General features: G+C 33.5%; 3 protein-coding genes and 1 long non-coding RNA gene across 6 annotated transcripts; all 4 read right to left on the bottom strand.

Annotated features, from left to right (window-relative positions):
- Positions 1-30,636: 30,636 nt before the first annotated feature.
- LOC115719983 (uncharacterized) lies at positions 30,637-32,120 on the bottom strand. The gene is made up of 2 exons (XM_061109241.1): positions 32,107-32,120; positions 30,637-31,417 (listed from the first exon to the last, which is right to left on the bottom strand). Exons 1-2 carry the CDS (start codon positions 32,118-32,120, stop codon positions 30,637-30,639), a joined length of 795 nt encoding a protein of 264 aa, XP_060965224.1.
- Positions 32,121-43,654: 11,534 nt separating this feature from the next.
- On the bottom strand, positions 43,655-48,177 carry LOC133034841 (uncharacterized). The gene is made up of 2 exons (XR_009686195.1): positions 45,066-48,177; positions 43,655-44,196 (listed from the first exon to the last, which is right to left on the bottom strand). It is a non-coding gene; the product is annotated as an uncharacterized LOC133034841 (long non-coding RNA).
- A 1,280-nt stretch (positions 48,178-49,457) lies between these two features.
- Positions 49,458-55,233, bottom strand: LOC133034842 (diphthine--ammonia ligase-like). Of its 3 annotated transcripts, XM_061110279.1 has the most exons (13): positions 54,422-54,795; positions 54,178-54,249; positions 53,887-53,966; positions 53,287-53,512; positions 53,165-53,197; positions 52,979-53,061; positions 52,837-52,909; positions 52,194-52,539; positions 51,734-52,065; positions 51,263-51,600; positions 50,780-51,134; positions 50,121-50,336; positions 49,458-50,016 (listed from the first exon to the last, which is right to left on the bottom strand). In XM_061110279.1, exons 1-12 carry the CDS (start codon positions 54,497-54,499, stop codon positions 50,121-50,123), a joined length of 2,232 nt encoding a protein of 743 aa, XP_060966262.1. In that variant the 5' UTR covers positions 54,500-54,795; the 3' UTR covers positions 49,458-50,016. The 3 variants fall into 3 exon arrangements, with proteins under 3 accessions (XP_060966262.1, XP_060966261.1, XP_060966263.1); XM_061110278.1 differs by having other exon boundaries at positions 49,458-50,336; positions 54,422-55,233; XM_061110280.1 differs by lacking the exon at positions 54,422-54,795 and having other exon boundaries at positions 49,458-50,336; positions 53,862-53,966; positions 54,178-54,252.
- A 332-nt stretch (positions 55,234-55,565) lies between these two features.
- LOC115719174 (serine/threonine protein phosphatase 2A regulatory subunit B''beta) lies at positions 55,566-62,816 on the bottom strand. Its single transcript, XM_030648114.2, has 13 exons — positions 62,287-62,816; positions 61,463-61,705; positions 61,182-61,287; positions 61,003-61,102; positions 59,915-60,020; positions 59,626-59,716; positions 58,881-59,022; positions 58,536-58,683; positions 58,262-58,371; positions 57,649-57,805; positions 56,990-57,115; positions 56,742-56,891; positions 55,566-56,150 (listed from the first exon to the last, which is right to left on the bottom strand). Exons 1-12 carry the CDS (start codon positions 62,434-62,436, stop codon positions 56,751-56,753), a joined length of 1,620 nt encoding a protein of 539 aa, XP_030503974.1. The 5' UTR covers positions 62,437-62,816; the 3' UTR covers positions 55,566-56,150; positions 56,742-56,750.
- Between the last annotated feature and the right edge of the window lie 9,273 nt (positions 62,817-72,089).

The following is a 72,089-nucleotide window of genomic DNA, read 5'->3' as shown; positions in this document are numbered from 1 at the left end:
CACTTTAATTTAATAATCAAGTTCCATATACTGCACTGGTACTCAGCTATGGTATTGCATCTCTCTTATTTTATTTTATTTTTTGAAAAAAGTAGCATTTAGTTTTTTATATTAAGAATATTAAATTTTAAAATAAAATAAATAAATATAATGCATTTGGGCCCTCCACGTGTCCATATTTATATGTTAACGGAAGTACTGGTAGTAACAGTGTAAGAGAATTGTAACATTGGGTATTTTTGCCTCTAAAAATAAAGATAAGGTATTTAAGTGTATAAAATCTAAAACATTAGGTATTTATGCCGCAATTTACCTTTTTTTTTATCATTTTGTAACATATGGGAAAGTTGCTTGTTACTATGAGTAACCTCCACATTTATCACCAATATTAAGTGTGTAAAACACATCTTAATTTGAAAATCTTAATGTTATAGGAGTTATGGTGTGTGCATGAATTACATTTGAGTCCATAACATTCATAGGGGTTATCAGTTTGAATTTTAAATGGTAATATTACACACACTATATAAAGAGGTCTAAGGTGCTCATATTGAAATAGACAAAGTTTTCTATCAAAAAAGTACTTTGCTAAAAAATCCTATAAGGCTAGAAAACCATTCATGAGTAGGGGTGCACACGGGTCGGGTTTTCGAGTTTTCGGGGTTTCGGGTTTGGGTTTTCGGGCATCGGGTCTTGGAAATGTACAACCGAACCCAGTTTTCGGGTGCGTCGAGTTTCGGGTCGGGTTTTTCGGGTTGGTTGTGGTCGGTTTCGGGTCCTATTGGGCTGAGCCCGAATTAATTTATGGGCTGAAATAAAATTTAATTTTTAAAAATACCATTTTTTTTTAACATTAGTTGGACTTTTTTTTTATAATTAATATAGTAGAACAATATTAGACAAAAAGAGTAAAGTAATAATAATATTGACAAGTGAAATAATAAAATAGTTGCAAGATAGTTTGTAAGGTATATATTTATTAGTATATGCATATATGTGTAAGAATATATTGTTAGAAATTATTTTATCAGAATCTTAGATTTACTCACAAGTATGTTGATTAACACCCTAAATATGAACTTCTAAAACGATTATAAAATTAAACACATATAAAGTATGAGAAACCTTACATTGGGTGCAGCGGAATAAAATGTCTCCTTCCGTTCAGATCTCTAACCCTTGTATCCTTTCTGTCACATAGTATTATCAAGATCTAAACCTGGATCTCTTTCTCTCCTTTCTTTAGTGTTGAATCTCCTTCTTGTTGAATGTCTTTCTTCACGATCTTCCTCACTATGATTGAGGTATTACTTGCTGTGTGTGGGCACTACTCTATCACTAAGAGGTTCGAAATTATTCAAGGAAGAAGAAGAGGGTGAAGGTGGCGGCTAGGTTTAGAAAGAGAAGGCTCAGATTTTTCTCTGAAGGAAAACAAGATGTGAAAGTGTATATTTCCTGAAGCCTTTACTATCTATTTATAGCATACCACATAGGGTTAGGCTTGAATTATTTGGCATTAAAATAATGAAAATATCAGATGATATTTCCTATAAAAGTGGCCGTCCATGGCTTTATGGATTTGGGTCTCACTTTTGCAAATTTTGCAGTTTTACCAATTCTGCATCTTACTTTCTCAAAAATGTAAATTTTCAAATTCAACCATTTAAATGCCAATTCTAATTATTTAATAACTATAAATAATTATTAAATAATATTTTCATTTATCATATTTATTAATTGAACCATACAAAGTATCTTAATTAACAAATATGCCCTAAAAACCCTTTCTTTACAATTCGCCCTTAGTGAAAAATTCACAAATAGACATAGTCTAATTTGAGAATTATCATTGATTAATCAAAACCAATTAAATGAGTCTTACAAGCAATATTGTCTCAACTAGTGGGGGGATCATGGGTCTATATAACCGAGCTTCCAATAAGCAGATCAAGAACTTATAACCTAAATTCACTGACTTATTAATTCTTCATTGAATCCACGCATAGAACTTAGAATTGCACTCTCAGTATATAGAACGCTCTATATGTTCCACCATATAGACACGTCATTAGTTATCCATTGTTATAATCCTAATTTGATCAATGATCCTCTATATGAATGATCTACACCGTAATGGGATTAGATTACCGTAACACCCTACAATGTATTTTATCCTTAAAACACTTAACCACGTATAAATGATATTTCAAATATGTGAAATGAGTACTCCACCATTTATTTTTGTTTGGTCAAGCTCGAAGGAAATCATCCTTTACTTTCTATTCGCCAGATAGAAGCTATAGATTCCATATTTATGTTAGCGCTCCCACTCAATTGCACTACCGTGTTCCCAAAATGTCGTATCACCCTGACCCAAAAGTAGGCTTAACTAACAAATCAAAGAACACGAATAACACTCTTGAGATTGAACCTAATCATATCAGGATTAAGATCATTTGATCTAGGATCAACTAGGCGATATTGACTTGAATAGATATTACGGTAAATTTGATTAAATCTAGTTCAAAGTTCAATATCGGTCCCTTCCGATGCATACTCCATGCACCCAACCTAAGCTTTACTTTAACCAATGCTCTGGAAAGAACATAGCATTACACCAAATGCAAGTAAACTCTGTTGTAGATTATCATATCAGTAAAACACTGTGTCTGATAAATCTAGGAATCTTTATTCACATAGTCATGTTTACTTTTCACTGTGTTGACAACAAAATAAACAAGATCAAGTATGTGAAAAGGGTTTGAAATGAATTTATAAATCAAATAGACAAGCAATTGATAACATGAACCAAAACATACACAAATGAATAAAAAATACTTCTGTTTCTTTATTGATATTGAATAAAATGGATTACATTGAAATGGAGTTTTATTTAGGGCATAAAACCCAACAAACTCCCACTTGTACTAATATAAAACTAATCAGTACATATCAATTAATCCTAAATTCTGATGGTGCTTTTCAAATGCAGTTACTGCCAAGACTTTTGTGAATGGATCAGCTAAGTTGTCTTCTGTGTCCACTTTCTCAACCAGTACATCCCTCTTGCCACATATTCTCTGATGGTGTGATACTTCCTTTCTATGTGTTTGCTTCTCTTGTGGCTTCGAGGTTCCTTACTATTGGCTATTGCTCCATTATTATCACAAAGTAGGACCAGAGGCTTTTCCATTCCAGGCACGACACCGATACTGGTGAAGAACTTTCTTAGCCAGACAAGCTCTTTAGCAGCTTCTGCTGCAGCTATGTATTCTGCTTCCATCGTAGAGTCTGATATCGCGGTTTGTTTAGCACTTCTCCAAACCACTGCTCCACCCCCAAGAGTAAACACCATCCCAGATGTAGATTTCCTGTCTTCAAGACATGCCTAAAAATCTGAATCAGTATAGCCTATGGGATTTAAAGCACCACCCTTGTAGACTAATACAAGATTTCTTGTACTCTTTAAGTATTTCAGAATATACTTAACTGCATTCCAATGTTCCTGTCCTAGATTTGACTGATACCTGCTCACGATTCCAACTACACAGCAGATGTCAGGTCTAGTGCATAACATTGCATACATAAGACTTCCAACTGCAGAAGCATAAGGAATTTTCGCCATGTCCTCTATCTCTTGAGGATCAGTAGGAGACTGTTTCTTAGATAGACGAATACCATATCTAGAAGGCATGTTCGCCCCATTGGTGTTGTTCATGGAGAATCTCTCTAAAACTTTGTCAATATAGGTTGTTTGAGAGAGAGCAAGAGATCTGTTCTTCCAGTTTCTGATAATCTGAATACCAAGAACATAGACTGCCTCACCCAAATCTTTCATATCAAATTGAGTGTTAAGTCATTCCTTGATGTTAGTCATTTTCTTGATATTGTTTCGAATAATCAAAATGTCGTCAACATAAAGGACCAGGAATACTACTACTTGGTCTTCCTTGAGTTGGTAAACACAAGGTTCATCTTCATTCTGAAGAAAGCCGTAGGTCTTGATGATTTCATCAAACCTTTTGTTCCATGAGCGAGAAGCTTGCTTAAGTCCATAGATAGACTTATTTAATTTGCAAACTTTCTTTTCCTGCCCTGGAAGAACATAGCCTTCTGGTTGCTCCATATAGATGGTTTCTTCTGTTGGAAATTTATTTTACCATGATCTTAGATCTACTCACAAGTATGTTGTTTAAACACCCTAAATATGAACTTTCTAAAACGATAAATTAAACACATATAAAGTTAAGAAAACCTTACATTGATGCAGCGGAATTAATGTCTCCTTCCACTCAGATCTCTAACCCTTGTATCCTTTCTGTAGCAGAGTATAATCAAGATCTGAGCCCGAATGTCCTTCTTCTTCAAGTTTGATCCTTCACAGTCTTCCAATCTATGATTGAGTTACTGCTTGCTGTGAGTGGGCACTCACTCTTTCACTAGGGTTCGAAATTGATGAAGGAGAAAAGAAGAGAGAGGGTTTCGGCCAGGTATAGAAAGTGGGGAAGGCTCAGTTTTTCTGAAGAGAGAAATTTTTGTCAGAAAGGCTTGTGAAAACTTATGAAAGCATGTATTGTGACTGAGCCATCACTTTCTATTTGTAGGCAACTACTAGGTTTAGGTCAAGAATTATTTGGCATTAAAATAATGAAAATATTAATTTGAAAAACCTCATTAAGTGGCCGGCCATGGTGTTATAGTGGACCCCACTTGATTTTGCAGTTTTATCAAATTTTATCTCTATTTTCTCAAAAACGCCAATTTTCCAATTCTAACCTTTTAAATGCCAAAACTAATTATTTAATAACTAAAATAGATTATTAAATAATATTGTCATTTAATTTAATTATTAATTAGACATATAAAGTCCATTAATAAATAAATAAACCTAGAAACTCTTTTCTTTACAATTTCACCCCTGCTTAGTGAAAATTCATAAAATTAGACATAGTCTAACTTTAGAATTATAATTGATTAATCACGAATCAATTAATGAGTCTTACAAGCAGAATGTTCTCAACTAGAATGGGGACCATGGATCTATATGCTGAGCTTCCAATAAATGAACCAAATTTACCAAGTAAATTCCTACTTATTAATTCTTCGTTGAATCCACTCTTAGAACTTAGAATTGCACTCTCAGACTTATATAGAGCATATTGTATGTGTTGGGTTTTATGCCCTAAATAAAACTCATTTCATATAATCAGATTTACTTATTAATAAAGATCAGAAATAACATTTTATGTTGCATGGTTCACATGATTTATTTCATGATTATAGGTATATAATGTATGAATTCTTTTTAAGTCCAGAACATATGAGTTGGTTAAAGATTATAGTGTTGTCAGCACAGTGGAATATAATCTTTATTATATGTTCAAAAGTTTATTCCCTGATTTGTCAGAACACTGGATTTAGACTGACATGGTATAATCAGCGATAGGTATTCTTACACCTTGGAAAAGTGTTATGTCCTTTCCAGGACATTGGCAAAGTTTACCAGTATCGGATGTATGGAGTATACATCGGAAGGGACCGATATTGAACTTTGATTAGATATGTTAAAACTTACCGTAATATCTATTCAATTCAATATCACCTGTTGATCCTAGATCAAATGATCTCAATCCTGATATGGTTAGGCTCAATCTCAAGAGTGTTACTCGTGTTCTTTGATTTGTTAAGATAAGCCTACTTTTGGGTCAGGGTGATACTTACATTTTGGGAACACGGTAGTGCAATTGAGTGGGAGCGCTAACATAAATATGGAATCTATAGCTTCTATCTGGCAAATAGAAGTAAAGGATGATTTCCTTCGAGCTTAACCAAACGAAGATAAATGGTGGAGATCTCATTTCACTTAGGTGAAATATCATTTATACAGGGTTAAGTGTTTTAAGGATAAAATACACTGAAGGTGTAGCTGAAACACCCTAACTATCTTAGGCGTATTACGTGATTTTTAAACGTACTGTGCAGCTCGTTGCTAATCAACGAGGTTTATGGAAAAACGTGATTAATTAAAATTTTGCTTTTTAATTAAACTTATAAACCATATTATAAAAGTCTCGGGATCCCGATTTATAAAATCATTTACAAAAGTTTTAACTGTCTAACTATTACATCAAAATGAAAGTCGTCTAACGACAATTACAAAAATCCCAGCCTTGCTGTCCCGAGGATCGTACGCTCCAGGCCTAACCGCCCCGACATGTACAATCTCATAAGCTCGCTCACGGTCCATCAGCTACAGCCTTGCCTTTACCTACACATGAACATAAACTGTGAGTCGACGTACTCGCAAGAAAAGCATAATAATATCATACATAAAACCGATCGCCGTGTCTAACACGATGCGAGTCCCGCCATCGCCATGTCCAACATGGTACCGAGCTACTACCGCCATGTCCAACATGGTGCGAGTTTTGAACGTTCGGGGACGGTACTATTGACAAGTATCCTCCTGATCGGTCGAACCGGTCATACTCCGCTGCTGGTCATACTCCACCTGTACCGACGGGATAGGTCAATAACTTGAACCACCAACCAAGTGTCACTGATCGGTCGAACCGGTCATACTCCGGCTGCTGGTCATACTCCAGCCTGTACCGACGTGACAGGGTTGGATGGTTCGAAGCCTAAATACAAGACTAATGTAATCTAGCAGGCTTCCTACATGCACGCTAAACATGTAATCTACATATGCAAACTGTTATACTAATCTTACCTGGATTCCGATTTCAGGTGTGCCGGTCAACCTGACTGGAACTGAAGCTGAACGGCGGATTACTGGCTCCTAAACCATAAAAATCACAACGCTATAAGTGACACGCTAAATCACTTCCCGGGGACTAAAACTAGGAACTAAAAGTTTCCCTATCGATAAAAAGCATGGCAATACCCCTAAAAACCTAAAAACGAGGAAAACTAGGGTTCTGAAAAATCCCCCAACCGGTAGACCGGTTGCCCAACCTAATTCCGGTTACGGGAAGTCGGGACCCCCATCCGAATTCCGGATGCACAACCGGAATTCCGGTTCCTCGCAGGCAGCAACCATAAAAATTCATAACTTGACCAATTCAACCCCAATTGGTCCCAAACTTTCCAGACCTGTTCTATATGTCCCAAATAACATATCCAAGGCATCAAACCTACCCAGAAACCACAGATACAAAATTTGCCATTGGAGCTCAAGCTTGAGTTCTAAACTCAAACTTGAGCAAAAACACCTAAACATGCAATCAAACCCACTTAATTCTACATAATCAAGCATAATATCACCTCTGAACAGAAATTACAGCAACAACACAGAAACATAATCACACTATTTTCCTCCAAAAACCACATTTTTTCAAAGAAAACTCAAACTTTAAACAACCTATCCAACATGCTTTCAACACAGCTCAAACAACATCAATAATCATGCTTTGAATCACACAAATTAACCACAAAAACACAGCAGCAAAATCAACTAAAAAATCATGCAAGAATCAACATATTTCATAAAAATTCAAGAGAAAACTAAAGGAGCTAACCTAGCTTGAAGATTGCTTGGCTTTGGATGAGAATCCACTAAGAAATCAAAGCAAAAATCCCCCCTTTGCACCCACATGCACAAATGAGAGAGAGAGGAAAAGAGAGAGAGTTTGAGTGAAATTTTCTATTTTTTTCTCTAAGTGTTGAAAAATGAAAGAAATTTAAAAGAATAATGCCATTTAACTAAACTTATTTCAGCCAACTAAAAATAACCAAATAATATTTAATTTCCATTTAAAAGTCACTAAAAGACAAAAAAGTCATTGGGGCAAAAAGACCATTTTGCCCCTCCACCATAAAATCACATAAAACATACTAAAGGGGTATTTTGGGAAATTCTAAATTCCCGGCCATTCCCGACATTCCCAATGTCTAAAACCCGTCCCCAAAATACTAACATACTAAGTTGTGATTTCTACTGAGCCAAACGCCGAGTTCCAAAATACCGGACACCGGAAATGCGAAATATACAAACTACTGATAACATAATCATGCATTTCTGAATTCCATAAATAACAGTAATAAATTATTTAAATAGCTATAAATAATTTCATAATTTCAACATAAACAACTGCTAATTTCCAAATTAACTAAGCGGGCTTTACAACTATCCCCCCCTTAAAAAGGATTTCGTCCCCGAAATCTAACCTGAATAACTCTGGATATTGAGCTCTCATATCTGACTCTAGCTCCCAGGTGGCTTCTTCCACCTTACTGTTTCTCCAGAGAACCTTGACCAATGCTATGGTCTTATTCCGAAGGACTTTATCCTTTCTATCCAGGATCTGCACTGGTTGTTCCTCATATGACATGTCTGGCTGAAGCTGAAGACTCTCATAACTGAGTATATGAGAGGGGTCTGAAACGTATTTTCTCAACATTGAGACATTGAATACGTTGTGCACTGCTGATAAGGCTGGAGGCAATGCTAACCGATATGCCACTTGACCTATCTTCTCGAGAATCTCGAAAGGTCCTGTAAATCTAGGGCATAACTTGCCTCTTTTCCCGAAACGTTTAATCCCCTTCATCGGAGATACTCGCAAAAACACATGTTCCCCTACTTGGAACTCAACATCTCTGCGTTTCGGATCTGCGTAACTCTTTTGTCTGCTCTGTGAGGCAAGCATTCTAGCTTTTATCTTCTCTATCGCCTCATTGGTCCGCTGTACTGACTCAGGACCTAAATACTTCCTCTCCCCTGTCTCATCCCAGTGGATAGGGGATCTGCACTTCCTACCGTACAACAGTTCATAGGGAGCCATCCCTATCGTACTCTGATAACTGTTGTTGTAAGAGAATTCTATCAACGGTAGATATTTGCTCCATGAACCCTCAAAGTCCATAACACAGGCTCTCAACATATCCTCCAATATCTGAATTGTCCTTTCGGACTGACCATCTGTCTGAGGATGAAATGCTGTACTGAATTTCAGCTTCGTACCCATTGCCCGTTGCAAACTTTGCCAAAATTTGGAGGTGAATTTCGGATCCCTGTCCGAAACTATAGACTTCGGTACCCCGTGAAGTCTCACTATCTCCCTGACATATAACTCTGCCAACTGATCCACTGTAAACGTTGTTCTAACCGGCAGAAAATGAGCAGATTTCGTAAATCGATCCACCACTACCCAGATGGAATCATACAAACCCGTGGTCCTAGGTAACCCGACCACAAAATCCATCGTAATATCCTCCCATTTCCATTCTGGTAGGGTTAGGGGCTGCAACAACCCTGCTGGTCTCTGATGTTCAGCCTTGATCTGCTGACAAGTGAGGCATCTCGATACGAATTCTACCAAATTCTTCTTCATACCGCTCCACCAGAAGTACGGTTTCAAATCTTGGTACATCTTGGTGGTGCCGGGATGCAGAGAATATGGAGTAGAATGAGCCTCCTCAAAGATCTCATTTCTAAGTTCCGCACTGTTCGGAACACAAACCCTGGCTTTATACAAAAGCATCCCACTATCTGACACTGAAAAGTCTTTGGCTTGACCAGCCAATACCTCATCTCGGATCTTCACTAACTCCGGATCTGTCATCTGAGCAACCTTTATTCTTTCTAATAGATCAGATTGCAGCGTCAAGTTGTGAAGCTGACCTACCACAAATTCAATGCTGGATCTAACCATATCCTCAGCTAGCTGGGGTGAGATCTGAACCATGCTAGTTACCTGCCTGGGACCCTTTCTGCTCAGGGCGTCGGCCACTACATTGGCTTTTCCGGGATGATAGAGGATCTCGCAATCGTAGTCCTTCACTAATTCCAACCAACGCCTTTGTCTCATGTTCAAATCTTTCTGAGTAAAGAAGTACTTGAGACTCTTATGGTCGGTGTAGATCTCACACTTCTCTCCATACAGGTAATGCCGCCAAATCTTCAGTGCAAAAACCACAGCGGCTAATTCTAAATCGTGAGTCGGGTATCGCTGTTCATAATCCTTTAACTGACGGGAGGCATAAGCGATAACCCGATCGGCTTGCATCAATACGCACCCCAAACCCTGTTTGGATGCGTCACGATGAACTACGAACTTCTCCTTGTCCGAAGGCAAAGCTAATACGGAGCGGTAATCAACCTCTCGTTTCGGCTCCACGAAAACTAGCTTCGCATTTATCTGACCAGATGAATCGCTGATTCTTCTTTGTAAGCTCGGTTAGGGGCATTGAAATTTTGGAGAACCCCTCCACGAACCTACGGTAGTACCCAGCTAATCCCAAGAAGCTTCTGATCTCTGTCACTGTCTTCGGTCTCGGCCAATCCCTGACGGATTCGATCTTCCCGGGATCCACCTTGATCCCGTCTTTACTCACAATGTGCCCTAGGAAGGACACCTGAGACAACCAGAACTCACATTTCTTGAACTTGGCGTAGAGCTTATGTTCTCGAAGTCGTTGCAGTACCATCTGAAGATGTAACTTATGCTCCTCTTCTGACTGAGAGTACACGAGGATGTCGTCGATAAACACAATCACACAGATATCGAGGAAATCCTTGAATACTCTATTCATCGTGTCCATGAATGCCGCGGGAGCATTGGTTAGTCCGAATGACATAACCGAAACTCGTAGTGTCCATACCTAGTGCGGAAAGCGCGTCTTTGGAATGTCCTCCTCTCGGATTCTCAACTGATGATAACCCGAACGGAGATCAATCTTAGAAAAGACCGTCTTCCCCTGAAGCTGATCGAACAAGTCATCGATCCTAGGTAATGGATATTTATTCTTCACCGTCAACTTGTTCAACTCTCTGTAGTCGATGCACATCCTCATAGATCCATCCTTCTTCTTGACGAACAAATCTGGGGCTCCCCAGGGTGACACCGGGTCGAATGAACCCTATGTCAAGCAACCCTTGGAGCCGAATCTTTAATTCCTTAAGTTAGGGTGGAGCCATCCTATACGGGGCTTTGGAAACCGGATCCACCCCTGGTGCCAAGTCAATCACGAAGTCAATCTCCCGCTGAGGTGGTAACCCTGGAAGTTCTTCGGGAAAGACGTCCAGAAATTCCCGAACCACTCTGATGTCCTCTGGCCGAATGGTATCTGGCCGAGTGGTGTCCACCACCACGGCCAGAAACCCTAAGCACCCACCGTGCAATAATTCTCTCGCTGACATAGCCGAGATCACCGGGATCCGAGATCCCTGAACCGAACCCACAAATACAAACGGTTCTTCACTTTCCGGTTGGAAGACCACCATCTTCCTCTTACAGTCAATGCTCGCCGAATATTTAGATAGGAAATCCATTCCTAAAATAATATCAAATTCGACTAAGCTCATCTCTATCAGATCAGCGCTTAACTCTCTACCATCTATCCTGATCGGCATAGACCTAATCCACCTATTGGAGATAACCAATTCTCCGCCAGGTAACAGGGTTCCAAACCCTGATTCATATCTATCAAAGGGTCTACCCAACTTTCTAAAGACTTTGGCCGCCACATAAGAATGTGTAGCCCCAGAATCAAACAACACTGAATAAAGCGAGTTGTTAATGAAAAGCTGACCTGTGACTACTGATGGGCTGGCATCTGCATCAGCCTGCGTGATAGCGAATACCCTGGCTGGAGTGGGTATCGCTGGAGCTCTCGGTGCCTCGGCGGAGCGGGGACATTCCCTCTTGAAGTGTCCGGGCATGCCACAATGAAAGCATCCACCGCCCCTTGCACTCACCCCGATGATGCCTCTTGCGGCTAGGGCACTCGGATAGGAGAATCGGGTCTCGGTACCACCGGGACGACTCCTGCGTTGCGGTTCCCCCGGAACCTCTTGTTCGACTCGAGCCGCCGGAAGCCGGTGGGTGCCCTCTTCCTCGGTCAATGGCCGAACCGCTACTCCCCTGCTAAAGCCTCGATGCGGGGAGGGGTAGGAGCCCCGCCACCAACCGAGTACCGACCGAATCCGACATGCACCCCACCGCGCCCTCGGCTCGCGGTGCCTTCTCCACCATCCGAGCATAGGTGGTGTGCGTCGTCGGTGGTAATCATCGGGTCATGCCACGATCTTGGGATTCAACCCGTCCGGATACTTCTCCTTCCTGCTGAAGTCGGTCGGCACAATTCCCGAGGCTAACCTCGCCAACCGGTCAAACTGAGTAGTATACTCAGTGACGCTCATGTTCTCCCGCTGGGTCAGGTGGACGAACTCTTTCCTCTTGGCGCTTCTGACCGCCTCATTATAATATTTCGCGTTGAAGAGTTCCTAAAACCTTTCCCAGGTCATGGTGGTGACATCGTGAATCTAAGACACCATGTCCCACCATACCAGGGCGTCCTCCTGGAACTGAAATGTGGCGCACACCACTCTGTCGTTACCGGTGACACCCATGAAGTTCAGGATTCTGGTAATCACCGTTAGCCACTGCTCGGCTTTCATCACGTCCGGACCTCCCAGGAATACCGGAGGTGCTTGCTTCCGGAACCGCTCATATAAAGGTTCCAATCTGTGGGCCGCCACCACTATCTCGGCCTGGGCAGCAGGGGCAGGTGCCACTGGTACTATAGGCACTGGAACTACAGGAGCACCCTGCTGTCTCAACCTCTGGATCTCGAGGTCTTGTTCTTCGATCCGGGCTTGCATCTCCGCAAACCGCAACTCCCACCCGGGCTCCACGATCGGGCGGGGAGCACTGGGCAGCCTGTGGCGGGTTCTCATCACCCCGGCCACGAGCCCCGCCTCGGGGACCTCTACCTCGGCCCCTGGCGGTGGGGGAAGCGAGCTCCCCGTCCCCGATTCGACCCTACGGAGTTGCCACGACTCTGGTAGTCCGCCTGGCGTCCATCTAGTTAGAACCGCCTGCGAAACCAAGAGTTGGCATATCAGGTCGTATTCAAGGCGAGCTTACTAATGCCGCTTAATTTGGAAATTAGAAATGAAACATGCGCCTATTCTACTATCAGGCTACTAACATGCTTCCTAACAGGCTTTTCTTTTTCATAACTGAATAAAATAAACTACTAAAGCAATAAAGGCTTACTGAACCGTGAACCGAGCTAACTGCTGATGATGATTGTACATGTCGTGACGATCTTCGGAAGACAACCTGGCGGCTCTGATACCAAATTGAAACACCCTAACTATCTTAGGCGTATTACGTGATTTTTAAACGTACTGTGCAGCTCGTTGCTAATCAACGAGGTTTATGGAAAAACGTGATTAATTAAAATTTTGCTTTTTAATTAAACTTATAAACCATATTATAAAAGTCTCGGGATCCCGATTTATAAAATCATTTACAAAAGTTTTAACTGTCTAACTATTACATCAAAATGAAAGTCGTCTAACGACAATTACAAAAATCCCAGCCTTGCTGTCCCGAGGATCGTACGCTCCAGGCCTAACCGCCCCGACATGTACAATCTCATAAGCTCGCTCACGGTCCATCGCCCATGACCTTGCCTTTACCTACACATGAACATAAACTGTGAGTCGACAGACTCAGTAAGAAAAGCATAATAATATCATACATAAAACTGACTGCCGTGTCTAACACGATACTGAGTCCCGCTACTGCCATGTCCAACATGGTACTGAGCTACTACTGCCATGTCCAACATGGTACTGAGTTTTGAACGTTCAGGGGACGGTACTATTGACAAGTATCCTCCTGATCGGTCGAACCGGTCATACTCCGCCGCCGGTCATACTCCACTGTACCGACGGGATAGGTCAATAGATCGAACCACCAACCAAGTGTCGGCCTGATCGGTCGAACCGGTCATACTCATTCTTGGTCATACTCCAGCCTGTACCGACGTGACAGGGTTGGATGGTTCGAAGCCTAAATACAAGACTAATGTAATCTAGCAGGCTTCCTACATGCACGCTAAACATGTAATCTACATATGCAAACTGTTATACTAATCTTACCTGGATTCCGATTTCGTGTGTGGCCAACCCGACCGGAATCGAAGCCGAACGGCGGACATCGGCTCCTAAACCATAAAAATCACAACGCTATAAGTGACACGCTCAATCACTTCCCGGGGACTAAAACTAGGAACTAAAAGTTTCCCTATCGATAAAAAGCATGGCAATACCCCTAAAAACCTAAAAACGAGGAAAACTAGGGTTCGAAAAATCCCCCAACCTAGGTAGGCAGGTTGCCCAACCGAATTCCGGTTAGGAAATTCGGGACCCCCATCCGAATTCCGGATGCACAACCGAATTCGGTTCCTCGCGAGCGACAACCATAAAAATTCATAACTTGACCAATTCAACCCCAATTGGTCCCAAACTTTCCAGACCTGTTCTATATGTCCCAAATAACATATCCAAGGCATCAAACCTACCCAGAAACCACAGATACAAAATTTGCCATTGGAGCTCAAGCTTGAGTTCTAAACTCAAACTTGAGCAAAAACACCTAAACATGCAATCAAACCCACTTAATTCTACATAATCAAGCATAATATCACCTCTGAACAGAAATTACAGCAACAACACAGAAACATAATCACACTATTTTCCTCCAAAAACCACATTTTTTCAAAGAAAACTCAAACTTTAAACAACCTATCCAACATGCTTTCAACACAGCTCAAACAACATCAATAATCATGCTTTGAATCACACAAATTAACCACAAAAACACAAAGAAGAAATCAACTAAAAAATCATGCAAGAATCAACATATTTCATAAAAATTCAAGAGAAAACTAAAGGAGCTAACCTAGCTTGAAGATTGCTTGGCTTTGGATGAGAATCCACTAAGAAATCAAAGCAAAAATCCCCCCTTTGCACCCACATGCACAGCCGAGAGAGAGAGAGGAAAAGAGAGAGAGTTTGAGTGAAATTTTCTATTTTTTTCTCTAAGTGTTGAAAAATGAAAGAAATTTAAAAGAATAATGCCATTTAACTAAACTTATTTCAGCCAACTAAAAATAACCAAATAATATTTAATTTCCATTAAAAGTCACTAAAAGACAAAAAAGTCATTGGGGCAAAAAGACCATTTTGCCCCTCCACCATAAAATCACATAAAACATACTAAAGGGGTATTTTGGGAAATTCTAAATTCCCGGCCATTCCCGACATTCCCAATGTCTAAAACCCGTCCCCAAAATACTAACATACTAAGTTGTGATTTCTACTGAGCCAAACGCCGAGTTCCAAAATACCGGACACCGGAAATGCGAAATATACAAACTACTGATAACATAATCATGCATTTCTGAATTCCATAAATAACAGTAATAAATTATTTAAATAGCTATAAATAATTTCATAATTTCAACATAAACAACTGCTAATTTCCAAATTAACTAAGCGGGCTTTACAGTAGCGGTAACAGTAGTGCCTTTTCAATGTAGATCGTCTATATAGAGGATCATTGATCACATTAGGGTTATAACAATGGATAACTAATGACGTGTCTATATCGTGGAACATATAGAGCGTTCTATATGACTGAGAGTGCAATTCCAAGTTCTAAGTGTGGATTCAATGAGGAATTAATAAGTTAGGGAATTTACTTGGTAAATTCGGTTCGACTTATTGGAAGCTCGGTTATATAGACCCATGGTCCCCATACTAGTTGAGACCATACTGCTTGTAAGACTCAGTTAATTGATTTTAATTAATCAATTATAATTCTAAAAGTTAGACTATGTCTACTTTATGAATTCTCACAGTTTAAGGATGAAATCGTAAAGAAAAGGGTTTCTAGGTTTAATTATTAATTAAGAGACTTTGTATGTCTAATTAATAATTATTTTAAATGACAATATTATTTAATGATCTATTTTAGTTATTAAATAATTAGTTTTGGCATTTAAATGATTAGAATTGGAAAAATGACATTTTTGGAGAAATAGAAATAAAATTGAGGAAACTGCAAAATCCAAGTGAGGCCCATGAAACCCTATGGCCGGCCACCTCTTTGTGATTTTCCCAATTATTATTTTTATTTTTAATTGCCATGTAATTGCTAATCAAAGCCTAGCAAGAATAGGAAAGTGGTGGATCACACTAAATAAGGCAATTAATTGATTACACAGTAATTAAGGAAACTGTTTTATTTGGAAAGTTGTGCTCTCCCTTCTCCCTATATAAAGCAACCTTTGTTCTCTTCTCTTGTAAGCTTAAACCTACGAAAATAAGAGAGAAAAAGAGAGAAAATTTCAAAATCCTTGTGAGATGAGTAGTGCCCACACACATCAAGTGGTATCTCAATCATAGTATGTAAGACTATGGAATTTCTGCATCAAAGAAGGAGAAAAGAAGATCCAGGTTCAGATCTTGGTGATGCTCTGCTACAGAAAGGAATCAAGGGCTAGAGATCTGAATGGAAGGAGTCATAATATTCCGCTGCACCCCCTGCAAGGTTTTCTAACTTTATATGTGTTTATTTTCATTGTTCTAGAATTCATATTAGGTTGTTAATCCAAGATACTTGTTAGTAAATCTAGATCCTGGTAAAATAATTTCCAACAGTATGTTCCACGATATCAATACGCTATCTCATTTAACCATTGTTATAATCTTATTGTGATTTAAAGATCCTCTATATAGATGATCTACATCGAGATGGGATTTCTTTACCGTTCTCACCCCTCAATGTATTTTGCCCCTTAAAACACTTAGCTACCTGTAAATGGTGTTTAGTGATCTAATAATTAGTCAGTTAAACAAGAGCTCATCCATTTACTTCTATTTGCCAAGCTCGAAGGGAATCATCACTTGACTTCTATACACCAGTAGAAGCTATAGATTCCATATTTATGTTCAGCACTCCCACTCAATCATATTATCATGTTCCCAAAATATACGTATCACCCTGACCCAAAAGTAGGCTTAACTAATAAATCAAAGAACATGAATAACACTCCTGAGTTGAGCCCAAGCATATCAGGATTTAGATTCTTTTAATCTTAAGATCAACTACTGATATTGACTTGGAAAGATATGTATAACGGTAAGTTTGTAATATCTTAACTTAGTTGCAATATCGGTCCAGTCCAATGTATACTCCATACATTCGAAACTAGTATACTTTACTAATGTCCTGGAAAGAACATAACACTTACTCCAAGTGTAAGTACACATCATCGCTGATTATCACATTAGTGTAAATCCAATAACACTGATGAAACAGGGGCCAATACTTTTGATTCATATGATCACAATCACATTCCACTGTGTTGACGATACTATAATTGTGAATAAAGATATGATCTGGATTTAACTGATTCTGTGTGTAAATGTAATAAACATATTTAAACCATTAGCATGTAGAATTCATGCAAACATCAATCACTTCAAATTTCTTATATTGATAACTAATCAGATTGTAAAGAGTTTTATTTAGGGCATAAAACCCAACAAACTCCCACTTGCACTAATATAAAACAAACTGTGCAAATAGGTCAATCTGATTTCTTGATCTTCAGATCAAGTGTAGTATATTTGAATCCACCCAAACTTTTGGAAACTAGTTCATAAATTCACTTATGAAACATCCTTTACTATATGCTTTACTCATCAAGGGATACTGAAATCTTTACTGTTTTAAAAGTACATCTAAATTAACAGAAGACATATCTCTCATATTTTAAAATATGTAATTGAGATAATACAGTGTAGACTTTTCTTCAGCAATATAACTTTCTTGTATTTTCGAATAGACAAAGTTATAATTCTTCTCTGGTAGAGCTTGAATTATTGTTCAATAATTCCTCCACCCCCAAAGTAAGCACCATCTCATAGAAATCAAAATAGGATGGTGAGATACAAGGACAGCTGATACACAGTTCCTTAATATATATCATATAGATCACTTTCATAAATCTTTCTTGAATATCTTCTAATGTTCCATATTTGATTACATCTCAGATAGCTCCCACTCAATAGCAGATGTCTGGTTAAATAATACTTTTAACCTCTGACTGTTTAGAGAGTTACCTAGTTGTGACTTTTGTATTAGTCTAAAACTTTAAGTTAAGAATAAGTCATCAACATAGCAGACTAGTATTTGAAGTGCAAAATACATGCCAGAGATAAAGTAATCAAAATTAAGATACCATAAAATTTTATGAGGATTAAGAATTCTGGGTTCAAGTCATTCGAATGGACTAAACTAGAGTTCTTTATCTTATTCTCATAATTTTGATAAGCTATACCTATCCATGTGAATGGTTAGATTCGCTTTTCAGTAGTGTTCTTAAGTACCTATCACAAGTATCAACCTCATGAAGATGGGTATAGAATTTTAAAATTCTCCCACTCAATTAAGGTAGTGTGAAACTTTAACAAAGAACTTTTATAGGTATCAAAAACTTTTACTTACAATAGTAAAAACGAAATGGAACATACAATCAAGATCAAGAATTTATATTGATAATAGTTGACTCATTATATTACTTCCATGTTTAAAGAAGATATGTGTTATATAGGGAATAGTGGAATATACTCCACCCCTAAGTATATACATATAGGGTACTATGGATAACCTCCACCCTTAAGTATATAGAGATTATGATCTACCTTTAAAGGTTGTAAAGATCATGATTCTCTAAGTGTGATAGAGTTTATGTGGAGTTGAATACTATCCAGAGTTCATTAGATATAAAAGATCGTTGAACTGCATAGTTTTCTTAACTTTTCTCCACCCCTATCAGATCAAAAGATCCTTTTATTAAACAAATTCTTAATAATTGTATTAGAATGAACAATTATTAATAAACATAGAAATAGTTTCTAGTGTTTATTTAATATAACTCTATGAAGAGTTGTAAATATTATAGAATTTGCATCAATAATAAAAAAAAAACGCTTACACGTACAAACATATAAATATAATGTGGTAATAGTTGATGAAGATAAAATAAATGAAGCTCATTCTCATAAATTGCAATTGTGAATTTCAAAAATTAGAAACTTTATTAATTAAAAAAAATATATTGCAACAATATGAGAAAAACAGGGATAAATATCCCTAACTAAAATTTGAAATCCAAATTTTCTTTAAACTAAAACAATTAATTCAAAAAAAAAATGAAGAGCTTCATCTTCATCTGGACGATTTCACCCTTGGTCCAGCTTTCTGATCCAACTCATCTGAGTTCAAGTAGCTTGGCCTATAAGAAGAAGAAAACAAATAAACAAAGTTAGTCCAGAATCATAAATCCAGTTGGATAATAATTCACTAAAACTCTTAAAGTTTATAAAGGGAAATACCTTGTTTCTTTGCAAGAAGTTTAGGACATTGGGGTTTCCAATGACCTTTTTCATTGCAGTAGAAACACTTTCCTTTTAGTGTAGCATCTCCAGAAGGAACAACCTTTTTATTCTTCATGGCTTTTGTTCGCTTCTTGGTGTTCTTCCACTTCTTCTTCGATTTGGGCTTCGAAGCAGAGGCAACATTTGCTTCAGGTTTCATCGTCCCATTACCATTCCCAGGATTATGAGGTTTACTCCCTTTCTTCTTGGGTCCTCCAATCAAATTTTCATAAGTTTGAAGGTCATTGACTAATTCATGAAATTCAATTTCCTTCTTATTCATGACATAATTTGATGTGTATGGTACAAATGCTGGAGTCAGGCTATTCAAGATAAGGCTTACTTGAGTAGCACTGTCCATTTCAGCACCATGATCCTGGGCTTCTTGGAAATAACTTGACATTAGGAGAACATGGTCACGCACGTTTTGATGAGGTTCCATCCGTGCATTAATGTACTTCTTAGTCGCGTCAAAGCGTGACTGAAGTGATGCCTTACCGAATAGCTCATTTAACTTCGTCATAACTTCAGCACCCTTCTCGGTTTTAGAAAACCGAGTTTTGAGGGTGTCAACCATGCTAGAAAGCATAAAGTATAGAGCTTTGTCATTTGCTTTCTGCCAACGCTTATACTTTTCTTTCACAGCTTTGGAAGCATTGTCCCCAGGCACTTCAGGTGACGGCTCAGTTAAAACAAACAAGGCACTTTCTCCTATGAGAGCAATATTAATGTTCTCATTCAACTTATTAAAGTTAGATCCATTCAGCTTGTTTTCAGTCAACAGTGATAACATGGGATTCATTTTGATAATAATGGATACTACAAAATAATAGAAATCAACAAATAGAAATTAATAATGGTTTAACACAAAATCAATTCAGAAATTATAAGCACATAGCAAATAGGAATGATATGAGAAAATACTTAAAAATTCAATCCTAAATAATTTCCAAGGTTTTTCAATAAACTGATATCAGTGTCCCGTTTAGGCGAGAGTCAAAGCTACCATCTATTGAATAGAGTTGTCAGCTCATCTAAAATGTTAAACATTCTAGCAACCTTTTATTCGATCAAGATTGGAATCCAGCGTTGTCCCGTTTAGGTGAGAGTCAAGGCTATTCTATCTTATGAGCTACTACCATTGTTTCGCAATTTGCAAGTCAAATATGGTCGCCACCATTAGGGTGATCTATACCATATAAAACACTTACAAACTACTTATCATTTGAGATTAAACGGTGCAAAATTGCTAATGAACGTTCCTCCATTAGGGAGGATTACTCACTAAAACAAACGCGGTGTAAAACCCACAATGGAGATCGAATATCTTAATAATAATAAAGCTCATTCTTTAAAATGTATTTTCTTTATTATTCTAATAAATAAATTCTCATTAAATTCGAAATTAAGAATTAAAATTCAAAAATATGAATTTAATATAATATTTATAAAATTATACTTAGATGGTGATTGAAATAAAATTAATTATTTCCATCTTAACAATAATATTAAATATAAATATTAAGGAAATTAATTTAAGTTGAATTAAATTAAATTAATTAGCAACTTAAAAATTTCCTTTGAGAATATAATTATTGAGTTCGAAAAATTAAAGTATAAAAAATTATACAATTTTCGAAATAATAAAAATAGAAAAAAAATAATTCAAGCAAAAATATCACCTATCTAGATTTTCTTTTGACTAGTTAATTCAATTTCTAATAATAATATATATATTTTAAATTCATTTATTTTAAATTAATCAATATATGAAAAAATCATTGATTTAAGTTGGCCCAAGAATTAATTAAAATAAATAATTAATTTACAACTCAATCTATTTTTAAAGATAAATTCGAAAAATATTGCATAAATAAAATGTAATTTTCGAAATTGATTAAGAAAATAAAGGAAAAATATATATATTGAAAATTATTTAAATTTAAGTTGAAAAATTAAATTTCAACCTAAAAATAATTTTCTATTTAATTAAGTGTCATGAAAAATAAATAAATATTTAAGTATCATGATGAAAATCAACTTAGATATTTAAAATTTTCAAGTTAATTAAATGTATTAAATTCAAGAAATAAATAATTAAGTGTAGAGAAGGCTTAATTATTAATTTTTATTTAATACTAGGAAAAATATACTTAATAAAATTGTACCAAAATTAATTATTTAAATAATTAATTTCACAAACTATAATATTTTCCTATTTAAATATTAGAAATAATAAGTAGTCTTGAAATTACTATCTAGAAAATATCTTATTTGACTAAGTATCTTTTCAACAAAAATTTGAAAAATATCTAATTTAAGTTATATAGAAAAAATCTAAAACTTAAATAATTTCAAATTCATATTTAATTAAATATCAAAAATTAAGTTGTAACCACTTAATTTGAAGATATCTTTTTAAGTTAATATTCGAAAAGATATTAACCTAAAAAATATCTAAAATATTCCATTTTAAGTTAATATTCGAAAAGATATTAACTTAAAAAAATATCTTAAGAATCTTTAATAACTAATGCCTAGGATTCCTCAACTTAATTTAAAAAATAAATCAAATATTCAAAAATTTAAGTTAGATAAGAAAAATCAGTTGATACAACTAATTTATAATTTTTTTTTTTTGATGAATCAGGAATTGTATTAGCTCAAAAACAATTGATTACACCCAAATAGCACCCAAAGAAGGGCCTAAAATAAAGAACAAATATACAATGATAATATATTTACAAACTTTGAAACCATTGTGTATCTCTCTTTGAAACTTTTTTTGGCCAAAACATCTCAATTCTAATCTTCAAGTTGGCTTTTAACTCCTTGAGTAGAGCTGGGATTAGTTGCTCCTCTTTGGTCCATAGAACCTTATTCCTCAGCTGCCATAAGCTGTAAACTGACGAGCTACATTTCTTGTGTACACTTGCAGCTTGAACTTTGACTCCTTTGATCTTCCTAGCCATTTAATGATGTTGGTAAGACCTGTGTCTATTGTTCTCCAACCCAGCCACCTTTTGATTTCCTGCAAACATTCCTTTGTTCTCAAACAATCAAAGAAAAGGTGCTCTGGAGTTTCAGCTTCATCGCAACAAAGCAAGCAACTTGGATCGGTGATGATCTTCATTTTGCATAATCGGTCTCTGGTCTTTAGTCTTTGGTGCATTGCAAGCCAGAGAATAAAACAATGTTTTGGAGCATTAAACCGACTCCAAACTTGCCTTGTCCATTGAATTTTAGATGGGGTTTGTACCAAAATCTTGTACCCTGCCGAGATATTGTATTGTTGTAGTGCAATGGACTGATTATTTGCTTTGAACTGGTCCTTGAGCCTCACTAAACACCTCCAATACCAGCTGGTTTGGCTTGGTGTTTCATAGGCCCACCAATCACCATCATGAAGGTAAACACTATTGATCCATCTCATCCACAAGCTCCAGAAAGAATCTTAGTTAGTTAAAATTCTATATTTAATTAAATACAAGAAAAATACAAATAGTTTGTCTAGAAATAATATCTAAAACTAAAAGTGTTTTTCTTAAAATTAACTTTAAAATATTAAAATGAAAATAAATTTTCATATATTTTAAAAGTTAATTATGTTGCTAATTCAATTTTATTAGGTCAAACTAATATAATTAACCTAGTACAGTTATTCAAATCAGGCAAATGGACCTTCACAATTGGGGTAGTTCATGTGAGGGGGTGCTGGGTTCAGTATGTCGTACCCACTTCTATGGCTCCCAACTCTCACACAAGGCCCAAAAGAGAGGAATTTAACCTTAAAATGAATAACTGTTATTAATTGAATAGGTCCAATAACTAAATGGACCTAAATAAAATCTATCATGGTGTGACATTTTATTTAGCAACAACCTATATGCATTTATATAATAAAATAAACACATAGGCTCACACAGGTACACATTTGGATGGATCCTATCATGTTGCTAGGTCATACACAGATGAAAGAAGATTGTAAAATTTACATGTTACAAATTATTAACTTGACCAAGGGAGCCATCAGATCATTAGATCTGGCAAAAAGTAACCATGGCTATTTGCAATCAAGTAATAATAGGTTTTGAAAACTTACACACAAGTTAAAACCACATACTCCTGCAACAAGGTTAGTTGGATAGTTCGAAGTAGGATTTAATTAATTTTAAATAAATAAATTTCGAAATTAATAATTAAATAAATAAATAAAATAAATATTTAATTTTGAAAAATAAAATAAAATTAAAATTAATTTTCGAAAAAATTAAAAAATAATTATTTATTTTTCGAAAATAAAAAAAAATATTATTAATTTAAATTTCGAAATTTTTAAAAAAATATTTAAAATTAAACCTACAATTTTGAAAAATTAGGTTTCAACCAACCTAAATATCATTTCAAAAATTTCCTAACTACTTTTAAAAATTAAATGTTATTTTATAAATAAAAATTAAATAAAAATTAGAAAAGATAAATTAAATATCTTTTTCAGATTTTAAATTTAATTTGAATAAATAAAATAACAAAATTTAAAAGTTAGCAAAATATCTTACATCTATTTAAAATTACATGATTATAGTTATCTTATTTTAAATTTAAATAAGGTCAAAATATTTAAAAAAAAAAACAATTTAATGCAAAAAGGTTTAATATCTGACCTTAAATTAAAAAATAAGATAAGATATAATCAAATTTAAAAATAAGAAAGATAATAAGCAAAAAGATAGATATTTACTAATTTCAAATTCAAATTACACTAATATCTTGGATTAAATTTAAAAAATATTAAATTAATTCATAATGATAATTAGAATTGAATTAGGAATAGTAAATCTATAAATACAAAACTATACAAAAAATCGGAAGTTAATTCCATGAAAAAGCATGAAAAAACGAAGAAAAACGAAAAAATTGTGAGTTGTACGGACAGTTTTCGCGATCGCAGGAAAATTTCAGCACAACTCCGATTTTTTCGAATCTTCAAAAAATCATAACTAATTCAAATTAAATCGAAATTGAGTTCTGTAAAAAAGTAACTTGCTTAATTTTTTCCATACTATCCAATAAAAATAATTCCAGAAACAGAATTGCAATTATTTTTACACGAAAATTCACAAACATCAATCAATCATCAAATAACACTCAATACAACATGATACCATCCAAAAACAAACAAACAATCGTTTTAAAGTCCAAATTTCTTGTAAGTAAATCAATTACCATGGCTCTGAGGCCATTTTTTGGAAATTTATTTTACCAGGATCTTAGATCTACTCACAAGTATGTTGTTTAAACACCCTAAATATGAACTTTCTAAAACGATAAATTAAACACATATAAAGTTAAGAAAACCTTACATTGATGCAGCGGAATTAATGTCTCCTTCCACTCAGATCTCTAACCCTTGTATCCTTTCTGTAGCAGAGTATAATCAAGATCTAAGCTCGAATGTCCTTCTTCTTTAAGTTTGATCCTTCACAGTCTTCCAATCTATGATTGAGTTACTGCTTGCTGTGTGTGGGCACTCACTCTTTCACTAGGGTTCGAAATTGATGAAGGAGAAAAGAAGAGAGAGGGTTTCGGCCAGGTATAGAAAGTGGGGAAGGCTCAGTTTTTCTGAAGAGAGAAATTTCTGTCAGAATGGCTTGTGAAAACTTATGAAAGCATGTATTGTGACTGAGCCATCACTTTCTATTTATAGGCAACTACTAGGTTTAGGTTAAGAATTATTTGGCATTAAAATAATGAAAATATTAATTTGAAAAACCTCATTAAGTGGCCGGCCATGGTGTTATAGTGGACCCCACTTGATTTTGCAATTTTATCAAATTTTATCTCTATTTTCTCAAAAACGCCAATTTTCTAATTCTAACCTTTTAATTGCCAAAACTAATTATTTAATATCTAAAATAGATTATTAAATAATATTTTCATTTAATTTAATTATTAATTAGACATATAAAGTCCATTAATAAATAAATAAACCTAGAAACTCTTTTCTTTACAATTTCACCCCTGCTTAGTGAAAATTCATAAAATTAGACATAGTCTAACTTTAGAATTATAATTGATTAATCACGAATCAATTAATGAGTCTTACAAGCAGAATGTTCTCAACTAGAATGGGGACCATGGATCTATATGCTGAGCTTCCAATAAGTGAACCAAATTTACCAAGTAAATTCCTACTTATTAATTCTTCGTTGAATCCACTCTTAGAACTTAGAATTGCACTCTCAGACTTATATAGAGCATATTGTATGTTCCACGATATCCATACGCTATCTCATTTAACCATTGTTATAATCTTATTGTGATTTAAAGATCCTCTATATAGATGATCTACATCGAGATGGGATTTCTTTACCGTTCTCACCCCTCAATGTATTTTGCCCCTTAAAACACTTAGCTACCTGTAAATGGTGTTTAGTGATCTAATAATTAGTTAGTTAAACAAGAGCTCATCCATTTACTTCTATTTGCCAAGCTCGAAGGGAATCATCACTTGACTTTTATACACCAGTAGAAGCTATAGATTCCATATTTATGTTCAGCACTCCCACTCAATCATACTATCATGTTCCCAAAATATACGTATCACCCTGACCCAAAAGTAGGCTTAACTAATAAATCAAAGAACATGAATAGTACTCCTGAGTTGAGCCCAAGCATATCAAGATTTAGATTCTTATAATCTTAAGATCAACTACTGATATTGACTTGGAAAGATATGTATAACGGTAAGTTTGTAATATCTTAACTTAGTTGCAATATCGGTCCAGTCTAATGTATACTCCATACATTCGAAACTAGTATACTTTACTAATGTCCTGGAAAGAACATAATACTTACTCCAAGTGTAAGTACACATCATCGTTGATTATCACATTAGTGTAAATCCAATAACACTGATGAAACAGGGACCAATACTTTTGATTCATATGATCACAATCACATTCCACTGTGTTGACGATACTATAATTGTGAATAAACATATGATCTGGATTTAACTGATTCTGTGTGTAAATGTAATAAACATATTTAAACCATTAGCATGTAGAATTCATGCAAACATCAATCACTTCAAATTTCTTATATTGATAACTAATCAGATTGTAAAGAGTTTTATTTAGGGCATAAAACCCAACATCTTCAAGTACCCCATTAAGGAAGGCAGTCTTGACATCCATTTGCCAGATTTCATAATCGAAAGCAGCAGCTATGGAGAGAAGAATTCGGATGGATTTGAGCATGGCAACAGGACTAAAAGTTTCCTCATAGTCCACACCTTCTCTTTGGGTATAACCCTTGGCTACAAGTCTAGCTTTAAAAGTTTCGACTTCGCCTCCAGCGCCTCTTTTCTTCTTGTAAACCCACTCAAATCCGATTGGACTATAGTCATCGGGTGCGTCTACATATTCCCAGACTTTGTTCTTTTTCATGGAATCCATCTCTGAATCCATTCCGGCTGACCATCGTTTCCGTTGCGGACTTGCCATTGCCTGTTTATAGATTAATGGGTCGTCATCAATACCATCACCAACGACCATATTGATTTCACCATCCAAGACATAACGAGCTGGTTTTGTGAAAACCCTCCCACTACAACGAGGAGCAGTGATCTTCTGAACAGGAACTTTGGTAGTAGTTTTCTCAGTTGGTTCGACTGAGGTAGTGGGATTATCCTCTTCTTGAGTGGAAGAGGACGGAACAATGGAAGGAGTTATATCTGAAAGTATTTCCTCTAATACAACTTTACTTTTCGGTTTGTTGTCTTTAATATAGTTTTCTTCAAGAAAAGTAGCATTTGTAGAAACAAACACTTTATTATCCTTGTGACTATAAAACAGTCCACCCCTAGTCTCTTTAGAATTTCCGACAAACATGCATACTTCGGTACGTGATTCAAGTTTGCCTTCTTTCTTTCTTAAGACATGAGCAGGGCACCCCCAAATTCTGTAGTGGCGTAAACTAGGTGTACGACCATTCCAAAGTTCGACGGGTGTCTTAGGGACTGCTTTGGATGGAACAACATTTAAAATGTCATTTGCCATCTGTATAGCATATCCCCAGAAAGACGTAGACAGAGTTGAATAACTCAGCATAGACCTAACCATTTCCAAAAGAGTGCAATTTCTTCTTTCTGCAACTCCATTTTGTTGTGGAGTGCCTGGGGCAGTGTATTGGGATACAATTCCAAGTTTAATTAAATGATCTTTGAACTGCATATCCATATATTCTCCACCCCTATCAGTTCGCAAGATCTTTAATGATTTACCTAATTGGTTTTGAGCCAAAGCATGAAATTCTTGAAACTTTTCAAATGTTTCAGATTTCTTTTGCATTAGGTAAAGAAAACTATATCTCGAGTAATCGTCAAGGAAAGTGACAAAATACTCATAACCACCTCGGGCTTTGACATTCAGGGGTCCGCAAACATCTGAATGCACTAACCCTAGGGGTTGTTTGGCACGCTCTCCCTTTGCAGAGAAAGAATGTTTGGTCATTTTTCCTTCTAGGCAGGACTCGCATACTGGCAATTCACCTAAGAAGACATTTTTCAATGGACCGTCTTTGGTTAGCCTTTTGAGTCTATCAAAGCCTATATGACCTAAACGTAAATGCCATACATAAGTTTGATCATCATTATTAATCTCTTTTCTTTTAAGGTTTCTAGGTTTAGCTACATTGAAAAGTTCACTACTTAGTGAGATTTGTGTATTTGGTCTTAAAACATAAAGCCCTTGTTCCATGGGAGCAACACATATATGAAATCCATTACGAGAAATTGAACAATAAGAACTCGAAAAATTCAATATATAAGATTGTGTTTGCAAACATGAGACACTAATCAAGTTTCTACTAAAGTTTAGAATAAATAAAACATTTTCTAAAATTAAAAATCTTTGTTGAAACTTGATACGGGCTTTTCCTCTAGCTTTGACCGACACTAACTCGCCATTCCTAACTTTAAGCTTTAACTCTTCTGGAAGCAGATTTTCCCAAGTTTCAAGCAGCTGCAATGAAGAACATACATGGTTAGTAGACCCAGAATCAACAATCCAAGTGGATTTGTCGTTCTCTAAAACACGTGATTCAAAGACAAAAGCATTACCTTCGTTTGAATTATTTAGAAGCCGGGGACATCGTTCTTCTTGATGTCCCTTTTCATTACAATTTGAACATAGAAGATTATGTCTGATAATTGTACTTGAAAAAGCAGCTTTTCTAGAGCTTTCATACTTAATTCTTTTCCTCTGATTAAGATTTGCAAACCCATGAGGTCCTATTGCAATCAGATTCCGTTCATGAGCTCGTAATTCTGCTTCGAGCTTGTTCATGTCGGAGGAGTTAAAATTGTTGATCATGTAAGATACAACAAATCCATTATACTCTGGAGGAAGACTATTAAGAATGAATTGTACCCATTGTTCTTTTGATAAATCAATTCCTAGTAGATTTGCCTTTTGGAACTTCAGATTCATCATCAACAGGTGCGAGTTTATGCAACTACCAGAATGCATTTTCACACTATAGAAGTTCTTTTGCTAAGATATTAACTAGGAGTGGATCGAGGTGAGGGTTATTCATATTGGCTCTACAATACATCAATAAAACAGAAGTAAGGTTTTGGTTCAAATAAATTCATACACAATTTCAGAAAATAACAAATAATCACATATGTTATAAAAATACTAAATCTAACATAGTTTGTTTTCCTAGGTTTTCAACAAACTAATACAGTGTCCCGTTTAGGCGAGAGTCAAAGCATCATTTATTGAATAGAGTTGTCAATTCATCTAAAATGATAATCATTCTTGCAACCTTTTATTCGATCAAGATTGGAATTCAGCGTTGTCCCGTTTATGCGAGAGTCAAGGCAATTCTATCTTATGAGCTTCCACTATTGTTTCATATTTTGTAAGTCAAATACAGTCGCCACCATTAGGGTGATCCATACTATATAAACACTTACAAAGCTACTTATCTTTCGAGATTAAACGGTGTAACTTGCTAATGAACGTTCCTCCATTAAGGAGGATTACTCACTAAAACAAAAGCTATGTAAAACCAACAATGGAGATCGAATGTCTTTTGATTAAAGCTCATTATTTTAAAATATGTATTGTATTTAATCATTTATTCCGTATTATAATAATGAAAAATTACAAATTAAAGTTGGTTTAAATAAAAAAATCAACTTTAATTAAATTTCAATTATTATTTAAATTCAAAAAATAAATTCAAAAATAATGGAACAAATTTGAAAATATCTTGTTTAAGTTATTATACATATATATGTGAGATATATAATATATAGCATGCATACAAAAGTGGAGGGATTTAATATATAGCATGTATACAAAAGTGGAGGGAGGATTCAATCTTAAGGGGCCAATTATTAAAAATTTATATTTTAAATAAAATATTTTTACATATATTTCAAGTTACAAAAATTATTTATAATTGAGGTAAGGAATTTACTTATAGACTAAATTTAACACACGAAAAGTTCACATATTGCAGAAGATCTGAACTCATTGGTTACTTCTTAAGTCATTCAAGCTGAAGCTTCAATCTTAATGATAGTGTTGGATTGGTTTTACACATTGTTCTTTCTCTTTGTTATATTGAGTGTATTTATTTAATTTTGGTTTCTGTTATTCAATAACGCTCTTTTTTTTTAAAAAAAATGAGCTAGGTTTTTTGTGTTTTTTACTAGTTTGCTTTCCAATTTTCCTAAGGCATCCCTAGTTCATGTTCGTTTCTCATGAATTAGTTGTGCATGCACTTAGGGTAGATGGTGAATTAGCTTAGATTGAAGATTATTCTTCTTTTCTTATTGATATGTATTAAACTCTTGGTTGTTGTTAATAAGAGTTTAATTTCAAAAAAAAAATATTTATAATTAAATTTGTCCTAAATTTTTTAAATATATTTTTTCACAGCAATTAGTTAGTCAAAACTCAACCTCTAAAAATATTAGTCAAAAGGCATCATCTATTATTGTTATTCTTTTTATGAATGAGAGGTATATTATTACTCAAACACATCTATTATTATTATTATTATTATTATTATTATTATTATTATTATTATTATTATGAAAAGAAAAATATATATTTTATTACAAAGTGTATGAACCATTAATTCAAAAAGATTTTGTAGTTATTGTAGAGAAAATAGAAATTACAGAACAACTATTATAATTTTCATAAAAAAGAAGAAGAAAATATTATGTACTGATCCATTTTGATTTAGTGAATTTCAATATTTAATTACATAACTCATTAAATGATGACAACTATTCAGTATTTATAATTATATTTCAACCAATTTTTTTTTGAAAAGGGGTAAAAATTTATTCATCTTGAAAAGCTATCATCCCTTACAATAGAAAGCAAATCTGATGGAGCAGAAAACTCATCAAACATACAATTTGACATAAAACAAGACTGTCTTGCAATGCAATGAGCAACCCTATTAGCATATCGTTTAATAAAAGAAATAAAGACATTTTGTAATTCAGAAAGAAGCAAACGACAATCTTGAACAAGTAACCCAAACTGAGATGGCATTTGAACTGAGCCATTAATAGCCTGAACAGCTACTAAAGAATCGGTTTCAATTTCCACTTCAGTTAGGTGCTTCGTCTTGATCCAACTCAAAGCCTCTTTCATACCCACAACTTCAACAATCTCAGGGGAAACCACACCAGTTTTACTGCTTGAGACCGCTTCGACAAGCTTACCATCCTTGTCTCTAACTATGAAGCCAAATCCAAATCGATTCTCAGCTTTAAAGAGGGCCCCGTCGACATTGATCTTGAACTTAGTAAAAATTGGTTTCGTCCAATGCTCTCTTCCATTACTAACATTAACATTTAGTAATGGAATGGAACCATTTGATTGAGCATTTTGCCAATTGTCAAGATTAGTCTTAGCCGACTGAATCACCTCTGAAACTTTGGTCGATTTATTACTCCATAATAGATTATTGTGAGCCATCCAAATACGCCACATAATCATAGCTACAGACTTACGATTGTGCATCAGAATGTCACAAAACCAGCTGCTAAACTCCCTTTCATCGACACCACCAGCATTAGCAGATGAAAGATTCCAGCATGAGTGCGCAAAATTGCAACTGATGTCAACCAATATTTTTTTTAATTACATGTCAAAAGTTAAAGCTAATTGTGTATATAATCCTAACACTTGATGTTCATATATATAAAGCGTATTTTTCAGTAAATATAAAGTCAATATTAATTTACTTTTTCTTTAGATAACTACACATATCATACAACTATTTTGTGATAAATTGAGGAGGAGCCAGGGCCACCCGAATGCATAATGTATCTCTGCATATATATATGAGTAATATATATTATATATATGTAGAACATGTGATATAATATATATAAGTGTGATTAAATTTGTAGAAATAATTATTTTTATATATTTATATGAGACATACATATATAATATATATTATGTGTATATAATATATATCATGCATGTATATTAAAGTTTATATATATGTTATATATGTGTGAGATATCACTACTACAAAAATCAGAATTCGCGACGGTCCTAGAAAGATTTTTTTTTAGGGACCGTCGCTAAAAAAATTAAGTAAATGTTTAAAACCATCGGGAAAAATTAGTATTTCCGAAAGTTTATAACAGTAATTAAAAGAATAGGCGATGATTTTAATTGAAATTCGTAAAATTTATTGGGCCCTTATAGGAGGCGACAGTTTTAAACCGTCACCTATAGTATAGGCGACGGTTTTAAACCGTCGGGTATAAGAGCCTAATAAAAAATTGTTACCTACTTCTCGCCATATTTCCCACGTGTCCACCTACTTCTTTTTTATTTTTTAAATGCCCACCTATTTCTTCTCCATTTTCCACACCCTAAAACGAAAATTTTAACTCTCCAAAACCCCACCCACGCATCCACACCATCACCCTCCTCTCTCGCCTTCTTCCTCCCTCTCTTGATCTTCCTTTCTTCTTGTCTCTCTCGTCCATCGATCTCCACCCACCCCTCCTCTCGTCAGTCTCCCTCTCCTCTCCGTCGCATACCTCGGACCACCACCACCTCCCGTCTGTCTTTCTCTCTCTCCAAGCTCGGTATAAATACATGTATTTATTTATATACTTTTTTATTTATTATATATATTTATTTTGTTATTGTATAAATTTAATGTGTTTTAAAGTTAGTTGTTATTGTAATAAAATTAATTAGTCGTTTTATTTTAATTTAAGTAAAATTATAAAACTAATGCAGGAAAAAAATGGGAGAAAATACAGATTTTTCTCTTTTTTTTACATTCCTCACAGTTTAAAACTGTTGGGAAACCGTCGGGAAGTCCACATTAGCGACGATTTTTAACTGTCGCCTATTTTTCTCATTTTACGACGGTCGTATAGGCGACAGTTATAGAAACCGACGGGAATACTTTAAACGACTGTTTAAAAACGTCGAGAAAAACCATTTTTATAGTAGTGTATGTAACATATATATAGTTGTGTAATAATTAATATATTATGGGTATGTTACACATGAGATGTTGTTAGTAACATACATAATATATTAATTAGCATAAGATTATTATTTTAGATATATAATTTTATGTATGAGAGTTATATATTAATTTTTATATTGATGTATGAGTTATATAGTATGATAATAATGTTGATAGTAATATAATATTGCTTATTACTATTGATGCGGAGATTATTATCATCTATATTGTGAATAAAGAGAATTTGGAAATTATCCACACTAACATCAGTGGACCTTATTCCACGTTGCGCAAAAACAAGTATTTTATAACTTTTATCGATGATTTTTCTCGTTATGGATTCACCTACTTAATTAAAGAAAAATTTGACACCCTTGATAAACTCAATTTTTTTTTAAATGAGATTGAGAAACAATTAGAAAGAGTCGTCAAAGTTGCTCATTCTGATCGTGGAGGAGAATATTATGGTCGTTATACAAAATTTGGACAACACATGGGGCCTTTTGCTGAGTACTTACAAGAAAATGGTATAGTTGCTCAATACACTATGTCTGGTTCACCTGAGCAAAATGGCGTTGCTGAAGGGAGAAATCGCACTCTCATGGATATAGTTAGAAGCATGATGAGTAGATCAAATCTTCTAGAGTTTTTATGGGGTGAAGCACTTATGACTGCTACTTATATTTTAAATCGTGTTCCAAGTAAATCTGTTCCCAAAACCCCTTTTGAGTTATGGATTGGGAGAAAGCCTAGTCTGAATCATCTTCGTGTATGGGGTTGTCCAGTTGAAGTAAGAATTTATGATCCTAATTTGGAAAAGTTAGATCCGAGAACAAATCTTTGTTGTTTCATTGGTTATCTAATGCCTTCAAAAGGCTATCGCTTATATTATCCTACTCGTGGTACGCACATTATTGAATCTCATACTGCTAAATTTCTGGAATATGATGTTGTTGAAAATATTCCTTCAACATCTCTTGAAATGGGAGAGTCATCTAAAGGAATTTTTATTCCTATGTCCTTTTAAAGAGATGATAGTGGTAGTCTTAATCTTACTCCAGTTGGTAATGCTCCCATTGCTGATGAATATATTGCTCCCGTATCGAAGATGATGAGGGTCCTATTATTAATGAAGGGCCTATTATTGACGAGAGGCCTATTATTGAAGAAGCTCTTTTTGTTGATGAGGTATCTATTATCGAAGAAATTCTAGTTATGGAAGATGTTATTCAAAATAATGATCAACAAATAGAAGCTATTCCAAAAGTACCTCCGCTAAGAAGATCTCAGAGACAAGAGAAGTCAACAAAGTGACATGATAATTTTGTTTACCTTAGAGAAGGAGAATATGATATTGGTCATTTTGTGGATCCTGTCACTTATAGTGAAACACTTAATAGTCCACAATCTTCAAAACGGTTAGCACCTACGGATGATGAGATTAACTCCATGAAGAAAAATGGTGTATGGGAGCTAGTTTTATTACCTGGTGGTTTTAAACTAATAGGTTGTAAGTAGATTTTGAAAACTAAAAGGGAAAAAAAAGGACAAATTGAAAGGTTTAAAGCACGTTTAGTGGCAAAAGACTTTACTCAAAGAGAAGGTATTGATTACACTGAAATTTTCTCGCCTGTTTCCACCGAAGATTCATTCAGAATTATTATGGCCTTAATTGTGCATTTTAATTTAGATTTGCATCAAATGAATGTTAAAATTTCTTTTCTGAATGGAGAATTGAATAAGGAAGTTTATATGTCTCAACTTGAAGGCTACAAGGAGAATGGAAAAGAAAATTTGGTTTGCAAGTTAAAACGATCCATTTATGTTCTTAAACATGCATCTCGCCAGTGCTACTTGAAGTTTGATAAGGTTGTGACATCATTTGGTTTCGTCGAGAATAAGTTTGACCAATGTATTTATATGAACATTAGTGGGAGTTGTTATATTTTTCTTGTTCTTTATGTAGACAACATTTTACTTGTTAGCAGTGATTTGTCATTACTAGATGAGACCAAAAATTTTCTGTCTACCAACTTTGATATGAAAGATCTTGGAGAGGCATCTTATGTTTTGGGGATTGAGATCCATCGTGACAGGAATCGAAAAGTTCTTGACTTATCTCAAGAAGCTTACATTGATCGTGTGCTCAAAAGGTTCAACATGGATTTATGTAAGGCTGGTTCTGTTCATATTCTGAAAGGGGACAAGTTCACTAATCAACAATGTCCTAAGAAAGACTTGGAAAGATAAGCAATGAAAAACATCCCATATGCAAGTGTAGTAGGGAGTTTGATGTATGCATAGGTTTGCACTGGACCTAACATAACTTTCGTAGTCAATGTTCTTGGAAGATATTTATCTGATCCTGGCCATGATCATTGGGTTGCAACCAAGAAAGTTTTGAGATATTTGCAAAGAACGAAGATTTTTATGCTTGTGTGTAAGCATGTCGACAATCTTCGAATTGTTGGTTATTCAGATTCAGATTTTGGTGGTTGTGTTGATGATTTAAAGTCAACTTCTAGCTATATTTTCACCTTGGCTGGTGCTGCTATTTATTGGAAGAGTGTTAAGCACACTTTGATCACATCATCTACTATGTATGCTGAGTTTGTCCCATGTTATGGGACATCTTTGCAAGCTTTGTGACTAAAAACTTTTATTTCTGAGATACGAGTGTTTGATTCTATTTCCACACCTATGCTAATCTATTGTGACAATAATGTTGTTGTTTCTTTTCAAAGAATAACAAGATTAGTAATGCTTCCAAACATATGGAAATAAAGTATCTCACTGTCAGAGACTTGGTCAAGAAATGAGACATTATCATTGAAAATTGCAAGACCGAGTGTGTAACGTCCCCGCTTCAAGCCTCCATTGGGTCCTTACACCCACGGAATATTGGCTCTTATACATGAGTACGTCACTCTGGCTGCTTTCTGGACTGATAACTGACCCTACAGACAAACACGAGTGTTTCCAGCATGCTTTGTCCTCACTCGCACACTTCCTAGGAAAACTTCCCAGGAGGTCACCCATCCTGAAATTGCCCCAAGTCAAGCACGCTTAACTGTGGAGTTCTTTCATGATGGGCTACCGAAAAACAAGATGCACCTTGTTGATATATGTAGTACCAATCAATCCATTTAAGCTCTCTTCAACTGTGCGTCTCATACCTACACAGTCTCAGAATCATCCCACTTGACATTCCCTAGGTGATGTGGGATTACACAGCTTACCCGGTATTTCCCCTTACGGATCACGGGACTACTGACTGTCACAATCACCCCCCCTTACGGGGTCCGACGTCCTCGTCGACCACACTTCCGGCTGGGTCAAGGCTCTGATACCATTTTGTAACGTCTCCGCTTCAAGCCTCCATTAGATCCTTACACCCAGAGAATAATGGCTTTTATACACGAGTACGTCACTTTGGCTGCTTTCTGGACTGATGACTGACCCTACAGACCAATTCAAGTGTTTCTAGCGTGCTTTGTCCTCACTCGCACGCTTCCTGGGAAAACTTCCCAAGAGGTCACCCATCCTGAAATTGCCCCAGATCAAGCACGCTTAACTATGGAGTTCTTTCATGATGGGCTACCGAAAAACAAGATGCACCTTGTTGATATAGGTAGTACCAATCAATCTATTTAAGCTCTCTTCAACTGTGCAGTCCCATTCCTACACAGTCTCAGAATCATCCCACTAGACCTTCTCCAAGCAATGTGGGATTGCATAGCTTACCCGACATTTCCCCTTACGGATCACGGGACTACTGACTGTCACAAAGTCGATGTTAGCAGATTCTCAAACCAAAAGATTAAGTGTCGTGTTGTTTAATAAACATGTTGTTAATAAGGGCATTTTATAATCTTTTGATCTTTTAGGTTAGTGGGAGTTTTCTTTTCTATTTGCTTTTGAAAATTATGATTATTTACAAGTTTCTAAATAAAGTTATGAATTACATTTTGTGTTTCAATATTTTATTATTGAATGGATATGTTTTCAATTATGTTTTGTTATATTCTCGAGAATGATTGAATTGAAAGCATGTGGTTCATATTGTTGTGATCATTGTCTTTTTAAAGTTATTTGCTTAATGATAGTGATATTTTGTTGGCTTAATTTTTAATCATATTAAGTGACACTAACTTATTTTAAGTAGTGTATGATTGATTTTATTGGCTTATTTACTAAGCATCACGATATCAGTGAAGTTGAGGACTGATAAGAATATTATGTTATTTTAAATTGATCACATGTTGAACATAATTCCTTACCACACTACTAGACTTATTGACCATATCGATCTAATACTTTGGTATTTATGATTATGAATATCTTTTGGTGAGTTAAAAATAATATGATTGTCATAGTTTTATATCAAAGGTTAAATGAGACCGGTATGTTGAGATGTTGTCAGAGAACTATCATTTTAAAGTGGTCACAAATATTTTCTTGTTGTTCAACCCATGAGTCGTTTTTCAAATAATATTATTTTAATATATAACATATATATGTATTAAAATTAATATAGCCTAAGTGGGAGAATGTTAGACTTTTTATTTGGATTTACATCAAATTTTATTAATACTTGGATTGATTGGATAGTTTTTTATTAGCTCATATTGTTGGTGATCAATAGTTAATGGGCCGTAAAGTCTAGGTGAAGCAGAAGTGTGGATTTTTTTAGTTAACTGAAGCCTTTGATGAGCAGGTCCACTCCAACAAGGGTTATGTAGCTAAGTCTCTTCCCTAACTCTATAAATACATATTGTTTCATCACAATAGTATACTTTTTATAATCGAATAGATAAATGCTTCTAATTTAGAGATAAAGGAAGAAGATTTAGTTGATAGTATTGCACTATCAAATTGTAGTAATTACTATGGATCAATCAGGTACGCATATACCTAATTATTATATAATGTTATTGTGTTCTACATTATATTTGATATTGGATTTATTATTAATTTTTTAACATATTTATGTAGAAAAATTATACTGTAATTAGGTCTATTGTCGTGGCTGTTGTTGTAAGTGCTTGTGATAAATGAAGCTGATTCTTCATCATAAAAATAAAAAAAAATAAAAAAAAAACAAGTTTCTAAAACTTGTGGGATAATGGGATATGGAAAAAGGCAATTGGATCCAATAATTACCTCAACACAACAACAAGACATGTCAAAGAAAAAAAAATCACGTGTCACAAATAAGAACAAAACAATCTCCCTCTTTTTGCTTTCTTATTATTCTTATACTCTAATTATATTATGGAAATTTTAATTTCCACACTAAAAACAGCTTATAATTTTTTTCCTAAATGCATAGTTATTAAAATTGGTCATTTATGACCACTTTACTAATTTCTCAAAACTACCCCTCACATTTGAAATCCTAATCTCAGCCTCTCTCTTCCTCTCTCTCAACTCACCAACACTCACGGCAACCCACGAAATCCCCAACCCGCAGCAAACGTCGATCGGTCTCAACCCACGACCGTCAACGCTCAACCCACGACCGTCGACGCTCAACCCTCGACCGTCAACGCTCAACCCGCAACCACGGTGGTGACCCGAAGCGAAAATGTCCAAGGTATGTTGTGTTTTTTTTTTGTTTTTTTAGAAAGGGTTAAAAGATTTATTTTGTTTGGGATTGTTTGTGAAGCATTATTTGTTAGATTTAAGAATTTTTTTTGTGAAAATAGGATTCGGATCCGTGAATGGAGAAGAGATTGGCGTTTCGGATCTGGGGAAGAAGATGGTCCGATGGTCCGACTTTGTGGGTCCGATGGTGTCCGACTGTATGGGTCTGATGGGGTCCGATGGGTCCGATGGGGCCGATGGGGGGTCCGAATATGGGGTCCGACGGGTCCGATGTGGGGGGGGGGGGGTCCGATGGGTCTGATGCATGTGCGGGTTGGGAAAAAATAGGGTTGAGTTATGTGAGGGTTATTTTTGGGTTTTTGATAAAAGTGTCATATATTTTTTAGTTTGAAATGTATTGGTTTAACAATAAAATATTAAGATTTTTAAAGTATAGTTTTTCAAATTTCCCTTATATTATTCTACTCATATCAATAGAGCTTTCCATTTTCTTCTCAATAAAATTTAGCATTGTGATCTATTATCATTCCACATTATGGTGTCGTTTGGTAACACTTTTTTAATCAGTTTTTTGTTTTCAAAAGTAGAAAAGTGAAAATATTTTTCCAAAACATGTTCTATAAAACTGTTTTTACTTTTCAATTTTATAATTAGAAATCAAAATTTTAAAAACAAAAAAAAATCACTTTCAATATTTTTTTAAATAGTTTTTTTTCTTAATCAATCTTTTGGATTACGACCAGACCCGGACCCAAATCCCCTCCCAACGGCCCTGGCGTTGAACTCGACTTTTGACTTGAACCCGAATCCGACCCCGGACCTAGACCCAACTTAAATAAAATCAAAAAATAAAAATAAAAATAAACTTTACAGAACACACTTTTGTTTTCTGTTTTTAAAATTGAAAAACAAAAGTGGTTACAGAATACATTTTTGTTTTTCAAAAATAATTTTTTTAAAAACAAAAGTTTTACTTTCATTTTGTGATTAAAAAATTAAAAAACAAAAAATATTACCAAACGGCACCTATATATTTTATAAGTTGGAAAATTATTTAGTAGAAGCATTACACTTGTCATACCATAGAGTATTTTCTACTTTAGATATATTAAAATTATAAACTATTTTTTTTAATATAATAGTATGTGTATTTTAGTTCTAGTAGACTGTCTATTTTCTCTATAGAAAATTTAATATCATGATCCATCGTCATTCTACTTACATTTTATAAGTTGGAATTATTTGGTATAAGCATTACTCTTGTCATAGCATGGTATTTTTTGTTTTCAATATATAAAAAATTATAAACTAATTTTTTTATACCATAGTATGCATTGTAATTATAGTAGGCGTTCTGTTAGTTTAAAAAAAATTGAATAATTTACTATACTAAAAATATGATTCAAATAGTAAGTAGCGAGCGTGCTAATTTTATTTTATACATATGTAATTAAATTATTTTAAAATTTATTTTTGATACTATGAATTTAAAAATAAAAAAACCTCAAGCAAAAGTGATCTATGACTCATTTTAAAAGTTTTCCAATTTTTATTAGGATTAATTCACAAATACACAAAAATAATAAAAAAATTATAAAAATACGGTTTCATGAAATTTTAAATATTTTTACGATTTTTTTTTTATTTACAAAAGATACGGTCTTTTTATGTTGTAGTCTTGTTAATTTATTGTTGATTTTTTGTTATTTGTATGTTATTTTTTGTCGTTGTTTTGATGTTATTTTCATATTACTTTTATGTAGTTTTCTTGTTGTTTTCGTGTTGTTTCTAAAAAAAATTTGTAAAAATGTAAAAAAATAAATTCTTTAAACGTAAAAATGTAATTTTTTTTACAAAAAAAAAAAAATAGTATCTTATCTAATTATCCCATTTTTATTTGTAGCTCTATAAGAGAGTTTGTGGGCCATTATAAGATGGTTTGTGGGCCATTATTGAGGCCCATATGATTTCAATGCTAGAGGGCTCAAGTCTTTTATGCTTCTCAACTACTACTATAACACCTATGTAGGGAGGAATGTGTCACCTCTCTTTTCTTTTCAATTTTTATATCAAACCAGCCATTAAAATGGTCCCCTCTCCATAGTCCCATGTGCTGTGATTCAATATATATTTTTTCCTTTCTTGCTATTTTGCTTTCTCGAGTGATAGCCTACATACCATGATCATGTCATGCATATAAGGGAAAAATTTGGGAACTTGGCTTTACTTGTTTAATGTTTGGAAGATGGTTAGAAAAGTAACTATTCGAAAAGCAATTCTAGTACAGAGTCACTATCTAAAAAAAACTAGTTGCCATGCCATCAAGATTTTGATATATGATATTAAATCATGACAGCTACCCTTGTACGTTTGGTAACAAACTATAATTGTTGTTTAGTTAAAATAATAATAATAATAATAATAATAATAATAATAATAATAATAATAATAATAATAATAATAATAATAATAATAATAATCTTTTAAGGGTCGCAATTAGAGGAGATAATCAAGGTTTCTTTGGATTCCAACTTGAATTTCAATTATACTTTGCTCATTTTGAAATCTTAATTTTAGGGTGAAAAAAAAAAACAATATTTTCTTTCTTTCTTTCTTTTTTGTTTTTTCTTACAAAGTGATTAGAATTACTCATGAATTTACGACGCAGACGTCCGCCACCGGCGCTGGAACCTCCTCGAACCAGGATAGCTCATCGTCTAACCGCAGAGCATGCTTTGCCAAACCATGGGCTGCTAAATATCAAAAGCGAGCCACATAGGACAAAACTGCCCCCAGAAATTTAGACAATAAAGCTATAACATCTTCAAACACCGCTCCTAGCTCATTGAAATACACCTGAAAAAAGCAGAAAACCAGAATAAAACTTTTATTAGAAAATTATCAAACTGACCAGAATCTACCAAACAACAAGAACTAAGCAACCAGAACTCCACTAAAAAATATTAGAACTAGCCAAAGGGATTAGTGTAATCCCTTTGGCTAGTAGCAACTGAATTATATCACTCTACTTCATAACCTTCTTAAAGTCAGCATCCATTACTAAGACCATATCATCTAAAATGAATTTTAGTATGTAATTTAGTAAAAAGCAATAAACCTAAATCCTACCATATATATATATAATGAAACTATAATTTAATCCATTTCTATTTATATCAATTATAGAAGTTGACTGCCTTGTTTGAAAAAGATCTTCTAAAAATAACTTTGGAAAATCTAAGCTTTCTTGATTGACATTTCCAACACGATAAAATTATTATTTGACTCTATTGGAGTTAACTATTTTTTAAATAAATTATAATATACTACTAGTAGTATTAAGATAGATAGATGTCAATAAAAAAAATAATGTATATCTTAATGCTTTCCTAATACTATATATAGCTATTTTTTATTGTTATCTTTTAATACAATAAAATAAAACTCAAACTTATTAAACTTAATTGTCCATTTATTTCAGCATCTTATAGGATAAAACAAAATTTTTCAATTCATTATTAATGTCCCCTCTCTCTTATTGATAACGAAATACCCACATTTATAATTTACTAGGTGAATGTACGTGCCGAGCCACGTATTGCTAGTTTTATTTAAGATTTTAGTCTTTTAAGATTTTGAATGTATTTTATTTTTAAAGATTACAAATTTTTTGTTTGAAAAAATTAAATATTTATATTTGAAATATTATTTAATAATGTATTAAAAATAATATTAGTGTAATTATAAAATTGTAAATAAATTTATTATTGGAGTAGTAGATTATTCTATTTAGTTTTTTTTTAACATAGCATTGTAATGTAAGTTTATATCTATAAATATTCTGTAAAGTGTTAATATTATATGAACATCTCCATTTATAAAGCTAAAAAGTGGGTCAATGACATAAGTGGTATATCTGCAATCACACAAAGATAGAAGTGGTATTTCTGCTTCCTATGCTTATCCAGAGAAAACATTAGATAACGTGAGGTTAACTTTAATATATAAAGATTTTTCTTTTTTAAAAAATAAAAAAAATATATTAATATTCTCCCAAGATAGGTTTGTTAGAGAGATATGTAGCTAAGATGATTTTTTTAATTTAAAAAGAGATTATTAATATTTAAAAGATTGTTTAATTTTTTGGGTTTAATTATTGGGTTTATTTGTTAACGGGAGATCAAACCTAATCGTTAAATTTAACAGAATATTCTTTTATTTTTAAGTATATTCTGTTAAACCAAGAATTGCCGTTAAATATGCACTTTTAATATATAAAGATACAATAAAGTTATATTATTTTATATATCTATTTATGGTAAAATAAAAATTATATTTATAAACAATATAAACAAATTAAAATTAACTAATATAATCAAAATTCAATTCAGCTTATTTATTATCTATAAAGATGGGTTGGAATACCAACATCATAACCAATACTAAACCTTCTAATTATTTTAGCCATTGGATTTACTAAAAATTATTTATATTGATATCTTTCTGAACAACCAAAAAACAAGAAAATCAATACTCATTAACATTTACTATCCATTTATTTTAGTATCTTCATAATAATAGAATAAAATCAAAAATATCCACAATTCACTTTTAATGTCTCCACCTCCCATTGATTATAAAATCTCCACATTTATAATTTTTACACCAAAATTATATTATATTATATATAATGAACCTTATATTTATTGTCAATATAAATTTCCATAAAATGAACTAATTAATATATTCACAATCCCATTTGAGTATTAAGACTTAATATTTCCTTATTTAAAATTTTAATATATTTTAAAATTCATGAAATACTGATATTTTAACCAAATTACCCTAAATAATAAGGGGTCAGCCATATAATAGGTGCAAAAGCCTTGAAAGGCACCAAAACCATTATCAATGGCGCAACTCAACTATCAAATTGGTACTGAATTAAGTAATAATAATCTGCTAAATATAAATTTATAAACTATCAATAGGGTAGAAATACAATAGCTTAAATCAAGGAAAATAAATTAAAAGAAAAAAATATTTATTTGATTATTTGAAATATTAAAATAAAACAATTTCTAAAGATATTAAAATAAAATAAATACAAAAAATTAAGCAAAAGTCTGTATTAATAATAATAATAATAATAAAATTCATTAAAATAAAATATTAAAAAAGAAATTTAGAAATTTCTGATTCAATAAATGAAGAATCAAACTTTACCGCTAAACATATAAAAGGAAAAAATCAAGAAAAGATACTATTAATAACAAAAGTCAAAATTATATAAAATTATATAATTATATAAATATAATAATAAATGTAATAAATATATATATGAAAATAATAAATGTAATAATTATAATATATAATTTACCATAAAAACTAATAAAGCTTAAACCAAAACAACCCAAATCATGTCTCTGGTTATTCCGCTACCACCCTCGTCATCGGAAAATGAAACTCCTTTAACTTTTTTTCGGTAACAACTTTGCAGAACATCATTTCTTCCTAGAAATTCAGTCACAGAGAAATAGAAACTAATAATAATAATTAAAATATAGGAAAAGAAAACTCCCTCTGAAGACTAACCAAAAGACAACGGTGGAATGAGCGCCTCGACTGCTCTTTATCTCTATGCCCGCTGGTCATCTTATCTCCATCAATCTTACCTCTTTCAGAAACATTTCTCCTGGCCACAACACAGTCAACCGAGGCATCGGCCGAGAATCCTATTCCTTCCGTTGAAATGCTTCTTTAAAGTATAAAGAAGGGTGAATCTATTTTATATGTAATTTAATTACAAACATCAAATATGAAAAAGAAGAATTCAAATGCGAATATTTTCTTTTCTTTGAATACAAATGAATTAATACTAGTAAAAAAAAAACATGAATTATGGAATTTGATTAAAAAAAAAATTCTAAGTGGAAACATTAAACATGTATACATATATGCAACTATTATACTAGTCTTACCTTAATTTTGAATGTAAGCGTGCCGGTAACTCTAAGTGGAAACTATTGCTTGACGATTTAAGGCCCTGAGTCAAAAACTGGTTAGTGATCCGCTAAATCACTTTCGGGGACTTAAACTTAAAACTAAAAGTTTTCCTATCGATAAAAAGCGTGACTAAATCCTACATATCAAGAAAATTGCTAAAAAAATGAGATTTCGAGAAAAGTACCCCAAAAAACAGTAGGCCATTTCTATGAAAATGGTAGGCCATTTTTTGGGTTTTCTGCCTAGAAAAATGGTAGGTTGTTTTACCATAAACAGTCTACCGTTTTTATAGCAATTTTTTTCTTCTAAAATCCTAAAACTACAACAAAATAACTCTAATCCTTCCCATAATATCCAGAACTTCAAATAAGGCTAAAGAAACATAATTCATCAAATAAATCTAACCATATAGCCTTGAATCAAAAACTACTATTAATGAGCTAAGCTTGATCTCTAAACCCTAACTTAGCTCAAAACACCACAAAACAGCCCAAAGCTTCTCACTAAAGCTTAAACAACACAAAAGAACTCCCCAAACTCAGCTCTAAAATCGGAAACAGAAAATAGAACTAAAATCCCCAAAACCCTCAATGAAACCACATAAAAACCGTAAGATTTAAAAAGAGAAGAAGATGGATTAGCTTACCTTAACCTTCTCAATAATTAAACCACAAAAACCTAAGCTGAATTCTCTTGATTTGGTCTAAATAATAGAGAAAAGGGGTTGGGTTTCCTTGTGTTTTCTTGTAGTCGAACCCCAAGAGAGAGAAAGGGAGAAGAGTTATGTGTGATGAGTTTGGATAATTGAAAATTAATTATTTTATTCAACTTAATAAAATCTAAATAAACTTAAGGATTATTACTAGAAAGATCATTTATTCTCCATTAATAAAATAAATCCAAAAGACAATTTTACCCTTTGCTTTACTAGGAAGATACCTTACCTTCTAGGGGTAAAATGGTCCAAAACCATAACCCCGATAACTCCCGACATTCTAAATGTCTAACTAACCCTGCTAATTCTAAGACACTCAATCATATCTGAGTAACTCTATTGGCCAAATCATCACATTCTACTGTTATCAAGCACAAAACATGAAAATCATAAATTCATAAATAGTATATATAATACACTTAACATTCAAATATATCTCTGCAATTAAAAAAAATACTTTCCTAAGATATATTTCTGACAATAAGCCCTAATTTCTACTAAGAGGCATATAATCATACATTAGTATTAAAATCCTTAAATATCTACTAATTCTCATGATTTAACTATGCGGTCATTACATTTTTCTTTGAAGTTGCCAATTTCAGACACAAATCTCAGAAACAGCAACTGTCAATCTCAAACATTGTATACATTCGATTCTTATCTTCCTCATTGAAAGATTTTGAGCACTCAATCCCCAAGTAACCTAGGTGACATTTTTCAACTGGGCGTGTTTTTAAATTACTTTTAGTTTACATCTTTGGATTGCACATTTCAAATAAGCATGATGGCACTGCATTTCCTAATCCAATTGTCTTCTGTTTTCACTTTAGCTCAGATAAGATATGACCACAACTCAATGACTAAGAATTATAAATTTATATCATACTATGAAAAGTAATTGATATTATGAAATCATATACAAACAAGGAAAAATAAAGAAAAGACTTACATAGCTATAAGTAATTTTACTCAAAGACATGCAGATGTGCAATCCAAAAATAGTGTGTTATCCGTGTTTTTACAAAGTACAAAATGCGGCATTTAATGAGGAAGATCAATTTAATCCTTCCCTAATCAAGATTCTTTGATGCAACTTTGTCATGGGAAAGCCTGTGGAACTGGGAATTATCTGGGATAGAAAGACACACAAAAGCCTACTTATTTCTACCTTGGCTTCCCAAATGTAGTAGACGAATGGTTTCTCCTAGACCTGGAAGGGTCTTATAGAGAAACTCACTAAGGTGGTGCCCAAACGGGTACGTAAAAGGTCTAAGGTGGATATCGACCATTATGGAGTGTCGCAAATGTTAACTTTTTATGCACACCAAGTCACCCAAGTAATGGTTATACTTTTTATGACAAAGATTAGATCTTCTCTCCTACATCCAAGCATAGTAGGTGCATACCACCACCACCTTTTTTCCAGGAAAATATTACAGACCCCTACTCATAAAGGAGCCAGCTTTGAGCTACACGAGGCCTCTACTTTTAAAGATTGAACATTTGCATGCTACATGGCCATATGGAACAAAATGATCCCCATTATCCAGCTGTAGCACACATGGGCATATTGTTTCCCATGGGATCATTTGGTTAGCTCTGATATTGCATGTAATTTACTCCAATAGTGGGATTTTAGCGGATACCTAAGGCGGGTCATGGGGTTTTCCATACCCACCACTTAGCCTATACATACCCCTTGATTCTCATACGAAGGGGGCATCACAATTCACGTAGCTAAAACTCTTCCAAGATTGCTCCAAGTATTCTCCTTCTTCAAGAGAATCTTAGAGTACAGAGTTAGGGTTTTCTATCAAAATACTATAAACACATCAAACTTGCCCTAAGAGGCTAATAGACTGACTCGTGGACTAAGGTTTATTAACACTTGAACCAAGCAAAAAACCTTCATCTCTTTATTTCTACAATAGGTAATCTCTTTAGTTCTTAAATATTTGGTTTCCGAAAATCTCAGTAAATATTTTGGTGTTTTCATTGAGAGTTGAAGAAAGACATAAACCACTGTTACGGTCATGGTGTTCACATGAAAGACAGTTCCTAGGAAGACTCTTCAAGGTGGCCTCAAGATGGTCATGGAGGAAGTAAACCCCCTCTTGCCTGAGCCCGCCCAACCGAACGATGCGAGAGGTAGGGATACGTCCAATGTGAACGATCGAAAAGATGATCCAGAGAACCAACTGCTGGGATTTTATGCCCTAAATAAAACTCATTTCAATATAATCTTATTTTCTATCAATAGAAGATTAAAAGTCATTTAATTTTACATATTATTTTTGTAATTATGGTTTAATTTACAATTTCTAATAAATTCAGAACATATAGTTATTCACAATTACAGTGATGTCTTCATAGTGAAGAGTAATTGTGATTATATGCTTTAAAGTTTTAGTCACATGATTTATCGGTGCAGTGGATTTACATTGACGTAATAATCTGCGACAAAGTTTACTTACACTTGGATAAGTGGTATGTCATTTCCAAGGAGTTGGTTATGGAGTATACATCGGACTGAACCGATATTGAACTAGGATAAGATATCATAAACTTACTATTATATCTTTGTAAGTCAATATCACTTAGTTGATCTTAGATCAATAGATCTTAGTCTTGAGATGGTCAAGTTCTGGCTTAACTGTATTATTTGTATTCTTTAACTTGTTCGTTAAAGCTGACCAAATGGGTCGGCCCAATACTTACATCTTGGGAGCATGGTAGTACAATTGAGTGGGAGCACTTAGGGGTGAGCAACGGTCGGTTTGGTCGATTTTTTACACAAAAAAATCCAAAATTTGATTTTTCGATTTTCATGGTTATAATCCAAAAACCGACCGACCATTATACAAATGTAAAAAAAACCGACCGTTTTAATCCACGGTTTGGTCGGTTTAAATCGACCAAACCGAACTTCATTTTTTTTAAAAAAAAAATAAGTCTTTAAATTTTCAATAATTATTTGAAAACTAAAAAAATTAGAGTATTGTATCAAATATCATATGATTTAAGAATAAAAATTTCTTAATTAAATAAATAATGTAAAATAAATTTTTTTAAATTTACTCAAATTATTTGTGCTACTAATATGAATGTGTGCATATAATACGTAAATACATCAAATTATAATAAAATAAAGCAATGAATAATTGAGACTATAAATAAAAAAGATATAAGTAAAACTAGTTTAATAAAATTGTATATTAAATATGTATAAAAATAATACATATTATATATGTATAGTGTATAATATGTTCGGTCAGTTCTCGGTTTAATCGGTCGGTTTGCCATTGACAATAAAACCGATCATGTTAAGGCATTTTTAATGGAAGGCGGTCTTTTTGATTTTTGGTTTTTTCGATGTTCGAACGGTCGGTGTACTTAGTTTGGTCGGTTTCTTAGATTTTTTGCTCACCCCTAGGAGCGCTAATCATAGACATGGAATTTATAGTTTCTATAATGACATAAAAGTGAAATGATGATTTCCTTTGAGCTTGGCTTAACAAAGATAAATGGAAGAGTTTTTATTTCAATAATTATATTAGTTTACTGAAATATCATTTATCAAAGCTAAGTGTTTTAAGGATAAATACATTAAGGGGTAGAACGATAAATTTATCCCTACTCTATGTGAATCATCTATAGAGGATCTTTGATTATTGGATTATAATAATGGATAATTAATAATTTATCTATATATGAAACATATAGAGCGTTTTATGTAATTAGGAGTGTAATTTTAAATCTATAATGGAGTCCAGAGGAATTAATAAGATAGAAAATTTACTCGGTAAATTTTAGAACTTCTTATTGGGAACTTGATTAAGTATGCTCATGGTCCTCGCACTAGTTGAGATAATATTGGCTTGTAGACTCATTTAATTGGTTTTAATTAATCAATTAGAATTCGAAATTAAACTATGTCTTGTTTATAAATTTTCACTAAACAATAACTTATTTGAGAAGAAAAAAGGTTTTTGAGTTTATTTGTTAATTATGAGATTTTGTAAAATCTAATTAATAAATAAGTTAAAAGATAATTTTATTTGATAATTAACTATAATTATTAAATAGATCAATTTTATGATTAAAATTAAAATTATAGCATTTGTGAAAAAAAGGTAAGTTTGGGAAGAACAAAAGGAAAAATTAGGGATCCCCTATCCAAGCTCTTGGACCATATAATTCAGGCAGTATGTAAGATGTGATGTGACCTGCACACAAATCCTAAAAAAAAAAAAAAAAAAAAAAAAATCTGCCTAAATTCAACATTTTTTTTTTTTTTTTGAGATAAAGCTGAATTCAACATTTGATTAAGAAGGATATGACATTTAGCAATCACATTAGTATGGTCCAAAGGTGGCAAGTTAACAAAGCCCCTCTTAAAATGTCTGTGCATGGTGTTTGACAAACAATAAAAATGAAAAAGTATTTGTCTAGTTGTGAGATCATATCATAATGTTCTGTGTGATCATTTCATTTTGACGGTTTACTTTCACTCAAGTACACCTGAGTTAACAGCTTATCCAAAATTGTCTGCAACTCTCTCTTTCTCTAGATTTTTTTTTTTTTCCTTTTTAACTAGTTCAACATAATCTTGTTGATCTATAAAGACATGAACTTACAGCTCAAGCACAAAGATTTTACAACAGCAAAAAGATTAATGGTGCAACATGCTAACAGATAATAGATTTTACACAATAATAAGAATTAAAAAGAAAAAAAAATAAAAAGAGCTGATAGTTAAGAGCCATGCCTAGATGGCAAGTCGTTTACCTAGAAAAACCTGTCCTGAATTGATCATTCCATGAAGCCATTGCAGAGAGTCATTAAAGGTGGAAGGGGGTCAAGAAAGAGACTCTGCTATCTTTAAAGGATTTCAAATCTTCAGTTTCCCCTCAAATTCTTAAAGCTTGTGAATCAGTGATAGGAAAATTAAAAATAAGGACTCTTCAAGAGAAGAAATCATACTCATAATCTCCTAGCCATTAGTTCACAGGTGAATATATCATCCATGGATGTGGCAGAGTTCCCTGCGCCCACAACAGGGACAAGGTTGAAGATGGGCTCGTTGTCAATTTTAAGTGTCTGATCCATTGCAGCAAGTTCAGTGAATGCATTGGCGAACACGAAGGACAATTTCTCCAGGGGTACATGAAGGCTTGTTGGAAAATATAGCCTCAAGTACTGAAAAAATAAACTTTACATGAGAACAATACAAATGAAAATAAAGATACTAGCAGCAAAAAAAAAAACAGTGAAAACTGGAAAATATGAATACATATATATAATATGAAATGTGTCTAAGGAAAATACAAAATGCAAATATGAAGCTGACTCAAAAAATATAGATCAAAATTGTGTGGTACAAAAGGTCCGCCAAATGACACATTTATTCAAAAGATCTTTTGTTTAGTCTATTGTTGCAAATAAAAAAGAGTCAACTTAGTTTCCACTTTCTCACTATCGCATCTGATATTTTAAACCAAAGTTTTAAAGAACTCCCTAAGCCTAAATGATGTAAAGATTTGACACAAACATCCATAGTAACATGACCTTACACATCAAAATATATATACCAAGACAGTCAGAATAATCAGATTTAACAAGTGTGTATAAAGCAAACCTACCATAATGTCTTCCCAAGAGAAACCATTTTCTGTAATAACTCTGTTAAGAAGATATATACAAAATCTTGATATCTCTCTTAACTGCTCCTCTGTGAAATAATTGTCATAGTCCGTTCTATTTTCAGCACCTGAAGTTGCAGAACCGAGTTTCATTGCAACTTCACTTGTAACACACAAAATAATTGTGCATAGTTCTCCAGGAACAACACATTTTTTAATGCATTGGTCATGCCAGCTTTCATGCTGAAATCCCCAACAACTAGGACCCTGTATGCAAGATGGGTCTTTCAAAGTACCATTTGTTTCTTCAATATCCTCCGGAATAAAAAGAATGGGCTTAACTTCCACAAGCGCTCTGTAAAACATAAGCCAAGGGCATGTGATTATGAATTTGACCAAATTTCTGAAGACAAATTTAGTGAAAATGTAGAAAAAATAGTTGACAAATAAATAAATAAATATATAAGATACATAACTACACACCTTTTTGGCAGATCAGGGGCTAGGATATATAGAAAAATGGGATCGACAGCTTCAGATATGCTCTCTTTGTTGAAATGGGAAGGCCTTATTTGCTTAAGGAATACATCTAGCTTATCTTGAATCTGATGTCTCTCAGATGAGGGAATACGTGCTGAACAGTAAACGACAAATATAATAGCTGAAGTAGATATCGAACTATTAAAGCATTTTGCCACAGCTTCACTGTTTTCTAATGCCTTTTCCAACTCAGCTGTGATGCCTCCCTCACATAGGATCATTGTGGGAGGATCAAGCCCCAACTGCCCAGCCATATGAAGTATATTCTTGTGCAATGTTGCCTATCAACACACAAAAACATGAAATCAGAGCAGGCAAAGAAAATCTCTAGAATTAAATAATTGACCAAACAAGAATAAGCACATTGCTAATCCCAATTATCAATTCAGTAACAAGTATCAAGCAGCTTTGCACCTGGCTATACGGTCCAATACAACTAGGAGCCCAAGAGGAAATACTTTGTACATGTAGAACTCTTTTAGTATGGTCATTTGCCACTAAAACTTCCATGTATGCATTACCCAGCCCCACTTCCAATAAAGGCAGTTCAATTGTACTGCGCGATGGAACACCAAAACGACATTTCTCCTGTTTGATAAATCTCACATATGTTTCATTTGCCGTTGTGAATTCCTTCATATCAGCAATATAGAGATGAATATAGAGGACATTCTCCCATCCAAAACCATATTCTGCAAGTTTCAATTCCATTCGTCTTAGCACAGCTGTCAAATCTTCTTGTACACCTACCAAAATATACAGAAAACAAATAATGATTAGGTTGCAGACTAGAAACACTGACCATAAGGAATGAACCTGGGAAACAAAGAAGCTTGCAAATCTGAGTACTGGAAGCCAATTATCCTTTGATTACCTGTTGAAGAATTGGTTGAATGTTCCAACCAGCAACAAATGGAAAACGTATCACCTTTCTGTGTTCTTGAAATGTGAAGCTTATTTTCTGCAATAGTGATTGAATCTAGCACTTCAGCGGCAGACTGGACTGCAGCATCACATACTTGTGCACTGTCTCCTTCCACTTCAAAGACAGAACCCTTGTTCTCCAGACAGATCTCTTGAGTTTCGCCACTGCCAGGCAAAGAACACTGCCATTTCTTATGTTCCAAATGAAAAGCCAATGTATGAAGGACCGCAGCTGGAGCAATAGAATCTGAAGAGTGCAGAATAACTTGAAACTCATCAAGCATAATTCGAGCATTCTGTAACCACAAAAATGTATATTTATTAGAGCCGAAAAATGAATTACAATTAACATAAACTTTGAAACGGTAACATCATGGCAAGTGTAGACGTATTATGAGGTCAAAATCAAAATATAAACAATCTGAAAATATTTCCTCTAGTTGCAGAGGTCATTACCTAAAACAGATCAAATTACACAAACAAAAAAATTCTGAATAAATTATAGTGACTGCATACTCACGGCCATCATGAAGAAGAGAAGCCTCTTAACTAAGCAGGGAACAATAAAATATCCATGGGAGGAAGAAACTTACAACAAAGAGAGGGCAATCAAGTGTTAATGTTTCATATTCCCCTCCTTCACCACAAACATTAATTCCATACAACCTGCCAAGGATGATAGTTAGCCAAAAAAAAATTACAATGCTAAGCTCAAAAAGGGGGAAAATAGCATACCCTTTCAACTTATGCAGATAGGGACTCAGGGAAGCTAAATCTTTGCCCAAGTGCTTTGTCGGGTCCAACCCCATTGCAGCGACCTATAAAAGGAGAAAAAAATACTGTTTAATAGACGGCTGAACTCTTTCCAAAATATAGCAAGAAAAGTCATAACTAAATAACAAGTGAAATTAAAAATTATACCTTCACAGTAATAGCCAATATCTCACTTGCAATCTGATTGTAATAGAAAAGAAAATCATTTCATGAGATGTAAGAACTTTCAATGTTAAATGAACAAATTCACATACAAAAGTACAAATTACCATCTCTTGAAGGAGCAATGACTGATCCTGCTTCCACAAATACGCCAGGGAAACAAGCCCTAACCTTGAACACACACTTTCCACCCGCAGCCTCTGATAATCTGATGCAATGGCACCAGAAGATACTGCACCAACAGAGGGTATCTGTTTCTTCACTTCATTTAGCAAAATGAACATATCTTCAACTTCATCACCTGGAGTTGTTGTATAGGTAAGCTTCTCATGCCTGAAAAGTCCACAAAATTCATTGGAAACTGAAAAGTAAGCTTTATATGCACCATACTATAACAGGACACAGCATGCTTTGAGAAGACCAAAACGCCTAGTAAAACTGCAAGCTCTTGTTCTGTAGGGAAGATCCTTTATTCGAGAACAAAGATCACATTAAAATAACTTTATATAAAACGCTGCAGCCTTCAAAAAGATTTAAATCCTTCTACATCTGAAATCTGACCACGAAGCTAGTTATACTATTTTGTGACTGTTTCCCATATAACTATTTCAAAAACATTTTCATAGTAAGACGATGTGAAGAAAACGATGGAACCTTCCGAAATATAAGATACAGGTTTTACCAAAAGTTTCTGCATAAAGGCTTGCCTTGTGGATCCTTGTATTCTCCTTCTGAATAGGGGAAGTCCCATGCATTCAGCATAGCTAACGATTATTTGGTGCCCAACCTGATAAAAGCAATCAATAGTCCAATCCATAAACAGCTAATTAATTATACATTTGAGGGTAATTGAAGCTCAGAGTCACAAACACACACACACACTCACCCAACCAAACCTATCCAATACTACTAGCCTCAATAGTCTGGCATATTTCTTCATTAAATAAAGTTCTGGGGCATTCATTAATTTTCTTCTTTAAAAATAAATAAAAGCTTACAGTTTGATACATGTAACTATCGAGCTCGTCAACTGAATCATCAACTGGCATCAAGTTCGCCAATGCCACAACCTAACCGATGAAAACATGAATAGGTGGAGAAGAAGATATATTAGAAATCAAATTCCAGTGGGCAGTCGAGTTTAAGAAGATGGTGATGGTAATGATTGTAAAAATGAATTTGAAAGAAAAAGAAAGAGTATAGTAGCTGAAATATAAACAGGGGATTTGAAAGTGGAAGGACCTGGTGACCATATTGGATGCATTTCATCATGGCGTAGCAGCTATCCTTGCCACCGCTTACTAAAGCAACCACCTTCATCACTTCTGAGTTCTGATTTCTGGCTCTTCTGACAAGTGATGCTGTTGCTACTGCTGCTGTCTTCCTCACACTCGCTCAAATCCGAAGCCAGGTGGTGAACCTCCAAAGTCCAAACCCTGATCCAACTTTATGGATTTACCTTCTTCTTTGATAGGTTGCGTTTGTTTACATACACGAGTCAGGGAGAGACCTGACCAAACTCTGTTGTTTAACCATAAAATTAACTTCGTTTTTATTATAACACTAAATTGATGGCAAAAGTATATCTTATATATATTTACCCTATTATTTATTTTATTTGTTCATATTAAAAAAATTAAGTCAATTACTTATATGCTCTTCCCTCTTTCGCAACTCTCAAATTTTAATATATGAAAATATTACTTTATTTATTCTTCTTTTGAGGAAATTTAAATTATATAAGATTGAAACATTAACAAATCAGCACTCTTCTTCTCCAAACCAAGGTTTACAATAATGCTTACTTCTTTACTTTTCTGAAAGGATAATAGTACTTGTTTTTATTTATTTAGTTTGTTATAGAAACAAGGTGCATAAAAAAATACTACATCAATTTAAGTTATTCAGTTGTCTGGATGTGCTTTTTCTGTTTAGCTGAAAGCGAGTCTTATCTCAACTCAATTTGAATCTGTCCATTTAAGTTCCATCTCAGAATTACTTTCCTTCACATATGATATGCTAGATTCTATGATTATTCTAAATGATATCATTAAATGAAATATATACTTTATGCAACCGTTGCATCTTTAAGCATAAACTTGGTATATAGTATAGACTATCAAAATGAATACCCACCAAGCAAACACATAACAAAATGAACTATTTCATCATAGGAGCCGCAAAACTTGACAATAGTTGTAGAGTAGTAGACTACAATACCAAGCTTCTTTTTTCAATTATCATCTCTTAAGCCATTAGTAGTTAATCACCGCTGTTTCACTCGACCCCACCCAATCAATATAGGGAGCCAACGAAAAATTGTGGGAATGATGGGGCCGAGAACTGAAAATTGACCAATCGGGAACCGAAAATAAAAAAAAAAAAATCAACACTGAAAACCAATTTATAATGACAAAAGACCGATCCAAAATTCCTAGATGAGAAATAAAATCTGAAACCACCCAGCATGTATCTAAAGAGCCAACCACTAACTTGAAAGAAATAATTTTTTTTTTCTGGGGAAAAATAGAAGGGGGTGAGGAAAAGAGAGACTAACATAGCTGATAACTTACAACTGAAGGTTAAATTTTGGGAGAAAGTAAAAGAAAAAGGTGAGAGGGGGAAGGAATTGAATGTTCTTAAATACTTTAAATCTGGCTGTGTTTGATCGATCAACTATCAGCAGACAGCTACTCCTCGTGCAACTTCTAATTTGTATGAGAGGCAGGCAAATGGGCTGTTGATTGTAATCAATCAATGCTGTGTCAATAACTGCACTCGAATATCTGGAAATTATTAATATTATTGCTGTGGCACGCAATGCCTTTCCCACACTGCGCAACCCAGATTTCCCCTTTTGATAGATTCAGGTCTCTCTCTACACTGTGTGCCCATTCAGTAACTGATCCCTATGGACTTGGATGGATGGCCAGTTTAAAGATTGAATTAAGAAAAAATTTCTTGTCAGGGCCTGCAACAAAACAAAAACAAATAAAGGGAGTTCCCATGGATATATATATATAATCATTTGCTATAGTCATAAAGAGAATGAACACAAGGAAATAACTTGTTTCTCGTGAAGATTAACATGTGAATGTGATCCATCTATGGCGCATTTGAGTTCATAGGTAATGCATTTAGCAACAGCATACCAGCATGCCAGAATGAAAAACTAAAAACATATTTGCATATAGAGGTTGTGAATACATGCACCAAAACTTGATTTTCTTTAGTGCAGATGAGAGAAAATGAAAATCTAGCTGTTCTGAGATTATTTATATTTATCTGATGTTTATCATGTGCACAGTGCTCTTATCAAATTATTGACGCCCAAGAGCTAAAAAATAGAATAAAAAGCCACAGTCGAAACCATTTAACCATCCTAAATTTATCACATGTATGGGAAATGTGATGAATGATATCATTTTGAAGGACTCTCAAGTATCTGTATGTGCCTGAGTAAAGGGGTCATTCTTTACTTGCATAATTAATAAGAGCAACCAAACTTTGGCCAGACAATTTACATAGTGACTCAGAAAACAACTTAATTAGCTTAGCTTACTTAATGAACTCAGAAGGGAGCCTCGAGTGATTCGTCCCAAACTTCTGCACTTCCATTGGAAGCATCTTCAACATCTTCTTCCATTGAAAGCCTAATATATTCTCTATGTGCAAAGCGATCCCACTCTGTCAAGGTTGGATTTTCACGTTCCTGTTCATATCACAGCACCATCAAACCCAAAACTAACAATGGAAATGATATCACTTCTACAAAAAATTTGTTCCAATTAGTTGATGTGTATCATGTACCTGGCGGATGAGGAACGGATCACGAGTTTCAAATGCCATAAACTTATTAAGGTTGAAGAGGATATTGAAAACACTTCCGGAAAGTTTACAACCTTTTAAGTCACGGAGGGTAATATAGCTCTCATTCTGCAAGAGAAAGGAACTCAATGTCAACCTCAAATGAAACTCTCTCAACACAATTGATTTAGAAAAGAAAAAAAAATGTGTTGGGTGAAATAGCTAGACATGACCAACTGAAATTCTCATAAAACATTCTACTAGACAAATTACGGCTATAACTTTCTTTAGCATTCTCAACATACACGACTATATACCGTACCAAGCCAATACTCATTGGTTTATTTGCATACTGTCTACAGATGTGGTGGATAACAGATTAATTCAAACATTAATAGAATACTAAGTTGCAGACTCTCCTTAGCCTGAATTTAAAAATTCACATAATTCGCTTGACGAAATAAAAATTCAATGAAACTTAGTTAGCTAGAAATATGTACTAGCAACATTGATTCACCACTTAAGAAATGGATAGAAATTATAAATAAGTGGATAGGGGAAAATGGTGAATGCAGGAAAGGGAGTTTAATCCACTGAAACCATCAAATTAAGACATTTTTTTTATTATAAAAAAAAAGTGACTAATATAGAAAACGTAAAACCTCGGGTCCTATCATGTCAATTATCTGGCATAGTATATCCTCAAAAAGGACAGGTTCTTGTGCCATACATTCCATCCGATGCAATTGCTCCTCGTAAAAGAATTGCAGTTCATTTCTTGTTAAAATTCCATTTCCATCCAAATCTATGCACTTGAACCTACAAGAAAATTAATGTCAGAACTACGCAAGCTGAAGGGCATAGCAAGTACCATAAATAGAGAAAGCAAAGCATTCATTAGTACTGCTAAGCTAAGCTGATCAACAGTCCTTTACCAAACTAAAATCAGAACATATGTTGCTTGCAGATTTATAAAATCAGATCATATGTTGCTTGTATATGTCCCTCCTCTAAGTTAATTTAATATAAAAGTAAAGAGACATGTCACATCCATAATGATGATGAGTGAAAAATAGGAATAGCATATTACTCTGAACTTAGGCAACTGTTCTAGCATAATTTTTTTTCTTGTAAGCTGGAAAGGCTACCTCAGAAAAGTAGCATATTTATAAGAAGACCAAGAAACGAAAAGATGAAAGAATATTAAAATTAGAGTGATCCAGCCAAAAGCAACATAACAAAAAAAAAACAGACAAAATTTGGGTGCAGACATACCAATACTCAAGGCTAGGCTCAGATGATTTATCCTCCTCTGACAGAATGAAGTAAACAAAATCTTCATAGCCCATTTTTCCTTCAACTTTACTGGTAAACTTTCTGGGGATCTGCCAGCCAAAAGAAAGGTGATAAATAATTCTAAAACTTAATAATAAATCTGACCAGCACTAGAGGGAAGACAGAAAATATATCTTTCTTATTGAATACCAAAAAAAAAAATCCTTTGTATGTAATGGTAATTATAAAAACAAAACATTGCAGCAACACAAACCTGGGTAAATATTCTATCAACAATACGGTAGGTAAGTGCATGGTTACCATATCTGATAAGATTTTCTTTATCGATCAAAAAATCATGGTCCGTATCCAGCTCCCAGAACTTGCAATATATGACATAAAAATGCTCATAAGAGAAGTATCTGTCAAAGAATAACACGGGACAAAAAGATGTTAGTATTTTTAGAAACCTGATATCATGTTACAAGGAAGCATACTCATGCAATGAAATCTTATCATAATCATGTGAGAAGTGAAAACTAGTGATATGGTTTCTATTCTATACCAGTAATATAATAACCACGCACAGCTACGACAAGTCCTTATCCAGAATATTTACCTCAACACTTTGTTGATGTCCTCTTCTTCATCTGCATGTTGCATGGCATCAATCAGGTTCCCACGTTTCAGCTCCCTGAGGGTAAGATGACCGGTCCCGCATCTATTTATGTAGTAAAATATTCTGTATATAACAGTTTCAGCTGGCCATTGCAATAATATTTCAAAAGTTAAAAACATAAACTAAAAAGTAAGAGAAATAATTAAATAGCTTTTATAGCCATATCATTGCCACAATAATTCAAAATTTAAACAAATAATATCCCATGTAAATATTTTAATACAAGTTATAAACAACAGACTAGATAATATCACTACAGTCTATACTTCTGAGAACGAGTGTAAGTTCTCATCTTAGAAAATAGCCTAGATACACATAGAGAGCACAAGTCCTAAGAAATTCCATATCTAGCCAGCTCAAAGCTCCACTTTCTCCTCTAGTAAAACAATAATCAACTGTCATAGAGACAACTTGCATACACAAAGCAAACAGTCCAATAAGAACTCAGAAGTGGTATATGGTCATATATCCATGTAAATATCAAAATATAAAGCCAAAAGAAGCTTAAAAAGCTATAGTCGTATATATAAAATTGAAGATAAGTTCCTCACTAGTGTATATCCCACATTTCATTTGAAATTCATACTAGTATTCGATGCACATTTTCAACAACTGGAATTAAGCCATCAAAGTAATAAATAATGAATCATGGGAAATGGTAAACATTTAATCATGGAGAACAAACCATATCTTTCCTGAAACTCAGGTGTGCTTTGTAGAAACTCTAACCCTGGATGAGTTGCCAAAAGTTCACGTAGCACAGGCTTAAAGTCATCCTGTCATCAAAGAAGCATTGAAAAAATATATACCGTATCAATTAATCAAACAAGAGAAATACTACAATTGTGAACACAGTTCCAATCCTTAGCAACAAGTAATTAATAACTTTTGGATCTTCAAAGATAATTAGCTGGCTATGATGACATTATTCACATGGAATGAATTTAAGAAGACAAAATAAAATAAAAGATAACCTGAGTAAGGTACTTAAGATCCGGTTGCTTTAGAATCACATATATTTGAGTAGCCATATCCATAGTCAACATATTTCCATTGATCCAATAATCAACAAAAGCATCTCTACAAACAAAATAGTTAATATATAAGAACTGATACATGTGAACTGTACAAACTTATCTACAAACAAAATAGTTAATATATAAGAACTGATACATGTGAACTGTACAAACTTATTAATTTCACGTATTCATTTTAACAAACACCAAAATAACCATTTTGCAAAAGAGCTCATTCAAATTTCAGTTAAGTGGATGTCCCCACTTGACTAAAAAGATTTTAAAAAAAAAAAATTACCAAGGACACCGTTCACTCAAAAAAGAAAGATCAATCCACCCTAATTCCAAATTTATCAACTATACACATAAGCTAAACGTTAATCCCAAATCACAGAGTGAAAGTTACTTTTAGTGTTTCTCGACTTTTGAAGAAAGCCACTATCACTCAAACACAAGCCTACATACCACAATACTTTCAAATTCTGTATGCAGATTTCTAGGGAAAAAAAAAATTGACAAGCAAGACTTTCTCTAATTTACTAAAGCTACATTTGATCCACATAACAAAATCTTCCATAATATGCAAGAACTGTAATACAAAAGAGATCATTCAGCCAATATATGACCTAAAAAAGTTGATCTCAAAAACTCAAAGTTTGCAAATTATTTAGGCACAACACCATAACGCAAATTTCTAAAGAGTGATGAGGTCCACCAATTCTCTCCCCTGGTAAGTATACTGTAAATAAAAGTGATGCTCCCCAACAAATATTTTTGAAAAGAATAAGAAGGATGATTTCCTGTTCATTTAAAGAATGAGATACATAAAATTTACTGTTTGAATGGATGTGGGAAGCAAGAAGACTTGAGGCCATCTAACATATTAAAAAAAAAATGAATGTTGGTGTTTCTTCTTGGTAGAAAAGCAAAAAGATAGACCAATGAAATAGAAAGCAACAGTGTAACATCCACCACAAAGACTCTTATGCAAGTACAATGCAAAAAGGACTCTCACAACGTTCCGAAACCAAAAAATGTTCAAATACCTTGTTACATAACCAGCATTGCTAGCATCAATCTTTTTGAAAAGAGCCGTAGAGAAAAATGATGGCAGCTTGCAAATTTCCTTCGTAACAGATTTAAATTCTGAAATGAAAACAGAAATTAAAAAATCCGCTATTGGAGTCAGACCATTACTTATCCTTATATCAAAAGTTTATCTCACCACTAATCTGTAATCCATCCAAGTGACCATAGAAGAACTGATTAATCCTAAACAAGCATTGTTCTTTTAACTCGTTTGCAGGTGGACGACCATTTTGAAAGTAAAACTGCAAGCCACAAAAGCACAAATATTAGAACCAATCAAACACAGTTCAGTAATCAAGTCAAAAGATAGTGAGTTGAGTCCCTCTCCCCCAATTCTCAATAAATAAATAAATAAAAAATGAAACACGTAGCAAAAGGCCCCCTTATTACAGAAAATTATAAGAATTCTTCTCGAACCTGAGGTATCAATTCTTTAACTGGCTCGCTAATTAGTTTCAATGGAGAACCCAGATTAGAAGGGCCAGTCCTCTGTTTCATTATGCGAGGAGAGCCAGATGTACTTCTAGGTGATAGAGGAGGAGCACTTCCTGCAGGAAACATGGAAGGCAAAGAATTGCTAGAAGTGGCATGTGGACTAGAAGAGTTTCCAGGCACATTCAACGGACCACCTGATTTAGCTTCATTGAGCAATGTCGTCACCTACACTCGAAAATGTTGAAAACAGACAATTAGCACACTCTCCACTTTATTGGCTTTGCAAAATAAATCTCGTTAAAATACAGATATTGGACAAGAATAATCCGCCTTCCAAAATATTTATTTTAAAAAGAATAATTCTTTCCAAGATTGCTAATAATTTCGTTTTCTTTCATAAAGAATTGAGTAGAATTAATATATTGATAAATACTTAAGAGAGATAAAGACGAGAATTCTAAAGAATTAATACAAACACGATTCAGAGTAATCAGCCACAAGTATATTTTTTCTCCTCCGCCTTGTTTATACATATACCCATTCAACAACAATCACCACTTTCAATAATCAACAGAATCGAGTCTGAATCAATTTATAGCATATCAACATCAGGCTAAAGAAAATAAATCAACCAAAAAGCCTTCTTTGATTTCAATACACTAATCTTCGCACAGAATTGACAAAACATATAAAAAAAAATTAATCAAACGAGGAAAGAAAAAACATAACAAAAAACAGATAACCTATAAATTAATTCGAATTGCGAGATTCAAAACAACACAATACTAATATGAAATAGAAAATACCAGACGATTAGTGTCGGGAAGCGCAAGCCAATGCTCAAAAATAGTATCGACAAAACCTGGATTCGCTTTCATGGCCAAAGGAGAGACCTCAGAGAGCTGTAACAGGTCGGCGTCGAACGACGCCGCATCCCCGACGATTTCCATACTCATGGATGACGAAACACATATACTAGATCAACGAACCCTAGATTTGCAAATCCGAAAACAAGAGCGTTCACTCCAATGGCCAAACCTCTTGAGGTGTGGAATGGGGGAGAGAAAACCCTAGATCTTCGAAAAGTAAATTTTGATTCCTTGAAGAAGAAGGTGGATGTAATTGGAGATATAAACGGGAAAGGAATGAATGAAAAGTCAGAGAAAATGAGAATGGAAATTTTGTTTCAGAGATCGATGAAATTTTCAGTGGGGAATAGCTACAAAATGAAATGAAATAAAATGAAAATAAAAAAGGAAAGAAAGAGAGCAGAAAAAGATCTGTGAAATAACACATGAAATTCTGATAAATTCGGTCTGAAGTGGGACACGTGTCATGTTTACGAATTATTTATAATTAGAAAAAAATAATGTTATGATCTAAGCATAATTTATATGGATAATTAAATATAATACTACTTTTAAAATATATATGTTCAAATATTTTATTTTATATTTTTCTCAAAAAAAAATTTATTTATATTTTTAAAAAAATTAAATATAAATAATAGAAAAATAACGTTTGAACAAAATCAAAATAACCAAAAAAAAAATACAAATAATAATAAATTAATAAAAATACAATATAAAAATATATAAAATAAATGTATTTTCTATAAATAAAATCATAAAAATATTTAAAATTTCATATAATCATATTTTCTTTTCTTTTTTTTTTGTATATTTATAAAATAGGGATATTGGCGGCTAAACCACTTTAATTTTACGGTTTGTAACAATTAACCACAAAAACTGAAATTTTGACGGCGTAACTACCTAAATCCTGGTTCTGTTTTGATCTGTACCCCTTCGTCCAAAAATCACAGTTAAGTTCCACGGTGGACTGTCCACGTGTACACACTTGTACACGTGGTAAATTTTTAGTGGTCCACGTAATTTTAGTTTTAAAATAATTATAAATATTTAAAAAAAATAAAAAAATCAAATTAAAAAAATAATTTTTTTTTTTACTTTTTTTTCCTTTTTACTCAGGGAAATGATATGAAACGATTATTATCATTGTGACTCAATTATGATTGAGTAAAAGAAACAGTCATTACCGTTATGAGTAATTACTCCTGAAACTGCAGATAGATTTCTTACTTATCGTTTGCTGTATCGAGCAACGATAGTGACATATGTAGCTCGTGGTTAACGAGTGGTAAAGGTACTTTATGAAGTACCGGGATTGTGTGGTTATGATGATGTGAAATAGATCAAACATGTTATAATGTGATGAGTTGTAATTGAATAAGCTTTGTTATAATGTGACTGAATGAATGTTATATTGCTTATGAAATTAGTCACTTTCCTTGCAGAGCCTCAGTGACTCATGGAAAGTAAGAGTAATTGTTCATAGGAACGTAAAAATTGGAGTGCTTTGCGAAGCACTGAGAATATATGGTTATGTGTTGATTAAATATTCATTTAGGGTAATGATGAAGATGTTGACTAAGATGTTGTGGTTTTCCTATATTGTGTAATATGCATGTGATTATATAAATGTTAAAACTATATAGATATGCATGATGGATATGCGTGAGTCACAAATATATATACGTTATATTGAGATGTGAATATCTGCGTTTACAATGCTTTTGATTTAATATCTTTTCTTGCTGAGTCATTGTGACTCACGGGTGCTTCGTGGTGCAGGTAAGAAAGTTAAAGCTATGTTTGGGAATCAGAGGTCTCCCAGCAATGTACATATCAGTCGTGGTGTCTTGGCTTTCGGGAAGCAGGATCGACCCTTTTTTCTATGTTTGAAAATATAACCTTACTTGTGTATTAGTGGTTTTGTAATTTGTTATAACAAAATTTATAAATAGGGGATCCCCCACATTATAGTGGTACTTTTGGAAGTTTGTATTCTAATTTGAAACTATTAAGTGTTTTAATTTAAACCACACTTTTCCTAAACTAATAGATTAGGAAGAAATAAGTTTGTAAAAGCACATACATGGCGTCCCTGAGGGTCAGGGCGTTACACAATAAGTCTAGTAGTGTGGTAAGGAATTATGTTCAACATGTGATCAATTTAAAATAACATAATATCCTTATTAGTCCTCAATTTCACTGATACCGTGATGCTTAATGAATAAGCCAGTGAAACTAACCATACACTACTTAACAAATAAGTCAGTGTCACTAAACATGCTTAAAAAATTAAGCCAACAAAATATCATTGTCATTAAGTAATTAAACTTAAAAGACAATAATCACAGCAAGATATGAACTACATGCTTTCAATTTAATTATTCTCGAGAATATAACAAAGCCTAACTGAAAGCATAAACATCCAATAATAAAAAAAAAAGTATTGCCCCACAAAGTAGTTCATAACATCAACAAGTAAATTACATATAAATGTAATCTCAAAAGATAGAACATGAAACTCCCACTAACCCAAAGGAGCAAAAGATTATAAAATGCCCATATCAACCACATGTTTATTAAACTACACGACACTTAATCATTAAGTTAGAGGATCTGTTAACATCGACTTGGTCGTACAATATTCTTGACCAAGTCTCTAACAGTGAGATACTTTATTTCCATATATTTTGAAGCACTACTGATCTCATTATTCTTTGAAAAGAATACAACAATATTATTATCATAATAGATTAGCATAAAATAGGAAATAGAAGCAACTAGTCGTATCTCTAAAATCAAAATTCTTTAACCATAAAGCTTAGAAAGATGCCCCATAACATACGACAAACTCAACATATATAGTAGATGATGTGATTAAAGTCTATTTAACACTTTTTCTAAGAAATAGCAACACCAACAAAAGTAAAAATATAGCTAGAAGTTGACTTTAAATCATCTACACAACCACCAAATCTGAATGCGAATAACTAACAGCTTGAAAATTGTCAAAATATTTATACACAAGCATAAAACTCTTCGTTCTATGCAAATATCTCAAAACTTTCTTGGTTGCAACCCAATGATCATGGTCAGGATCAAATAAATATCTCCCAAGAACATCGACCATGAAAGCAATGCCAGGTCTAGTGCAAACCTAAGCATATATCAAACTCTCTACTACATTTGCATATGGGATATTCTTCATTGCTTCTCTTTTTAAGTCGTCCTTGGGACAATGTTGCTTAGTAAATTTGTCTCTTTTAGAATAGGAACAGAACAAGGCTTACAAAAATTTTATGTTTAACCTGTTGAGCACACGATTAATGTAAGCTTTCTTGAGATAATCCAAGAAATTTTCGATTCTTATCATGATGAATCTCAATCTCCAAAACAAAAGATGCCTCTCCAAGATCCTTCATATCGAAAAAATGGTAGACATAAAAATTTTGGTCTGATTTGGTAATGACAAATCACTGCTGGCAAGTAAAATGTCGTCCACATAAAGAACAAGAAAAATATGACGACTCTCATTAATCTTCATATAAATACACTAGTCAAACTTGTTCTCGATGAAACCCAATAGTGTCACAACCTTATCAAACTTCAAGTACCACTGGTGAGATGCCTATTTGAGACTACAAATGGATCATTTCAATTTGCAAACCAAATTGTCATTTCCATTTTTCTCGAAGCCTTCAGGTTGAGACAAATAGACTTGCTCACTCAATTCTCCATTCAGAACAACAGTTTTAACAACCATTTGATGCAACTCTGAATCAAAGTGCGCAACTAAATCCATAATAATTCTAAATGAATCTTAAGTGAAAATAAGTTTGAAAGTTTAAGTGTAATCAATACACTCTTTGAGTAAAGCCTTTTGTCACTAACGTGATTTATACCTTTCAATATGTCCCTTATTATTCTTTTTAGTTCTTAAAATCCACTTGCAACCTATTGGTTTGAAACCATCAAGTAATAGAACTAACTTCCACACATTATTTTTGTCCATGAACTTAATCATATCATCCATAGCTTTTATCCATTTTGAAGATTATGGACTATTAAGTGCTTCACTATAAGTGACAGGATTCACAAATTGATCAATATCATATTCTCCTTCTCCAAGGTAAACAAAATTATCATGACACTTTGTTGACTTCTTTTGTCTTTGAGATCTCCATAGAAGAGGTACTTCTGGAATAACCTCTATTTGTTGATCATCATTTTGAATGACATATTCCACAATTGGATTTCTTCGATAACAAGACCCTCATTAACAACAAAACCTTCTTCAATAATAGGACCCTCGTCATCTTAGATATTAGGAGCAATATATTCATCAGCAATGGGAGCGTTATCAACTAAAGTAAGAGTAAGACTGCTATTATTATCATCTCTTGAAAAAAAAAACATAGGAATAAAAATTCCTGTAGATGACTCCCCCATTTCAAGAGATGTTGAAGGAATATTTTTAGCAACATCAAATTCTAGAAATTTAGCAGTCTGAGATTCAATAATTTACATACCACGAGTAGGACAGTATAAGTGATAGCCTTTTGAGTGCATTTGATAACCAATGAAATAACAGCGAACTATTATCAAATCTAACTTTTTCAAATTAGAATCATAAATCCTTATTTTAGTTGGACAACCCTATACACGAAGATGATTCCGACTAGGCTTTCTCTCACTCCACAACTCAAAAGGGGTTTTGGGAACAGATTTACTTAGAACGCGATTTAAAATATAAGTTACAGTCATAAGTGCTTCACCCCATAAAAACTTTGGAAGATTTGATCTACTCATCAAGCATCTAACATATCCATGAGAGTGCGATTTCTCCTTTCAGCAAGGCCATTCTGCTCAAGTGAACCTGACATAGTGTATTGAGAAACTACACTATTTTCTGGAAAATATTCAGCAAAAGGCCTCATGTGTAGTCCAGATTTTGAATAACGACCATAATATTCTCCTCCACGATCTAAAAGAACAACTTTGATGACTCTTTCTAATTGTTTCTCAAGAACATTTCGAAAGATTTTGACTTTATCAAGAGCGTTAGATTTTTCTTGAATCAAGTGAAGCCATATTGAGAAAAATCATTTATGAAAGTTATGACATACGTGTATCCTTAACGTAGTGGAATAAGGTCCACTAATGTCAGTGTGGATAATCTCTAATAAAGATTGACTACGGTTGGCAGTCTTCTTTCTTGTTGTAGTCAATTTATCACGCGTACAATCAACACAAGTATCCCAACTAGAAATATTAAGAGGATGAAGAAAATTTTAGCTAGAAGTAATCGATCAACTATTTCTTTAGAAATATGACCCAAATTATTGTGCCATAATAATAAGAATATTTCCTTAAAATAAGAGGAGAAGTTAAGGGAGCCAATGACAATTTAAAAGACCATCAGAATAAAAAAAAATCACTAATCTAGAGTCAAACATAATGTCAACATTATGATTGGCAAAAGGAAAAGAATATCATTATTTAACCAAAAGCGGAAGCGAAATTGAATTCCTCTTAAAAGTAGGAACATAGAAGGTATTGTTCAAAGCAATCTGAACACTAAACTATAATTCAAGAATAAATGTACCAACATAAATAATATCGAATCCAACATCATTGTCACTTTAAGCTTTGACTCTTTCTCACTTGGCTTTCTGAGATTCCTAGCCCCTGGTTGTGGTTGCTTTTATTCATATTTTCTCAATCTTTTTTTTTTTTGTTGGCCTTGAGTTAAGAAACATAGTGAGAAAATTCACGCTTTTCCTTTTAAAGTTGATTTCCTCAGCTACACACTGAGAAATGAGGTTACTAACACTCCGTGTTTTATTATAAGTTTTTAGGTTGTCTTGGTAAAGCTAAAAGGGGTAAGAAGTACATGAAGAACTCAAAGAATGGTGTAAGAGTCGGGAAGAGGAATATTGCGATCTTTCAAGTCGGACTGAACATTAATAATTTTTAAAATAAAATCTCGCACTCCTTTGATTTATCATACTGAATGGTTGTCATTTCATTCATAAGATGTCCAGCTGCAACGTTTTCACGAGTGTAAAATAGTTTTTCTACTGTTTTGAAAAACTCATTAGCATTTGAGGTGTTTGGCAAACCATTAAATAAAAGTTCAGGAATTGAACTGTTCATAGCAATAAGACAAAGATGATTTGAATTTTTCCACTATGCATGAAGAGTTTTCTGGGTAATAGTGCTAATATCAGTAAGATCAGTAGATTTTTCTTCTCGCAGGCATAAGTCCAAATCTAGTATGCCTAAAGTAATTTTCACATCTCGTTTCCATGTCTTAAAGTTGGAAGCATTCAGAATTCAGATGAAAATATTATTGTTGTTCCCAAAAAGGAGGCCAAAAAATCTAAAAATTAAAACTTGATCAAGCTATATGAGCCAAACAATTAGAAAATACTGTAGAGTCAACTGGTCATTATAAACTTCCCTTTGGGGTGAGAATATAACACACATGATCTACCTATATGAAGTTAACAATAAAGAAAAAATACATATCAATTAAGAATTTATTACCTTTAGGCAAATAAATTTCTTAAATAATATATATTAATTCAAGCCAAAAACAATAATAAATATATATATTTAAATTATTACCTTTGGGCAAATAATTAAAACATACACATTTAATATTAACTCACTTCATGGAATGTGAACTAATATATACAATTACTACCTTTGGACATGTAATTACACATATAGCCAACCAAAATAAATATTTTCTATAACATATGAAATTTGGTGATAAAATAATCATTAAAAATTTAATAATTTTCAACCAAATTTCTAAAACAAGATATATTAATTGCGTGTAATATATTGATAATAAAAAATAAAGTATCCACCATAACACATTATTTTTACATCAAACAATCAAGTTTTATAAATTTTAGAACAACAAATAATGGAAAAATGTGAAAGAAAGAATATTGGTGGAGATTACATTGTCAAGATAAATCAAATAAGAGAGTGACTATATCAAACAAAACGAGAAGAAACTCAAAAAATTTACTATGATTTACGGATTTCGAAAAATCATCAAAAATTATTTTTAATAATTATTTTTAAAAAATTTTGAACAGCATAATTATCATTAAAACAATAATAATTATTAAACGAAGTCAAAAAAATTAATTAAAAATCACCAAAAAATCAGAAATTAAATTCTAATAATGCTGGAAAAAAGAATCGTCGAAAACAGAGTCACAAAACTACCTCACTCTCTCTCACTCTCCGGCAGCCGCGAGTGGGCTTCGTCCCAGCAGGTTGTCTTCAACCTCTAGCAGCCACCATGGCTGTAAAACGGGTTTGTGCAACCCGGATCAGATCCATACGGATCGGGATGAAATTTCTGCCAAAAAAATGCACGAAAATGACTGGAAACTTAGGGGTTTTGTTCGGGTTTGAATTTCTAAGAGATCTATGGTGTTAATTTTGGGTATAAATGCAAGAAATTAAATAAATCTTATTGTGTAATCCGAAAATTTAAGAACCCCAAGCAACATATTTATCTCATCCAATTTGAAAATTAAACATGTAGAGACATTGTAAATTAGTTGGTAATAAAATTTGCACAATCAATTTTAGTCAATAACTAATAGAATCAAAAAACCTAAAATTAATTTCATAAAAAAAAATACATAAACCCTAAAAGTTTAATCTTAAAATTCTCTTAATTTACTCAACGATTTTAGTCATATAAGATATCAATAGAAAGAGAATTTTATGATGAATAAGACTCCTAAACATTTAAGATTAAACAACGAAAAATTTAACAAAAAATAATAACGAAATTAATATGAAATTGTAAAAAATTAACATATACATATTAGTTGTTACATAAATTATAGGTTCTAAATCATATACAATTGGCAATCTGATACCACATGTTAGAAAAATTAATAATAAACCCAAGATCAATTTGTATATAACATAGAACACAATAATAATATATAATAATTAGGTTTGCGTACCTGATTGATCCATAGCAATTACCTCAATTCGATCCATAGCAATTACCTCAATTCGATAGTGGAATACTATCAACTAAGTCTTCCTTCCTAGATCTCTAAATCAGAAGCAGTTTATTATCTGATTATCAAAAGTATACAATTGTGATGAGACAATATGTATTTATTGAGTTAGGGAGGGGACTTAGCTAGATAACCCTAATTGGACTGCTCATCAAAGGCTTCAGTTAACTAGAAAAGCCCACACTTCTAGTTCACATAGACTTTACACATAGATGCTAAGCCCATTAACAAGTGATCACCAACAATATGGGCTAACACAGCAAATAACTATTCAATCAACCCAAGTTTTAATAAAATCAATAAAATATAATGTAAGCCCAAATAAAAAGTCTAACATCCTCTGTTATGTTAAATTTTATTTTGGGCCTTTCATTTTGAAAAATTATAAAAAGGACCATGTGATAATTAAAATAGTAAAAATTGCCCCCTTTATCATATTTTTAGTGATTTTTTTTAAAAAAGAGTAGCAGTATTATTTATTTTTAATAATTAATTTTTTGAAATCATCTCAAATCTAATTTAAGCTCAATTAAAAAAAATTGTTTAAAAAAATATTGGCTTTAGCAACCTGCTCATTCTTAAATGAGTTTTCTAGATTCCTAACAACATTGCTAGATCGTAAAACAGGGGGAGGGGTATTAGAATTACCTTGAGCAATCGAGGCAGCACACCTCCGATTTGTTGAAAGGAAGTAGTCGAAATCTGCTTGTATTTCCTCCTGAAGTTTGATCTGGTGCAGAGAAGACCTAGGCGAAAGTGGAGGTCGAAAAAGGTCTTCTTGTATATCATCTTCATCCTCCAAAAACACCATAGGTTCAACCTCAAGAACTTCCTCAATTTGCTTGGTCTTCCTCACATCAGCCGTGGATGTAGGTCCCTTCTTCTTCATCTTCCGTGTGTTCTTTGCCATTGAATTTTGCTTCCCCTGTATTTTTGCCCTAGTCTTAGCCATGGCCCCAATCTGAAAACCAGATCGCGAGGAGAGAGAGAATTCAGGGAAAAAGTCCAAAAAATAAAAGACCTATAATTAATTAAATAAAAATTTATATAATTTATATTTTTTTTTTGGAAGAAACTATATATCATCTTTAATATTTAGATTTTTTTTTTGGATGTCCCCTCTAGGTAAGTTCTAATTTGGACCATCCACTTTAAAAATATATATAAAAAGGATCCCTTGTGTTATTAAAATAGTAAAAATTAGTTCCTTCCATACAATTTGTCAATATTGTTTTAAACAATTTTTTTTTAATTGAGCTTAAATTAGATTTGAGATGATTTCAAAAAATTAATTATTAAAAATAAATAATACTGTTACTCTTTTTGAAAAAAAAAAAGTAATGATTTTGACTTCTTCCTTTGAGCAAATCGGAGGTGTGCTGCCTCGATTGCTCAAAGTAATTCTAATACCCCCTATTTTACGATCTGACAATGTTGTTAGGAATCTGGAAAACTCATTTAAGAATGAGCAGGTTGCTAAAGCAAAAGTTAAGATCAATTTAGAGGATATAGAAGATGAAGTGGAATTTCGGAGACCTTCTTTAGTATGCTATGTGTTAGGAGCCAATCCTCCTTTATTAGTGATATATGGTTTCATTAGAAGGGTCTGGAATGGAGAAGTAGATAGGGTGGGAATGCTCACTTATGGAGTTTTTCTGGTTCGGTTTGACT

This window comes from Cannabis sativa, chromosome 2 (assembly GCF_029168945.1).
Source record: "Cannabis sativa cultivar Pink pepper isolate KNU-18-1 chromosome 2, ASM2916894v1, whole genome shotgun sequence".
NCBI classification, from domain to species: domain Eukaryota; kingdom Viridiplantae; phylum Streptophyta; class Magnoliopsida; order Rosales; family Cannabaceae; genus Cannabis; species Cannabis sativa.
The sequence above is the reverse complement of the archived record's forward strand: the minus strand, read 5'-3'. Positions and strand labels throughout refer to the sequence as shown.

What these genes read in the sequence shown, in the direction of transcription:
- LOC133034842 (XM_061110278.1), bottom strand. Translation starts at nt 54,499, where the DNA reads ATGAAGGTGGTTGCTTTAGTAAGCGGTGGCAAGGATAGCTGCTACGCC. An exon ending in GCCCCTGATCTGCCAAAAAG is followed by an intron (nt 51,135 to 51,262) that starts GTGTGTAGTTAT and finishes TATGTTTTACAG; the next exon opens with AGCGCTTGTGGAAGTTAAGC. An exon ending in TCTCTTGGGAAGACATTATG is followed by an intron (nt 50,337 to 50,779) that starts GTAGGTTTGCTT and finishes TTATTTTTTCAG; the next exon opens with TACTTGAGGCTATATTTTCC.
- LOC115719174 (XM_030648114.2), bottom strand. Translation starts at nt 62,436, where the DNA reads ATGAGTATGGAAATCGTCGGGGATGCGGCGTCGTTCGACGCCGACCTG. An exon ending in GGATGGATTACAGATTAGTG is followed by an intron (nt 61,103 to 61,181) that starts GTGAGATAAACT and finishes TTTTCATTTCAG; the next exon opens with AATTTAAATCTGTTACGAAG. An exon ending in TGAGTTTCAGGAAAGATATG is followed by an intron (nt 59,023 to 59,625) that starts GTTTGTTCTCCA and finishes TGCAATGGCCAG; the next exon opens with CTGAAACTGTTATATACAGA.